General features: G+C 49.2%; 1 protein-coding gene across 2 annotated transcripts; it reads right to left on the reverse strand.

The window, feature by feature from the left end:
* Positions 1 to 1316: 1316 nt before the first annotated feature.
* On the reverse strand, positions 1317 to 51642 carry Lpcat1 (lysophosphatidylcholine acyltransferase 1). 2 transcript variants are annotated; one of them, NM_001100735.1, is made up of 14 exons: positions 51371 to 51642; positions 33804 to 33946; positions 27549 to 27763; positions 21301 to 21413; positions 20077 to 20137; positions 17288 to 17346; positions 15352 to 15386; positions 14040 to 14094; positions 11754 to 11836; positions 7479 to 7604; positions 6724 to 6877; positions 6344 to 6442; positions 3747 to 3888; positions 1317 to 3364 (listed from the first exon to the last, which is right to left on the reverse strand). In NM_001100735.1, exons 1-14 carry the CDS (start codon positions 51503 to 51505, stop codon positions 3180 to 3182), a joined length of 1605 nt encoding a protein of 534 aa, NP_001094205.1. In that variant the 5' UTR covers positions 51506 to 51642; the 3' UTR covers positions 1317 to 3179. The 2 variants fall into 2 exon arrangements, with proteins under 2 accessions (NP_001094205.1, XP_038937140.1); XM_039081212.2 differs by lacking the exon at positions 33804 to 33946 and having other exon boundaries at positions 51371 to 51511.
* Positions 51643 to 71819: the final 20177 nt, after the last annotated feature.

Consider the following 71819-nt stretch of genomic DNA (forward strand, 5'->3'; position numbering starts at 1 on the left):
ACAGGGCCCCAACATTTGAGTCTGTTGCCCCCTGGTTGCTCTACTGCACGTTTGTGGCCAGTCTGTGCTTGGAGCTGTACTGTACCTGGGATCTTGAACCAAACGATTATAGGTGACAATCTCCCAGACCAGCTCTGCATGGAAGGAACGCAACTCATGTCTTGGTTAGAACCTTTAAAAACTTGTAAACAAGCAAGGTATACAAACCTTGCATCCCAGCACTTGGAGGCAGAACGGCAGATCTCTGAGTTTAAGACTAGCTTAGCTTAGGCTATATAGTGAGTTCTAAGCTAGTCAGAGCTGGTGAGACCCAGTCTAAAAAAAAAAAAAGTAAAAATAAATTTAAAAAAATTCTTAAATTCAGTTTTGGAGTTGACGCTCATTTAAAAAGAGATGAGTTCATCAAAAAGCACAAAGGAGAGAGATGGAGATTCAGCAGTAAAGAACCCTTGATGTTCTATAAGACCCAAGTTTGATTCCCAGCACCCACATGGGCAGCGCATAGCCACCTGTAATGTCAGCTCTAAGGATCTGATTCCTCTGATCTGACCTGCAAGGGCGCCTGCATTCATGCACACAAACCCATAATTAAAACTGATAAAAAATAAATCTTAAAACACACGGTGTAAAGAAAGCCTTTCTGAAACAGTATTATTCTTTCTTACTACGTGGGGCCCAACGGTGTCACTTATTCCTTGAAGCTAGTTGTTACAGGATCTTGATTTTCATATACGTTCTAAGTGTTCTCAGTTCTTTATGCTCAGACATCATCCAGCCTAGGTTTTTTTTTGAGACTGGTTCTCTACCAACTTGGAATTGGCCAACTAGGCTAGGCTGGCTGCCAGTGAGCCCCAGGGATCCCTCGTTGTCTCCCCGGTACTGGGTTACAGCTCACTTCACATAACTGCACTTTTATTTTCGTGGGTTCTGGAGACTGATTCGGGTCCCACTGGGCTCTCGCACCAGCCTTTCTCTCACCTTTTGTAGGGTGTAATCCTTCACCTGTTGTTTTACTTCTCCCAACTCTTGTGACAGGTTTCAAAAGATGGATCTGCTAACATGTGTGCTTAAGAGTTCCATATGCATCACACAGGAAAACTACAGAACCGGCTGACCAGATGAAAGGAACCATAGCACATCCCATGAGTGGCAGCCAAGCCCCAGATGCCAAAACTGCCGGGAGCGCTTCCCCACACAGCTGTTATGCCTTCCAAGCCTAAAGGATGGACCTCTCTCCATGGACTTCCCTACCGGGCTAAAAACATCTGTTGTCTCTCTACTACATGAGGCACTTAACGAAAACACACTCGAGCCTGTGAAACTTTACGTTGTTGTGTTTATTCCACTGAAAACCTGAAGCCCGCACCGCAAAGGAGCCCTGCGGGCAGGGCGGGCGCTGCCCCTGCCCCTGCCCACTCTGTACATTCACAGTTCTGACGCACGGACTGAGGTTACTGGCGAGAGTCATCAGGAGACGAACATCCGTCCCAGCTCTGCTCAGGATTCCTTCAACACGACCAGTGGCATTCCTCAGGAATCCGTCACGTGCAGATGGCAGGGCAGAGCCCCAGCCTCGGGACATCTTAGTTCATTAGTCTCCTTCATTGGCCTTTTGGTGGCTTTTCTCATCTGAAAATTTGTACTCTACAGTTATAAAACCAACCCGTTAGCTACAAAGGCTGTGTTCACATTTCATTCCTACCTAACCCGCTAAGAGCTCAGGAATCAAACTCCCTGCCCATCCCGCGGCAGTGTGGCGCTGTGTGACTGAGGTTGACAGGTTTTGTTTGTGGATTTCTCTTGGGGAAAGCACACACTAACACTCCCTCTGAGAAACTCAGAAAACACTTTTTTTTCCTGCCTTGACTGGCCTGGCGGTCATTTCCTAGAGCAATGCCCCAAAAGAAAAAAAATCTAACTTAGGAGTAGAAACCAAGATTCCAAAGCTTAGGAAACAAACTAAACCTCCAGTCGCTGTGCTTTACGAAGAAGTCTGTCATTAAAAAAAAGACGGAATCCGATAATGTCAACGGTGACAGACAGCCTGGACCCTGTTCCTTCCTGACTTCATGAAGGGCTGAGTGTAAACTCTGTGGCCTGCCCCCTGCAGCTGTCACCCCCAGAGTAAGGCCACCTATGCTCAGACGGTGGCTACTTTTCCTAAGTCACCATGGTAACTGGTGCAGAGAGGGTGCTGGGCTCTGGGCAGGACCTCCTGGCCATCTCGGTTTGTCTTCTCAGAAGGCTAAAATCAGCACAGAGGAAATGCCTTCCAGTTCTTTCCCTCTGGCTGATTCTTTACCCACATTCGATGCTTTTACTAGTTACATGAAGTAGACTTTGTCATATTGAAACTGAAATACCAAACTGGCGATGTTTATAAAAAAGATGGGGATTCAAGAAGGCTTAAGGGAAGAAGAAAAGCATCCTGGGGCCAGTCTTTGTGGCTAAATGTCCCATGATCTAAATGGAAGGAGGGCAGAGAGGCCCTTTAAGTTGTGGCCACCAGGACGTCTCAGAGTCTATCAAAAGCAAGCCTGGAAATAAATTATCCTTATGTTAACGTGAAAAATGAAGTAGAAAACCAATTTTCTTTCTTCTTTAAAAAAATGTCGAATGGTTTCAAAGTACCTAAGTAAGGTTTATAAAAGAGTCACAAGCTCCTGCACGAACACAGAGACACTTAGAATCCGATGATGCCCCATCATGAGAGCCAGAGACGGCAGAGGCACTAAATTAGGACGAGGTGACTGTCCCAGGGTAGGAACGTGCAGCGTGCGCAGAGGTCCTGCATTGTGCACACCGCACAGACGAAGGGGAAAGACCGACAGGAACTCAAGCCCGGCATAGTCTAGGTGAGCAGTCAGTCACAGCTGTGCCCACTCAGCCTGTGGAGTCCTGCCCCACAGGGAGGCCCCGAGCGCCCACCCGCCTGCCTGCCCGCAATAGGCAGGTGGGCCACACACACAGCTTCCCTGCCAATGCCCAGCTGGGCCCTGAGACAGACTTTACAGAAAACAAATAACACCCACGAGTCTTGTGGCCCTCAGGTCTGCAGACACACAGAGACGGCATGAGGAGACAGGGAATGGTAGAAAGCGCAACACACAAACGGGCTCCAGGCCACTGGAGGCAGACGATGATGCGGCAGGGGCCTCATCCCTCCGGAGGCTTCCACTCTAGTCCACTTTCTTACACGAATTCTTTCTCCCAAAGTCTGAGTGTTCGGGGCTGAAGTCAATGCAGAAGCCATTGGGAGTTGGTGCTGGGGGTGTCTGTGCGCAGCTGTCAGAATGTGTCTGATCAGGGTACAAGTAGTCCTCTGCGAAGTCAGGGTACATTTCTGCAAACCCACAGAAGTCATCTGTAAAGACAAGGAAGCTGGTCATTGGAACCGAGAGAGCCCCATTACAGGCACTGGTCAGAAACCCCACCCTAGAAAGGTGATTTTTCAGGAAAAGTCATCACTCCAATGCTGGTGCAGTGAGCAGACACTGCTAGGACCAGGGCCCAAGTGTAGGGTACCAGGGTTCTGGTGATGAAACCATCAGGAGAGCAGCTCCAATGGAGCTGGGGTGGATGTCCTCCCTACAGGGTATCCAGGTCAGAAGCCCCTGCAGCTTCTTCAGGGGATCCGGTGAGGGAAGCAGGGAGCTTGGTGTGTACAGATGGGGCAGGGGCTCCATTCATGTCCCCTGGCCTCCTGGGCTGGAGTGCCCACTCCGTCCTACCTCTGCTTCACTTACCAAATGTGATTCTTCCCCTCTCCTCTTGGTCAATAGCCTGGAACAAGTCGGTCACTGTCAACTCTGATATGCCCAGTGCAGTCTTGAGGATGCAGGACAGGTCGGCTTCATCTATGCTGCCATCCTCAGGAGACCCATACATCTGCAAGGGACAGCGAAGAGTTATGCTGGGGACGCTCCTGCTGTTGGCCAGGCCTCGTATATTTTCCCAAGTGCTCCTGAACCCACCCTGTCCAAAGAGCTGGCACCCCTGAGCAAATGGTGCCCACAAGCAGATGTTAAGGCCCTGGGGAGAGGCCTCTGCCTCTACTGATCTCTGTGGGTCCCTTATGGTCAGTGAACAAACATGTCTTGGTTGAGACTTGGAGACTATGACTGTGGGGGCAAAGCAACAGGTTAAGGGAGCTTAAACAGAGACTCAGCTGGAGCAGGAAGCAGCAGAAGGGCTCAGTGTGCCAGGAAAAACCTTGGGCTGCAGGGCTCTTGCAACAAGAACCAGGAAAGCAGAACGGCGTGCCTCTGGTGACACCTAGTGGTCAGTTGATAAACTGCAGAATCATTTGGTGATCAAGCCCACAATGCATTGTGAGACTGTGATTCTGAAGAAGCCAAGGACTAAGTCTGCATTTCTAATCAGAAATGGTCATTGTACGAGAAAATGAACAGTAGGGGTCACAGAAGACAAACATACTGGCCTGTGAGATTCTCTTCTCATTTCCCATGCACTATGTCCCCAACGTCCTTATGTGAAACTCTTCTACAGGGGTGATACTAACAAGAGACCCCAAAGGGGCAGGAACATGTTTCTGATTTCACCTCCAGGAGTATGTAGGAGTACTATTCACAGAGCTGTTTTACATCTTGAAATTTGGCCCTGACTTCCATGGAGTGAGGATCCATACCCCATCACACAGTATTACAGTGTCGCACTGGGAACTCATTGACTAATAAACTCATTTACTTTCCCGAGTTGGACTTGCTGGACTCCCATTGGTTTGCCTGTGATCTTAGACTGGGTGAAGAGATGTATCTTTCCAGAAAGTCCTGGAACCCCCAGCCTGTTACAGAACACTGCACGGATGCCCTGTCACTGCACTCCAGTCTAACGTTCCCAGGGCCCTCACATCCTGGGGACAGCAGACAAGGAAGGGCAGGTGCAGGTAAGGTTGTGGGAGCCGGAGGGGTGAGGCTGGCCCAAGGAGTGAGGTGCAGTGGGACATGGTCATCGGTGGGAGACGTCTGCTGTCCCATCACAGTGGGGATGCGGCTCCAGCACGGCCACCAGGACGCTCGGCTGCCTGACACGCCAGGCAGCTGTGAGAGGCTCGGACTCCATGTTCTGCTGTTTGTGTTGCCAACGAACCTGAGTGCTGGTTGACACCATTACACTCCTCTGGTCCGACAGAGTCTACTTGATGACTTTACGGTCCACGTGAAACTGAGGCATCAGAATAGAACACAGTGTAGATACAAGAGGGCCAGGCTTTCCCAACCAGCCAGCAAGTGTGGACACCATAGTGTTCTCCTGGAGTGACCCACGTAAGCGACCCTGGCTGCTGGGATGCTTCCAGGCAGTGCTGTGGAGTGGTACGTCAGGTAAGGAGAAAGCAAAGGAGCTTTGAGGCTGTGAGAGATGAGGCGCTCCTAATTCCTCTGAGCACATCTGAGAGAGAAGTGCCCTCAGATACTCTTGACTAAGGAAAGACCCACTCTGAATATGGTGGCGCCATCCCACGAGCTGTGGTTAGCTGAGTACCAGCATTCCCAGCTCTGTTTTCTGGCCATGGCTGCCTCACTCTCCTGTTGGTCTGCTTTCTCTGCCAGCAGTCCCTTAAACTATAAACCGAAACGAATCCTTCTTAAGTGGCTTAAAATTTATTTGTGTGTATGTGCCAGTATGTATGTATGAATGCATGCATGTATGAATGTATGTGTGTATGTAATGTATGCATACATGTATGCACGCATGCATGTGTACCATGAACAAGCAGGTGCCCACAGAGGCCAGAAGAGGGAATCATGGTATGGGCGTGAGCCATCTGACATAGGTCCTGGGAACTGAACTCAGTTCCTGTGCAGGAGCAGCAAGTGCTCTTAACCACTGAGCCATCTCTCCAGTCCCTCAAGTGGCTTGTCCTTAGGTATCTGGTTACAGAGATGGCAACGGTAATTGATACAGAAAATCGCTAGCAGTTCTTGGGCCTTTGGAACTTTTCAGGGGTAGATGTTGAAGTTCGGAGATGGGGTTAGGAAACACTTCTGGGCATGTGTATAGTGGTGTTTCCAGAGAGGTTTAACTGAGGGAGACAGACATACCGCCACCTCAAGGGTTGAGGTTCCAGACTGAATTAAGGGGAAGGAGGGTAGCAAGAAGCCGGCTGAACATTGGCGTTCAACTCTCGCTTTCTAATCTCTAACGTAATACAAACAGCCACTTTACAACCTATCCTTCATGACTTACCCACTCCAGCCATTATCTCCTCAAACCACGTCCCCCACAAACCTTCCCTCCTTTAAGAGGCTTCTGCCAGGTGTTTGTCACCTGATAATGAGAGTAACTAACAGACACACAGATCCCACTCGAGAAATCCACTTGCCTTAAATGCCAGCTGGATGGTGGCTAGGGTCTGGGATGGCCTGCACACCACAGACAAGGCGACCACATATTCTCGAAGGTCTATCTCACCGCCACCACTCTGCAAAAGAGACACACATTCAGAGGATGACTTGGTAGCCTGCATGTCACTGGGGACCTCTAGCTAACTTGTTCACCCCAGGCTGACTTGGTAACATTTACATATATAGAACCTGTGCTTTAGAAGAGGATTCCCAGACTTACTTGCTCAAACCCCAAACCAAAGCCTGCACTTGGAGAACAGGCTGGCGAGAATCATTGTGGGATGCAATCCAATCCACTGAGAATGGCTTACACAGTCACAAGCCAGAGGTTTTGCCCTGAGTTCCCCAGTGGACCTACCTCATCAAAAAGCGAGAACATGTCCTCTAGCGCGTCTGAGACGGGAACTTCCAAGTAGGCTGCAAACTCTGGAAGCCTGATCTTCTCTCCTCTCTTCATCCTTGCGCTCTCTGAATATTTGTCTAGATCTTTTTCAAGATTTTCTGGTTTTAGTCTAAATAAAAAATGAGGGAAAGGTTTATTGACAAAACTACAGCATAGAAGCTAAGACAGGAGACTTAATTTTGAAGTTCGGGGACTCATCAAAATGTTTTAAAAGCTTCTTTTTTAAAAACAATTTATCTATTTTAATGTGCATTGATATTTTGCCTACATGTATGTCTGAATGAGGGTGTTGGGATTCCCTCAAACAGGAGTTTACAGGCAGTTGTGACCTGCCATGTGGGTGCTGGGAATTGAACCAGTATCCCCTGGAACAGCAGCTGGTGTTCTTAAAACACTGAGCTCTCTCTCCAGCCCTGCTTTAAAAGTTTCTTAACAAGCACAAAGTTAGTTTCTGAGCATGGCACACCCTCAGTTTACAAGATGCTAGGCTTCTGACTCCACATTTAACTGTCTGCCCCCTGGGTATATTCCTAGGACGGTGTACAGAGGCAACACCCATACACACAGGTGGTGTCCAACAAGAAGGTTTTTAGGGTCCTTCCATGTGGCCTGCTGAAATGCAACATAAACAGAGTAAGAGTTTCCTGACAGATCCCCGACCTCAGCAGCGCTCGGTTCTAACGAACGCTCGAGAGCTACAGGCAGCTCACCCGAGGCCCCTCACGAGCCTGGCAAACTCTAGCAGGCAGGTATCGGCAGGCAGGCGAAGTTGTCCTTCTGCCAGAGCCAGCTGGCAGTCCTCAAACGTGTAGTCTGTTACTGAGACACCCAGGGCCCTGCAAGAGAGATCGTTTCATCAAGCCCACCTCTTCACCCAGAGTAACAGTAACACTTATAGTGAAGTAAGTGTCAGAACGAAACCACGGTGGACAGTTCCTGATGGGCTGGGCGGGACACACACACACACACACACACACACACACACACACACCCACACACACTCACTCTGACAGAGCAGGTCATGTCAAGAGGAAAGCCCAGAGGGCACCAGAGGCATTGCCTACGCGACACTGTAGAACCAGGTTAACACAGGCCTCCTCTCAGGGGAAAGCTGCTGATCACCTTTGTCTGAGACTAGGATGGGTACATCCTTCCTCCTGGAACCTGGACAGGCCCTGGTTTACCCATGTGTAGACAAGGCCTTTGCCGAGGTCATATTAAATGCTAATATTTTACCCATAGAACACACTATTTTAAGTTATATACCAAGAGGAGAAATTCCTAGGAACACAGACAGAAGCCAACATGAGAGGGACTGTCACTTCCTAAAAAGCGTGCCCTGCACAGGGCACCTGAGGACAATGGAGTTCTGCTGTGTCCCACGTGCAGTGAGCACACAGGCTGGCATTGCTCAGACAACCAATGGGATACCGCAAAGCCACCTTGGAAGCACACGCTAAGCACTCAGGTTAGCAGGAAACCCTCTCTCCCGTCCTCAGGTTCATCATGTGCTGTGGGCCCGCCCAGAGGTATGTTTCCCCACAGCTATCAAGGAACCTGGGGGAGCTGGAATGGAGGAGCTTGCCCAGGATGGGACCTGGATCCAAGGCTTACTCCTCTGGGTCCAAGGGAAGGGGCAGCTCTGCCAGTACGTCATGGAGGTAGGCACGGAGAAGCAGGAAATGCCACCGTTCTACCCAGGAAGCTGGTTCCTCCCACGGTCTGTCAATGGAAACTTGGAGGGAATGGGTGAGGGAACCACAGAAGAGCCCCAAGCAGGAACTGACACCCCTGCCACTGGAATGGTCCCCAGAGCCAGCCAGGATGAGACTTTTACAGGAACCCAGAAAGAGAGGAAAGAGGGTGTGGCCAGCAAAAGCCTTGACTGAAGCCAGGGTGGCAGTGCTGAGCCCTGAGGGATGACTGTGCGGAATGCTCAGTCCCACAGGAGTCCTACATTACAGTCCACACTTTGCACTGAATGTGTGTGCTTGATGGCGATCTCAAACTTCCCTTTCTCGGCACTCCGTCAGCCTAGACCTGTGTCTGCTTGCTCCTGTCACCCCATCCATGAATACGGTGCCTATCTGTGGTCTGCACAGTTAACTGCAAGGCGTGCCTGCCCTGAGTGCGATCAATACAGCGCAGGCCCTTGGACAGACCAATGGGGTCTGGAGGAGCTACTACACTATCCCACAGGGCCTCTGTCCTAAGAATTTAACGGTCTAAAAGGCTATGCCAGGTTTCAAGAAAAAACACCCTCCTACCCCACATTAAACACATTTTATGGAGAAAAGCTCACTACTTGCATTATGAAGGAAAACCCATTAAAACTACCCTGGGCATCTCGTTAAGAAGAATGGGCTTTCCTTTCTTTTGTGTTATTGGCCAGGGTTGTTCAAGCAACTCTCAAAACATTACAGGCTACGGCTGCTGCCCTCGGTTGCCCTCGGAGGTGGAAGGAAAATCCCTGTTGCCGAAGACACCGGGCCCAGAGGCCTCCACGGTGGATCTGGCCTTAAAGCCTCCTTCCTGAAGGTTAACATTCACGGTGCCAGAATACGGTATCCAAAGTTTCCAAAGGCGGGAAGTAGCCATCAGCGCTCCTCAGCTGTAAGGCGCAGGAGCCACAGCTCGGACTCGACGGCACTGTAACCCTGAGGGTGCAGCACACAGACATTGGCAGTAACCAACAGCCCTCTGTTTACTGAGAGGGAAACCATGTCTGGTACCAGAACCCCAGGGCACTACCAAGGACTACTGAAGTCATGGATCTTGAAGGGTATACTGCAACTGCCTCATCGCTGAACTTAGAGCACAACCCCTCATTACACGCTTGCCCCCATATCCACAGGTGAGTGTAGTTCTCGCCCTCATTAAGGAAACTCCCCTCTGCAACAGAGACTATCATAAGGAAAACTTATGATAGCCAAATACTCAAAATACGGAGTTGCAGAGCCCGGCGTCAGCTGATACTCTTGCACGTACTGCTCAGAACTGTCGTGGAGGAGCGGGCAGAAAGGCTGTCAAAGCCAGTGGAACAGGGAGTTTGCCCTACGGCTGTATCTCCTAGAAATATCAGAGAAGCTACACCGGTGAAATCTTACCAACATGGCTACCTAAACATGAGCAGAAGGACGGCTACAGACATGCTAGCATAGACAGGGAGAGGCTTTCACAAAGAACTACTGGTAACTAAAGAATGCTGAGAGTGGGAGAAATAATATTCCCAGGGATGAGCACAACAATTGCTTATCCAACACCAAACGGTCAGCCTTGAAAACATACATACATTATACAGACTAAGCAACAGGCTATATTTATGCATTTAGCAACACACACACACACACACACACACACACACACACACACACACACACACACCCCAATTTGAGAAAAAGAGATTGCCAGGAGGAGGCAGGGGCAGCAGATCACTGAGTTTGAGACCAGAGTGATCTACAGAGTGAATTCCAGGACAGCCAAGGCTACACAAAGAAACTCTGCCTTGAACAAAACACCTCCCACCCCCAAAAGGCTATGAGTTTGAAAGAGAGAGCAAGGTGGGTGGGCACATGGGAGAGTTTGAAAGGAGGAAAGGGAAGGGATACAAGTATATTATAATCTCTAAAATATTACTTTACTGAAAAAATTTCATACAATATACTCTGATCATGTTTTCCCCTTCCTAACATCTCACAGATCCCTCCCTTCATACACACACAACTTAACTTTCTTTCTTTAAAAAAAAAAAAAAGAAAACCAAAACCAGAAAATGAGCTTCTGACAGTAAGTCTGGTGCTGCCCAGCGACACTGTATGAGCAACCGGAAAGCACATGGTAGCCTGAGGTGGGAATGTGAGCTGCAGCATGGGCGGGGACGGGACAGGCCACACAACACTCAAGTTCAGGTGGACAGGACGTTACTTTAAGAGAACACTGCTCTCCGCGCTCAGTCCATAGACTCCCTGAGAATCTGACTTAGCAGGTGTCACAGTCGGGCAATCACTTGTTGAGTCCTGAAAGAGCGATTCCTTCCTTCTACCCTCAAAGCAGAGCAAGTCGCAGTGGAAGACGGATGCGGGGACCTTGGCTGGCTTAAGTGTCCCCTTAGCAAGTACTCAGAGTTGTCTGTGGTGAAGGCTGCATTAAGTGCAGGGTGGAGACTAGAGCAATCCTTACCTTCTCTGCGCAAATACCCCTCAAGGGGCAGAGGGGAAGTAGGCAAGAGCCAGCTCTACACAGTGACTACAGATCTGAGCCGGGCCTTGTTAGGTGTGTTTTCAGAATACTCTCTCCAGGTCTGTTGTCAGGAACTGAGGGTGGGACTGCCCCCCTGCACGGCGCCCCCTCCCTCAAAGGTCCCAGCAGCTGCTCTTGGCAGAGGCTACAGTTTAGCTCCACTGTACACAGCCTCTTCAGGAAAAGCAACAAGGCTGGCCCCCTGGGGCTGTATGAATATTCTGGACCTAGTTTTAAGTATATGGATGAGAGACAGGGCTCAGAAGGTGGGAGAAAGTCAGAGAAAAAGGGCACTTGAGTGATCGTTGTCCAGACTCCAGGAATCAGAAAGTGAAAACAATGCTTCTCAACTGTGTGCAAGAAAGGAAGCAGAGGACACCCTGGAAGCTCAACCATACAGATGACAGACTTGTGTCTGTCAGCAGGGGGCGTGAGAGGGCCAGCAAACAATCCCCAGACACACAGTGAAGCCTGAAGGAGGCTGTGACCTGTGACTGACATCTGCCCAGGTCAGTGCGTGACCCCAAAACACACCAGAGTCACAGATTACTAAGGCAGGTTTGAAACTTGCGAAATGAAGCAAAGATTAACCATCTTCTAAATGTTAAACAAGCCAAAACATCATCAGATAAAAGTAGGAGACACAAACTCAAGGCCAAACACACAATACTGCTAGCACATGCAGAACCGGCTTGTTCACTCCCGTACGACCCATTTCCCCGCACCGCTGGCAGCTGCTGACTCACTTGGCCATGACGCGTCTCACATTACTGGCATACAGGGCAGGATTCCTCTTCTCCTCCTCAGAAGGACAATACACAGGCAGAAACTGAGGACAGAAGAACCGTGTTATCTCTGCTAAGACATGACGCCCATCCCACCAGAGCCACCATAAATGGTACTTATGTGACACCATTAAGACTGGCAGAACCCTTCCAATTGAATAGTCCACCCATGTCCATACATGTTTACAAACTTACACCTACAGTGTCCACACTACACATACACAGATCTAGACCCACATGCACACTACACCCATGTGCATGTATGCTCGTGCGCGCGCACACACACACACACCCCTCTGCAAACTTACTGCCCAGTGCACAATGCACACCTCCATCTTCCCACGGCAGTTTTATGTTGGGGATTATATATAGAGAGATATATAGATATATATAGAGAATGGTACTCCAGCACTTTCTACACCTGAAATCTAATATTTCTGTGATAAGTCATCCTACAAGGACAGCACTTAAGATGATTTAGTGGCTCATGCTGGGGCCAACTTTACCATGCATGAAAAGGCAAAGAACTATTCCTGATTCCTGTTCTTAAATGCAGATATCAAGAATACAGGAACACCCTGAAAACCTAGCAATCATGCATATAGGGTCACAGTCACATTTTAGGAATTCCTAAAATTACTGTGGTCTTTCACATTAACACTTGTACCATGTACCAGCAATGTGAAGAAGGACAGGCAAAGATGATTACAGGGCCATTCTTAGTCTCTCTTATCTTAAAATGAGTCCATGTCAAAAACCACAGGGGTCCCAGCCAGTACAAGACCATGTTCCTTCTCAGACCTGATCCTGTTCTCTCCTGAGGGCTGAGAGGAGAGCTATGGCAAGATTCTCAAGCTCTGGGCAGGACCAGCACGCTCGGGGCTGGGCTCTTTTAGAAGTCACATGAGCTTATTTGTCCATTCTGTACTGCTCTGCAGTGCTTTTGGGAAGTGAGCAGACTGCCTGACTCAACACAGGGACGCATATGACTCACTTCTAAGGTAGCTGCAGGCCCATCAGAAAAATCCTTCAAAAAAGAAAGAATAAAAGAAAGAAAAAAAAGAAAGAAAAACAAATAACAAACCTAAAATCAAACCCACCAATCCTTCTACTTAGAGAAAATTCTATAGGCCGCACATAGGACCGTATTGAATTTAGCCTAGAGGGTGAGTTCAGTACTTAGGAACCTGCCAGCTTATATTCCATGACTTACTGCTAAACAGTAAAGTGACAGAATGAATTTAGTTATTCAAATCTAGCTACATTGGTATTAGTAATAAAGGCAAAAAAGAAAAGGTTTCTCTATTGTTTTTTGGGACAGGGTTTCTCTGTATAGCCTGACTGACCTGAAACTCAGAGATCTACCTGTCTAGGCAACAGTCATCCAAATTAAAAAAAAAAAAATGATAGCTTTAGTTCCCTTGTTAATTTTTAAAAATCTTGTCCAGGGGCTAAAGAGACAGCTCGGCAGTTAAGAGTACCTGCTGCTCTCGTAGAGGAGCAGGTTTCTGTTCCCAGCATTCATTTATCAGCTAACTAAATCTGTAACCCTAGTTCTAGAGGACATGACACCCTCTTCTGACTTTTGTAGTCAATATACATACATGGCACACATACATGCAAGCAAATACCAATAAACACAAGATAACAATAAACAGATCTTAAAAAAAAAAAACCCATCCTATCCAAATGTATTTGGACACAAAGCCACTAAAGAAAAGTGACTAGAAAGTTCTAGGACCCAGACAAATGCAAAGATGACAAAGACGGCTATGGAATAGTATCTGCACAGATTAAACACTTTGTACCAATCGGCATAGCTCTTAGTTTAACAGCATTCTAACAAAGTATCAGGCCGACCCAGTGTAACACTGTATGACACTGTGTCAATAAGAGTCTCAGTGCAACATTGTGTAACACTGTATCCACACAGCTCTGGGTTAACACTGTTGTAACACCTTAACACTACAGACCTGGTGTAATGCTATGTGAAACTGTATGCACACAATGGCGGGTAGGAATGTTTAACCCTGCTGTGGCAGACTCCAGCATAGCACACTGTATCTATATAGACCCCAATGTAACATTGTGACACTGTATCCACACAGCACTAATACTGTTCAAAAGTTGCATGATTTCAGCCCCAGTAGGACCTAGTACCCCAAAGCCCACCATAGAACTGGCCCCTGGCCCTACCCCACCCTACCCCACCCACTACCCATACTGTGTAACACCATGTCTACTCACTTCAATTTCCACTTGGTTTTGAAACTGGCACAGGGTGAGCCACAGGATTTTCAACCTTAAAAACAGCATTGAATAATTTTACAACACCAGTTAAAAAGTTAAGGCTCCTAATTCTTACAGCTGAATGATTCCAGATTCTGCCCAGAGCCTCTAGGAGGTGCTGCTGGGCAGTAAACCTAGGAGGAATGGGAGGAGTCTTCTAAAGCTAAAAGGTCAAAAAAAAAAAAAAAAAAAAAAAAGACTGAGCGAAGATGATTTTATTAACTAGGGCTCTTTAAATATTTGCTTTGGTCCTTGGCTCTTTGGTTATTCTTGAGAGCTATACACTCCCTTGCCCTTCTGCTTTGACAGCCTTGTCTCCAGGATGCCCAGCTACCTAATCTAGGCAGACAGAGTTCCAGGCCTTAAGTCACGCCCCGGCTCATTTGCCTGACTTCCAGGGTCCTGGATCTTCAGTGTTACTGACACTATTTGTTTGTCTGAATGGAATTACAGAGCTACCTGGAGTTCCCATACTCGAGGCCACATTCTTTTCTCTCCTTCTTGAAGTCAGTCACCCCCTAATTTTGAGCCAATCTTTTTCTGCCCCAACATGTCAGCCTGAGCCCAGGACAAGACAATGGAGCCCAGTTTCAAGTATTCCTTTCAACCTGAATTCCTGCCTCAGAAGTGGTGGTCTGACATCACTGGAGTGGCACTGCCCAAGCACTGTGCTCCAAATATTTTGGAAGGCCTAGGAGCTACCTCATACCTGACTTTACTTCCTCCTTGAAGGCCTTGAGGCTATCTTGTACCTGGATAGCCCCTTCTCCCTCACAAAAATGGCAGCTCCAGTACTATGGACCCCTTGACAGCCTGGTGCCCCGAGTTTGGCTGCTGTAGGTTTTGTTTCTCTTATTGCATCAGGTTGATAATCACAGCACAACTGATTCCCAGTGTATGTGCTTATAGGATAGGGACTCCAACTCCCTCACCTAGCACCACCTCAATCTTCCTGCCTGCACAAATGTTGCCATCCTGAAACACCAGGCGCTGCCAGGTAGACAGTACCAGATGTACAAGGAGGGTAAGAAAAGGGCTCAGTTACCTTCCCATGGGTGCTGGTGTTGGGGAACTTATGTCCCCCAAATCCAGGAGTGTTACATAGCCACACAGGAACACTTAACTTTTTCACAACAGGCCGACCCTAACTGCTGTCAAGAGTAGTTTTTCCATTTGCATTGGCAAAAATAAGGAGGGCACAGAGAGTCATCAGCGGCCTGTGTATCCACAGAATGAGAGGACAGACAGGATGACACGGTGTCTGACTTACGCTCCGGGTCCTTGCCACGTCCATGTGATGGTGTCCTGAGAGTGAGAAAGAATAAGGGACAAATGTAGAGTCAAGCATGTGAGGGCCAACCTTGTGCAGAGATGGCGCTATTGTCCTCCCACACTGATATAGGCAAAGGAAGCTTGTGCCCTGGGTTCCAGGGCTTAACCAACCCAATATCTTAAATGTCCATCCTTGTTATCACTTCTCTGAGGCTGCCAATTCCAACATTGACCTAAGTAGGGTTGACACCCATTACCCCTCTCTCCAAAGGTGTTCCAGTGGCCTGTAATTCCCAACTGTGCCATGTCACCTGCCCCCTCTAAGACCTCAGGCAAGGTCTGCCTAGACCTGGTCATGTGATCTCATTGCCACCTCATTCTAAGGCTGTATTCATACTCCAAGTGTCCAAACACAACCACAGCCATGTTTCTCCCAGGTCAACCCTGGGTTTCAAAAGGGGCGGGGCCCCTGCCACCTAGGAGACTTGGCTGCCTCACTTATGTATGTCCAGAGGATTTGAGAAACTACCCTTAGCAGCTGCACCAAACATTCTCACAGGAGTTGGTAAAAGCCATCTCGCATGGCTTCTTTCTTTGCCATCCATCCTCGACCTATTTTTCCTACCCTGGTTTGGCTCCCTAGGCAGGGTCTGTGATCAGAGCTTTGGCAGTGGGGGTACATCCTGCAGCTAAACGGCTGAGGAAGCTCACACAGACACTAGAAACATAAACATAGGCAAACTTCCTGCTTCTCTGATAACCAAACTTCCAAGGGTCTAGGAGACCAGTGAAGACTGTGCCCCGCCCCTCACCCCAGGCCGACGAATCAACTGAGAATGGAAACCTCACTCCCACACATAGGCTGGCAAGCTGCTCCATTCCTGGGTGTTCAGACTCTTTACAGAGGGCAGAGCCTTCCTCAGGAAACTAACAGGAAATGAACTCTTCTGTGGTTCAGCAATACCCGGTAGTCATCCAGTCTGCTAGTGACTGATGGTCCAGATGGCCCCCATTGCTTAGCCATTTGCCTCAGGGGACCCCATGCCTAGACAGGCAGGCCTGGTTCCCATATGGGTTTGGCCCCTGTGTCCATGAGCTGCCAACATTAGATTGTGAGCTAAAAGGTTACCGTCCATACTGTCCTCTGCTGTCTTTCGTGGTGTCTAACTGCAAAAGCTTATTCCACTAAGAAATGCCGCATGTGCCCAGTACCTCAGGGCACTGGAGGCTCACATTCATAGACTAGCCACTTCTAACTGTGGAAGCCATCAAGGCCCAAGAAAAACTGCCCCAAGAGTCACATTAGAAGGGAGGCTACAGCTGGATCTGTGAAAAGGGCCGGCCCTGACACCTCTCCCTAAGGGTTCGGGGAAGATTAAGGGCACTTAGGAAAAAGGCCCGGTTGCAAAACCCAGCAGAACTTGCTCTGAGGCCTCCCTCATCTGGAATCCTCCCTCCTCTGGGCTGGGGTCCTTTCAGGTCATCCAGGAGCTCTGGATCCAACTGCCCTGTCTTACTTTAAAACAAGTCAGAGGCTTCCAATCGGAGCAGAGGAAGCACAATAAAGTCACATGACCTCTACAGCAACCGGATTCCTCCTTCAGTCTTTTAGAAAACATAAGGACTTTAAAACGGCCAGAACGTGAGCCAGGCTTTGCTTCAGGGCCTGTGCAAAGTGGAACTTTGTGTGCCACGACTGAGACTGTTCTAAAACTGTTGTAAATACACCATGGAGATAGCTTACACTTGGGACTCCACCTGAGGAGCCCGCCTCTCCCTTTCTGGGCTGCAGCTGTGTGGTGCTGCCAACCTTTCTCTCAATTACTGTGGATGAACAAAGGATACAGGGTGCACAGCCACCCAGGCACAAGCAAGACACCTAGCCAGCTCTCACTCCTCCTGAACTCCTCTTAACACATAAGAACATGACTTACCAATTTGTTCGGGTAGCGTAGCACCACGGGTTGGACAGGAACTCCGGGAATGAATGCACCTGCCAAGGAAAGTGTAGATTCTCAGTGCTGGCAACAGGAAACATGAGAAGGTGGGACCGAGCTGTGGCACTGTCACTGGCCTTAATAAACCGAGCTTTTCTGCGCCAGCTTTCCTTGTCAGTGAAGAGATCCTTTGGATTCCCAGACTATTTCCTGTACTCTGCCCTGTCCAAGAAGAGAGCTGCTGGTGTCTCAGTACCAACATGAATACACAGACGGGAGGTGAGGGAGGGGCTCCAGTATGTCTGTACCTCAGAGCTCGGAACTGTCCGGCCCTCTCCTCCACAGATCTGTGCTAGAGATTTTGGTTTCTACACACTGCCTGGGACCTGGATTTAGGGTTGGTCACCATGATGAATGAGGCACACCTGGTCTTGTCTAGGGCAGGACAGTCTAGCCTAGCCCTGTCCCATAGGTGACCAGCCCTGCCAGTCATTTCTACTGTTTATATACTGATGGGTTAGTGAGCCTGGCTACGATGTCCTATTCTTTTTAAATATAGATGTTGGAAGGTTCACACCTCTGAAAATCAAGGTATCTGGGACACTCATACACTGAAGGATGGGTATTCGAAGTGTGTGTGTGTGTGTGTGTGTGTGTTCTTCTTGGCTGGTTGAAACCAGTGTGTATCCATTCTAGGAGGGGAAAGGCCCTGGAAGGAGGCTCTGTGGATGCTTTAGCAGCCCCTCTATCCTTCAGTTCAGGGCCTTGGTGATGGTCCTGACTCAGGATTTCTAAACACCTTTGGAAAAAATCTGCATGTGGGGTTGTCACGAGTTTCTGTCTTTACGGCCAGCTCCCCGTCCAGGGTGGTCTGAACCAGAGACAAGTGTCAGAACATGTCAGAGCTGATGACCCAGGCTGTTAGATTCTGCCTCAGGCACAAGATCCTACAGCTCCCATGTCTGAACCTAGTTGGGGTCAGCAGACCTTGGCTCCTACTCCATTATCAAGACAGTCAGTGAGTCCCAGCATCCTCAGACATGCATGCTAGAGAACACGCTTATCGCCTCAGAGGACTAAACTTGGACCACAAACGCCACCCTGGTTTGTTTGTGTGACAGCAGTGCTCACTGCCACATTCATCTTGACATGCGTCACGGTGACACTATTCAAATTAAGCAGTGCCACTATTTTAAACTTCTTATGTCTAATCGTGGAACCTGGCTGAAAGTGTGCATCTGAACGCATGTGGCTATGAAGGCAAATACAACGTGGGCGACACAGATGCTGGCCGGGCATCAGGTTCCTAAGCAGCAGCCAGCAGCAGGGATACCCTTGGGAGACGGCTCTTCCCAGACTAGGACACAGGGGTTCACCACACAGAGACCTCACATGTGTCATGGAGTATGGTGGTAAGCTGGATGCTGGTCCAGGGCTAAGTAAACAGCAGGTGTTTATGGTATGAACCACAGTTAGTGGTGGTGGTGGGCACCACACAGTTAGTCCTCGTGGGTAACTGCGGCATACAACCTCGGCCGTGCTGTGTACGGCTCTCTTTGTGTCTGCATCCCTTGAGCTTCACACAGGAAGCTGAGCTGCACCTGTGAGGCGCCAATCCTGGGTGTTCTTTCAAGGACGGGTAAATCCCACTATGATGGGAGACGGATGGTTCCCTCACAGCTACCTGTCATGGCTTGAGACACCCAATTCCCTGACAGTTCAGTTATACTGTACCCGTGGCCTTGGGGACATGGCGAGGCATTACTACTGAGGGTTCAAACTAAATGGATGGGTGTTTTATAGGCCATACCCAGGACGAGGGTTCCAAGTGGGGAGGGCTCTCCTGCAGCTAGGCCTTGGTCACAACATGATGCCTTAGCTGCTAAGCCTATTTTAGAAAGAGTGACCACGATATACTGGAGAGAGATTGTGTTCCCTTTTGTGCATTTTATCTCTGTGCATGACTACTGTTTGTGTCAACGAGGGGAGGACTCAGCCATGTGCACATGAGCACAAAAAGGGTGGCCCGAGGAGGTGGAAGACTCTAGAATGTACCACCTAGCACTAAAAATGAATGGAAAGACCATGAATTCGGAAAGACCCAAAACAGGGTAGTGTGATGTAGCCGAAAGCAGAATACTGGGCAGTTGTGGCCAGTATGACCCAGTCTGTGGGAGCTGGTGTGTGCACCTCATGCAGAAAGAGTCCCATTCACCTCTCAACGGCACTCAGAGCTACAGCAGGAACAAGGGGTAAACCTGTTACACCGCCTGGGGTGTACAAAACTTCTAACCAGGTAGAGTCAGGAGCTAAATACTGGGACTCAGCCTCAGCACTACACCTGGGGAGTGCCCCAAGGAAGTGTCCAAGTCGATGGGTCACTGTTCATGCACGTGGAGGACTGCTGTTCTCCCGAGGCTCTGAAACCGGAAGATTGAGCTACAGGCTGGAAGACCACTACAGTCAGTCAGAGCTGCCAGGGCCCAGGTCACGACTGGTCAAGACCTCAGAGCTCAGGCAAACATCGCCATTCATCATAGCCACTGCCTTCAGTCTCCTCATCGTCCTACAGACATTCTAGCTCCTGGCCCAAACACTAAGACTTCCCGTGACCTCTAAGAACCTGTCATACAAGATAACAGTCGAGATTTCCATTATCAGCAGATGACACTACTTCAAAGGCACGATTGGTTTCTTCTTTGTGAGGAAGAAGAAAACATAACAAAAAAAAAAAAAAAAACAACCAAACAAAAAAAACCCAAAAAACAAAAAACAAAACTACATACCAGGTTTGAAGGTAATGAGGCAGGTCCTATTTGTACACGTTCCCTCTGGAAAAATCATTATCTTAAAATAGGAAAAAGATAGCATTAAACCATTGTACTTAAATCCGGAGCCCACCCACCGATGGGCCTTTTCTATTTACTGGCATAATTTTAGACTATGGCTCCTGGAAAGGGGGGATCTTTGGGAGGCCCCCTCAGGCTTAGGGGGTGAGGATCTTTGGGGAGGCCCATCCCCCATGGCTGCGGGGGGAGGGGAATGAAATGAGCTATTAACAAAGTAAGCAGCAGCAAAGGCTGTCAGCCACACATGCATCACAGGAGAGTGGCCAAGAGTGGACACACTGGCGAAGGGCCTCACCAGGAGGAATAGAGACGCTGGGAACAAGCAGGGAACTGTACAGTCACTGGGAACAACTACTGTGAAGAAACTCCTGTTCCCATGGACACACAGTGGCTGTCTCACGGCCACAGAACAAACTAAGACTCCCCATGGTGGAAAGCTTTCCTATCTGAGCCCTGAAGGGAAGGTGATCCACTGAGGAGGCTGGGTGGGCTCAGTGGGCATGCATAAAGATACAAAGAGCACAGGTAAGCTCCTTGGAGAAGAGGGAGCAACTTCTGTCTGTGCAGGCGTGCGTGCGTTTGTGTGTGTCTGTGCATACACTTGCGCCTGCCACACCTTAGAAGCCAGAAGCCTCCACAATGGCTGACTGTGGGCATACTTAGCACCAGATCTGCAGGGCTTTTAAGCAACTAAAAAACAGGACTTCCCGCAAAACCTTCAGCCTCTATCTGTTGGCTCAAAGGGAAAGAAAAAAAAATTGAAGACGTATGACACCAAGGCAGCTTAGACTTCCAGGGGCCGAGGGCAAAGGCAACCCCATGGATGTAGCTACAGCAGCTGGCCAGCAGGACACAAGGCTCAGTCCAGGGCCTAGTAAGTGTTGAATTCCTCAGGCTCACAGTTAACTCAAAAAGTCGACAATACTCAGGGCAGTCAGCAAGGTGCCATCCCAGTGATACAAGGAGTAGATACCCAAGAGAATATGTTTTCATTTTAAGTCCAGACAGAGAAACCCAAAGTGTCCAACACCAAGAGCACCCTCAGATGCACACACTGCCTAAAGACAGAGCAAGGTGAACTTCAGCATGAGAGACGGACAGAGCAGACTTTGTGTTTTCCCCTCCCTCTCTCCCATTCTCAAAGTTCACATCTGGTTCTACCTGAGGCCACTTTCCATTGGACTGCGCCCGTCGCTTGATCTCTTCCACTGTCTTTCTTCGAGAGTCCTGGTCAGAGCGGGACACGAACACGGGCCTGATGTATCTTATCAGAGCTGTAGGAGTGGAGACAGGTTATCGAGTGTATAGCTTCCAACTCCAGGCTTGAGCAGAGGCCTCAAGGGGGCCATAGTGATCTGCATACCCTCAAGACACCTAGCTCCCCGGGCCACGCAGATACACAGAAGGTGAGGAACCTTCCAGTGAACTCCTGAAACTCACGTGCCCTGGAGGAACAATGAGTCCCAGGACTGTCAGCTAGAGCACAGAGCACATAATAGAAACCTAACGCCACCGAGCACAGGTTGTCTGTGTTGCTCCATTAGCAGAACAAGGAGATCCAAGTACTCTAGGACCTCACTGTGGGCTGAACTCGCATCCTTCAAAGTCAGGGATGAAGCCCTAACTCCCGGTACCTGGGAATATGACCCTAAGCGAAGATAAGATATTTGCATATGACCGAGTTCAGCATATCACTCTAACTAGAGTGGTCCTAATCAATGTCTGAGGTCCTTGGAAGAGAACAGAGGCGGGGGGAGAGAAGGATGGATGAAGAGGAAAGATAGGATACATCTTCAGGTACAGAGTACCAAGGACTTCTGCCAATTGTCACTGTGTGCTTTGCTATCAACACCCTCCTCTTGGTCTGCTGGCTTCCAGGGTGGTGAGAACAAACTCTTGTTGCTTCTCTGATGCAAGAACCCCAGAGATTACACACAGCCCTGGAGTAATTGCTACACCATGCCATCTCTACATCTAGTCTAGGTTCATGGTACTTATTCTGCCGTGACTCACGGGGCTCATCAGACCAAAATGTTAGGGACCACTAAAGTAAGACCATGTAGAAATACACTATTGCTCAACACACTCTGAAGAGGTTTTAATATGAACGGCACTCAGGTCAGTCCCTGCTCTGTGACAAAAGGAGTTGGACCCAGGGCCACTGTGTTTCCCAGATGATCTCCCAGGACCATTTTCTGTAAATCATTCTGAGACTTGAAAAGGATGCTTTGCGATTCTTTCTAAAAGGTTTTCCACAAAACACAGAACTAACTAACTAATTAAATACATTTTTTAAAAAGGAAAGGAAGGAAATCCTTTGTGCAGTAACTCACTGGGTCTTCACAACTCTTCTAGAAAGTGAAGCACACAAAGGATACAATCATGTCTCCTTGCCGTCTTGTCATTCAAGCATCTGTTTCACCCTCTCCTGTCAACTCCCAGAGGCTGCTGAAATGACTAGAGTGATAGGGAAGAGAAAGGACTAGATGCTGTGAGGATTAGGTCTCAATTCCCCCTTGTCTGTTTTGCCTTACGATGCCATCGTCTTCCCAGAGGCGCTGGGCTCACCTGGTCTCACTGCCTAGTGTGTTTTATGGGGCTGAGTACAGGAGCTTTCTGTGTCTCTGATGGCAAGAATAAGAAAACCGACTCAAGGGGCTGGGGATTTAGCTCAGTGGTAGAGCGCTTGCCTAGGAAGCACAAGGCCCTGGGTTCGGTCCCCAGCTCCGAAAAAAAGACCAAAAAAAAAAAAAAAAAAAAAAAAGAAAACCGACTCAAACAGTGGAAGATGCCTGCCGGTCCTTTAGGGAATCTGAGGATAGACACAGAAAGGCAAGAAGGGCTCTGTCATGGTTTGAATATGCTTGGCTCAGGGAGTGGCACTATTTGGAGGTGTGGCCTTGTAGGGATAGCTGTGTTAATGTGGGCGTGGGCTTTACCCTAGTCCTAGATGCCTCGAAGTCAGTCTTCTACTAGTCACCTTCAGATGAAGATGTAGAACTCTCAGTACTGCTTGCCCTGTGCCTGCCTGGATGCTGCCGTGTTCCCGCCTTGATGAAAATGGACTGAACCTCTCAACCTGTAAGCCAGCCCCAACTAAATGTTGTCCTTATAAGGGTTGCCTTGATCATGGTGTCGGTTCACAGCAGTGAAACCCTACCTAAGACAGGCTCCAGGGATAGAGCAAGACAAGGTGATCATCTGGGCACCCAGGATGGCATTTTGAGGGTTCCTGGGTAAATCACCTTCCATCACATAAGTGATTTGGACTTTGATGGATGAGTTGCTCCTAAAGGCAGCTCCCTGTCAGCAGGCTACACATGTTGTGTGAAGGGCCAACATAGTCCTGCCCGAAGCTCCAACAGGCCTGTGAATACACTCTCAACCCTTAGCATTTTACCTCCAAACGTCACTTGACCATTTGCTGAATGAATGCTGCTTGGTTTTGTCAGTTTGACATGAAATTCTCTGGGAAAAGGAAATCTTAATTAAGAAAATGATTACATTAAAACTGCCCTGTAGGGAAGTCTGTGAGGGATTTTCTTGATTAATGATTGATGTGGGAGGACCTGGCACACTGTTGGGAGTGATACCCCTGGGTTGTATAATAGAGCAGGCTGAACAAACTATAGGGAGTTGCACTCCTCCATGGCTTCTGCTTCAGTTTCTGCCCTGCTTGAGCTCCTGCCCTGATTTCCCTCAGTGACCTGTGACCTGGAGTGCAAGCTGAAACAATGCGTGTCCTCAAGTTGCTTTGATCATGGTTTTTATCACAGCAAGAAAAACCCCAAGACAGACACATAATCAAAGTTGATACACAGAGAGACAGAAAAAAGCTATGAGGTTGGTTACTCCTGACACCCACAGACCTAAAGGTGAAACACTTCAGGTGTTTTCAACATACATCTCTTCAATAATTAGAATCTGTCTGTCACAGGACCCAAAAGAGGGGCTGGGCTGAAAGTTGGGACAAACCATGCCAACATGAGCCTGCTCTGAGGTAAGACCCAGATCACATCCTGGGTTCTCGAGGGGTCTAGAGGACCCTTAGCTAAATGCTCAGCATAGTACCTAGTCTGGCATATTGCCTTCAATATTCTTCTCCCTCTAGAGACAGGGTCTTGATGCCTTAGTCAGGTGACCCTCCTGCCTCAGCTACTCATGTGCTAGGACTACACATCATTGTACCTGATAATGAACATTTCTGATAAACTTGCCACCAGCCTTCCGTCTCGGGTCTGTGGACTATCTGTAAATGACGGTGAAATGCACAGGCTTCAGAAAGAACCTCTGTGCACAGTGATAACATCTCTGTAAAACCAAACAGGCTGTGGTATCTTGCCAGGCGCCACATGCAGTGACATTTAGGGCTTGCAACACCTTTCAGGGTTAGCAGGGTGGACTGCACATCTGCCAATCACAACCCCATCTCGGTTCCAAAACAATTCTTGGAATTCAACCCAATGTCCCAGGCATGTGCAGTATCCTTGTCTATTTGTGATCAGACTGATAGATCTACAGCCGATGACCCAAACAGCTCAATTTCTCTCCGAGAGCTCGTCAGAAAGGGGAGAGACCCTGCTTGCTCGGAGTTGTTTCATAATCGATGTCCTTACACTGGGCAGCTCATTTCCGTCTATAGGATCTGCTACACCACTCATGGGTGCAAAAGCTAAACACGGTCCCACCTTCTGCCTTCTCGCTGACCTCTCTGCAAAGTCTTGGCTATCCAGATCAGGAGACTGATACAAATGCTTGGCGGAGATGAGACACTCCCATCTAATTCTCCATACAAACCGCAAACCGCTAGTCAAGTCCCACTCTGGTTTCTTTACCTCTATATGAGCCAACTAGGTACCAGCACCTGGAGAAAAGGAATTCACCCAGGGTCCGTGAGCCTTGGATATGCTTAGGATACTGACCACAGTGTTGCCTGAACCCATGATAAAAACTCCCATTTCCCGTGAGTGGGCATGACCACACTTCCTGAGTAGAAAGCACATAGGCCATGGAGGCCATGTTTGCAGTGGACTTGGCCACAGCCAGAGGCCGCTGAAAAGTCACAGTTGTGTTGGGGGAAGGGAAGTCTGTGTTGGTCTGGGGCTAGGGGCCTTGTTTGCCATCTGCCTCAGTTCTAGCCTCCTTTACCACCTGCTTCCCCATGGCTATGAGCCAGTGCCTTAATATTTCCCTATACGATGGGGAAGAGTGCCTGTTCAACAGCAAAGGAAAAAGGAAGAAAGTGAGGGCACTTTGGAGGTTGCAGGCACACATGAAAAATTTAGTGCCCCTAGATAGTGTGAGAGACATTTCCTCATAATCCCGTCAAATGACAGCAGGCTGTTTCTGTGGCTACATCTAGGAGAGGCAGCAGGATCAGGGCCAGATCAGAAGGGTCAGTGCTGGGTAGCTCAGAGTGGAAGCCAAGTTCTTTCTTCTGCCCATCTTCCAGGCAAACAAACCTCAAGATTTTAGAGTTCTCTCTGAATTCAAAGGAGCAGGAGCCTGGTGTGTACAGAGAGATCAGGATACCAGACAGTAGCCTGGCTAGTTTTATGACATTTTGACACAAGCTCAAGTCATTTTGGGAGAAGAAACCCTGACACAGAAAATGCCACCACTAGACTGTCCCACGGGCAAGCCTATAGCGTATTTTCTTAATTAGTGACTGATGTGGGAGGGCCCAATCTATTTTGAATGGTGCCACCCCTTGGGCAGGTGGTTCTGGGTGTATATAAAAACCAGGCTGAGCAAAGCATGAAAATCTAGCCAGTAAGCAGCACTCCTACACGGTCTCTCCTTCAGTTCTCTGCCTTGCTTGAGTTCCTGCCCTGACTTCCTTCAGTGATAGACAGTGATGTTTATCACTGAAATAGGCCTTTCTTCCCCAAGGGCTTTTTGGTCTTGGTGTTTCAACATAGCAGTGGCAACCTAACTAAGACATCAGGGAACACCTCTGTTTTCGGGTGACACTGCCAGGGCCCACACGATCTGGTAGAATCAAACCTATTTTCTACAGTGCAGGTGAGGCTGCAGAGTGGTCACCTTCATGAGACCCGCAGAGCCACAGAGTCAAACCAGGACATTCACTCACAGAGGGCCCAGACACCAGAGCGGGACTGTGGGACATAGCATAGAGCCCTTCTGCCAAGTCTGTCTCTCTTCTCACCATTTACTCAGGAGATTCATTCACCGTGATGGGGGGTATGGCGCTGTGGGCCCTTCTATCACAAGCACCAGGTTGAACCGTCCTTCTTCCACTGTTCTTGTAGGACACCACAGTTACCACAATACCTGGTAACCACCACCACCCTGAGGTACCCCAGCACTGCACCTCATGTCTAGAAACTAACACATCATCTACTGAGATGCCCGGGAACCATTTCTCAACCCCAGAAACTGTGAGCATGGTCTTTCAGACAAAAAGTCTACGCAGATGAAATTGTGGGATCTTACAACGAGGCTACCTTGGATTATCCACCAACAGGATTCTTAGCTAAGACACACACAATAAGGGACTGAGGAAAGTTGGTCATGCGACCAAGACAGTCAGGACAATCTCCCACGGAGCCTCTGGAGGGAGTCTCCCTCGCACACACTGTGACCCTGGGCTTGTGGTTCCTAGAAGGTGACAGAAATGCCTTGTGCTACATCGAACCACTCAGGTTTTGTGATCTGACCAGCAGCCCCAAGACACTACTGTCCCTGGTCTGTGGGAGTCACTGGTTCTTAGGTGCAGCTGCCCAGACATTCGAGAGACCCCTGAACTGCTGTGACTCAGGAAATGAATGCTTGCACGACAGACTTCAGACATGCATCTCTGCACATGACAGTACCGTGGGACATGTCAGTACTGATAAATGACAAGGCCCATGCTACAGGGAACCACAATAACAAAACCAGCATAGCCATAGCTGCCAGTGAGAAGGTGTCTTACTCGTTCCCGGGTGCTCACCCACTCCCACGGTCTCACCCACTCCTATCGCTTCACCCGTTCCCGGGTGCTCACCCACTCCTATCGCTTCACCCGTTCCCGGGTGCTCACCCACTCCCACGGTCTCACCCACTCCTATCGCTTCACCCGTTCCCGGGTGCTCACCCACTCCCATTGCTTCACCCGTTCCTGGGTGCTCACCCGTTCCCACGGTCTCACCCACTCCCACGGTCTCACCCATTCCCGGGTGCTCACCCACTCCTATCACTTCACCCGTTCCCGGGTGCTCACCCACTCCCACGGTCTCACCCGTTCCCGGGTGCTCACCCGCTCCCACGGTCTCACCCGCTCCCGGGTGCTCACCCACTCCTATCGCTTCACCCATTCCCGGGTGCTCACCCACTCCCACGGTCTCACCCGTTCCCGGGTGCTCACCCGCTCCCACAGTCTCACCCACTCCCAGTTGCTCACTCACTTCCCCAGATTGGGATGTCTCTGCTTTCCGCCTTCATCACAATGGAGGACATGGTCATGGTGACCGGGATGGCATCAAAGTAGGAGGAATGTGGGGCCAAGGTGAGGATAGCAGCCTCAGTAGGCAATGCCTGCCGCCCCTTCACAGCTACTCGGTGGAAGCCGCCAGCAAACCACATGGTGCGCATGATGGCCTTGAGCAGGAAGTCCACGACCCTGCAAGAAATATGCAACACTGAGTTCCTGCCTCGGCAGGCACGGAAGGGGCGTGGGGAAAAGATGCTGGGGCCTTGCCAGAGGCACCTGTAGCTAATGTTGCCCACCTGATCTGACAGACAACTGGGGGGCTTTGTTCACCAGAGCAGCCTGCAGGTGAGCACAGCTTCTGAGCATCGATTGCAGACCACATGCCAAGGTCAGAGACACCCACACATTGGATACCAGCAGCTTATGCTAGCACTCAGCCTCGCATGAGAAGAAACCATCAAAGCACACAAACACCTATTAGTGGCTGAGTGCACCTCAGTTGACAGCAGAGGTGGTGCCCTGGGAAGCCTTCCAGACCTCATTCCCTTGGCCACTCTGCCTAGGAGACTGATCACAGGAATCAACATTCAGCTTTTGGAAAGACATAGATGGTCACGAATATAGGAGTGAGAAAAATAGCCTAAACCTAGGTCTTGGTTTCCTGTGATTTAACTTTGAAACATGTGAGAACTTAGGCTCTCAACCCCAAAGGTTTTCCTTTTTTACTCACCCCCAACAAGCACTCAGACATCTTTAAGGACACCCCTGCAGTGACAAGTGGTGTGAGCTGGCCTGGTTGGAGCTTGGTCCCTGGGCTAACCAGGGGACCAAAACATGCAGGAAAAAAGAGAGAGAGAGAGAGAGAGAGAGAGAGAGAGAGAGAGAGAGAGAGAGAGAGAGAGCGCTCAAAGCCCTGTTCCTTGATTTTTCCCAAAGTGCTAACTCCCTTGGAGGCTCTGTGGGAGGATCCCTAACAGATCTAAGCAGTGGCCAATCACTGTTGGGTACAGAACCTCCCCTCCCTCGAGGAGTCACCTTTGCTTGGTTGGAGGATAAGCAGCTGCTGTAGTTACCGGGAGACACTGGGGAGCAGACTCAAGGTTCAATCTGCAGGGATGGTGTGACACATGGGTACCTACTCCTCAGTGTCAGCTGGACATTGTGGATGGACTCACAGTAAAACCAGAGAAAGGTGCTGACGAGGATGGGGCATGAGGCTCTGGGAAGGCTAGGCGAATACAGGAGCCAGTGCTGGGAGAGCAAGAGGAAGAGGGGAGCTGGAGAGTAAGCGCCATCGACCCCCAATCTTGAAGACCCTTTATCCTGCTGGTCTTTGTATGGGGACAAAGAGGACAGTGAGCTCTGGGCAAGGTCAGAGGTCAACTTTATAGAAAGGCCAGAAAAGAGAGCTCCAGGGACACGAAGGAGAAGGGGGCAGAATGGGAGCTTAGCATCTCAGTGCTGAAGATGACTTGGGGCTTTGGCCACAGGATGAAGAGAAGACTGAGGAGAAGCACACTGAGGAGGAGGTGCACGAGTCCTGATTCCGTAGCCCACAACCTCGGGTGAAGGACATGCGTGATGTACTCGGGCTCACTAGAATGTCAGGTAGAGGAGAGCAGCTGGTTGTCAGTGCTTAACCAGGTCCAAGTTCCTCTTGCAATCCTAGGATGCCCTGGGAAGCCAGCACTACCCCACAGCGTGGCCTAACCATGGAGGGCTCCGAGAACTGAGGCTGAATTGGGGGTTTTGATATTCTTTCTGCCACAAGCAACAAAAAGAGACATTAAAACTGCAAGAGGAAAAAAAAAAAACCCAAAAGCTGTAGTCAAAATGCAAAGAACGTGTGTAATTTAAAACTTTAAATCACAGGGTGTGGCTGGGGTGCCACAGAGGAAGTTCCCCAGGATGGAGGTGGGTGGAGGGGACTCCTCTCTGGGGGTAGGGGGTAGGACACTCAAGTCCTTCAGTCTCACCGTTGGGGGATGCTGCATTCTATCAACCCAGGAACTGAGTCCTGAGGAGCTCTGGGAACAAGCCCCTTCCCCAGCTGCCAGTCAGTCAGCCCCAAACCAGCAGGAGCACCTGGCTCCCGCCTGACCCACCCTGAGAGTCCTCTGGTGGAAGAGCCGGTCCAGGGGTCAGTGCTAGCGAAAGGCAGCACTATGATTTTTATGACACTTGCATTTTTAAAGTAACTTAAAATAAGCATCTTTTTAAAAACTGTGTCACTCACTGAGATTTTCAGGAAATGTCTGGATGCTCCAACTTCATTCACAGGAGGAAAAAAAAAATCGCCTTTAACATCAATCTGTTCACAACAGCTCTGCTGTGCAAACGTAACCCGAGCCTGGGTCTGAATGAATCTGCGTTGTAACTCAGCAGAGCTTTACTCTGCAGCCGGTTATTTTAAAGCCCGCCTTTCCCTAATTCTGTACCACTACAACTAAGGCTCCTTATTGCCGTGTCTCCTCCTTTCAGAAGTCAAAAGCACCCATGAGAGCCCAGGGCCACAAATCCACCGAGTTCCCACAGATCCGGAATAACGGTGTCTAGGGCTTCATGTGCCACAGCACTCACTGTACAGGCAGGTCCAGTATACATGGGTGCACTGCACACGACACTCTCTACATATGTACACATACTCATCTACATATACTCCAGCCTGTACAATCAAATGATTGCATGCACATCATTCTCTTCTGTGTAGATATGCATGTGTACATACATGCACACATATGCACACTCTAACACATTATGCACTCTACACACACACATTTCAACATGTACACACTTGCGTACTCTTATCTATTCACATATACAGTACAATAGGCATACTCATACATGTTTGCAGTCCAACACACTTATATATGTATATAAGTATGTATGTATACATACTCCCACACCTACATACACACCATCATCTTTATATGTACATGTGCTCTCTAACACATATACATACACACATATTTTACCTGTGTACACTCATCTATGTACATACAGCAACACATATATAACACATATTTCAACATCTAAACACACCCATACTCTCATCTAAATGCACACTCCAACAGGCGCGCACACACACATGCATACTCTCATGTGTGTACATTCATATATGTACATGATTCATAAACACACACTCATCTACACACGTGGGCATGCACCCTTACACACATGTATACACATTCTCTTTCACACAGAATGACATGTACTCTAAGCTGACAAGGATGTACAAAGCTCGAGGGAAACTATGGCCATAAGAAATCAGCCTCTCCCTCACTGCATGTGAAACCTGTAGCCCATCTGTGTGGTGAAGCTGTTGTGAACAGACTGAGTGACTTAGACACCCAGGAACAGAGCTGTTGGAAGTAGTCTGCTGTGCCCCTCTGTAGCTTGCTGAAGCCCAGTGAGTGTGCACTGCACACAGGAAAGGTCAGGGAAGCATGGAGAGCAGGCAGGGGAGGAGTTCAGCCTGAGCCATCCACTTTGACGATGGTCCTGTTGCTCCAAGACTCTTGAGTTGAGATAAGGAAGAGAGAAAAGGGTGATCAGGCCCTTTTGATACCAGGCAGCATATGGAGCAGCAGCAAGTATCTTCAGTCCCTTGTCACCAAGAGCTGACACCTGTTACCCAAATACCTTTAAATCCCCCCAAATCTGCCTCCCAGCTTCTGGACTCAGCTATAAATATAACTTTTATTTGTCAGATGTAATTGTCATCTCAGAGGCTTATGATGAGTAAGCCCACCTTTTCTAATTCTTTCTGAACACCGGCTGGCTGGTTCAACTTAGCTGTTCTGGACCAAATGCGTCTCCAAACTGATTCAAATTGGCTTCTCTTAGCTTCTGGATGAATTACTCTGCTTGGTTTCTGACTCTGGCCATCTGCTCTAATCGTCTAAAGTTGAGAACATTCTCTGGTTCATTCTGTCTATACCTGCAACCTGTCTCCGTAAAACTGCCCACCACCATGTGTGCAATGCTCTCAAGTCACCTGTCTTTCCTGTCTGTCACCGTGAAAGTTGGGTGTGTCCCATTTCTGACTCATTCTGTCATGTCTTTCTCTGATTCATCACTTTGCCCCTCAATTAGACATCACTTTCAAACTTGGCTGCTTCCTTCTACAAACTAACTTTACCTTCATTGTTTGGGATTAAAGATATGTACTAAGGGCGTGTCTCTATTGTAGCCAGAGGGATTAAAGGTGTGTCTGTATTCTAGCCAGATCATACAGACCTAGAAGGTTTTTGAATGTGATCCCTGGCCAGAGCAGCCAGGTTGTTGGATTAAAATTCCTCTATACTAAGCATGCTCAAAAGCAGAATCTAGTTTGGCCTAGATTTGATGTGCCTAGTTATATTTCATACCAGAATCGTATTTTATGATCTTTTGTCACAACAAAGAATGCTATTCAGAGGATTAGGAAAATCTCAGACAAATTTAGAGAGAGGTGAGAGCAGACAACTTCACCCATGACCAGCCTCACTCAATGCTCACACTGGGTGCTCACAGATCTTCAGGTCTGACAGTGATCTGACATCCAGAGAGCTGGAGTTTAGAAGATGAGGTCCCTTCTTGCCTCTCTCCTCAACAAACGTCCTGTGTCCTCACATCAGGCCCTCTCAAGCAAAGAAAGGCTTGGAGGTTTGGGGGAACACTCAGCTCACAGAACACCAAGTGGTGACATTTTAGGCTTTGGGGTCACAGAGCACCCCACACACACACACAACTCATGTCCCTGTGAAAGTAGCGAACGTTCCAGGAGAAGTTATTTGCACAGCAGCCAGATCTGGCCTACGGGCCTCTCTGTCAGTACTTCCAGCAAGGATTTGTTTGTCTTTCTGAGCTGAGAGAGTGTGTTCTTAAGACAACAGCAGAGCATTCTTAGGGCTCTGGCTAAGAAATCTGTGACAGGTGGGAAGACACAAGAAACCACTTAAAGTGTCCATGGCATCTTGACACTGTGCGTGGTTTAATGGAGCGTCCGTTTGGCTGTGTTCTCGGCATACCCATCTTCAGACAGCTGAGGTTCGTGTATAGGCAAGGCCCAATTTTGGTCTTACAGACCTGTAACCTACAGTGACAATGTCCACCCTTCAGGAGGCATGGACTGCCTCAAGGTCCCCACTAGGGCAGGACTGTCTGGCTGCAGCCCATGGTAGCCAGAGCTTCAGTGTTGTCTGGTCATAAAGCAGGCTTAGCATCAGATCACTGGACTCAGTGCAGGCTTGTCTACTTTCAGTGACCCCAGGTGGGTAGGATGTGTCAGCTACAATCTGTCACTCAAACAGTGCTCCCTTGAAACTGCTTAAAATATGCCTGCCTGGAAGGTGTGCTCCTTCCCCAGCCCATGGCACCCACACTGTGAGGGCTGAGGCAGGGACCTGTGTCACGGTGGTGCTGTCCGCTCTGCCTAAGCAGCATATGTTCCACAACTCCCACCAGTAGATCCAGAGCTGGTTTAGGGTGGTCTGGGAGCTCTGGTTTGAATTTTAAGGCCATCAAGAGGCAGGACAGGTTCTGGAACACAGGAGGCCATGGTGGTGGGCATCTCTGTGCTCTGGGACATAGGTACAGCAGCCACATGACCCATAGAACTCTGAAGATGAAGCCTAAAGACCAGAGCAAAAGACAGGAAGGGGGACAAGCTAGTTTCAATGGAAGCAGCAAGAAGATAGCAAGTCCCAGTAAAAGCAGGCTTAGAAAGGGAGACAGTTCCACCCTGACTGAGCAGTGACATTGTGACAATCATGGTATGCATGCATGTGCGTGCACACACATGCACACACACACACACACACTGCAGACACACACATACACTCTGCAGACACATACACACAGACACACACACACTGCACATACACACACTGCACACACACACTCTGCAGACACACACAGACACACACACTGCAGACACACACACTCTGCAGACACACACACATGCACACACTGCACACACACACAACACTGCAGACACACACACACACTGCAGACACATACACACACTGCAGACACACTCTACAGACACAAACACACACTCTGCACATACACACAGGCACACACACACTGCACACACACACATTGCACACACACACTCTGCACACACACACACTGCACACACACACACACACACACTGCAGACACACACTGCAGACACACACACACACACACACTCTACAGACACACACACACACACTGCATACTGCCAGCCAAGAAAGCTACTTACTTCCTCCATAAGGCCAGGGGCTGCTCTGGCTCCTTATCAGGAGGTCCCAGGGAGGCCACAAGTGCAAAAGGCCAGGCCAGCAGCATCATGAAAGCAGCAAACAGGAGCCGGATGGGGAACAGCGTCAGCGTCATGAAAGCCACCTGGGAAAACAGGTGTTATTTTTAAGCACTCCTGCTTGAGAACAGGTTGGAGCTGCCTGCACCCTGGCCTCCTGCAGAGCCAGGTCACAGCTAGCCGATGCACTGTCATCCCTGTGGCACCCGTCCTCTGCTCCTCACTAAACACACTGAGGGGACACTTTGGGGACAACAAGGCAGAGCTTGGCTGGCACTTAGCTCTGCTCAGACCCTGACAGCAACATCCATGTAGAGGATCTGGCACCCAGAGCTGGAACCCAAGCACCCAATGCTGGAGCCAGGCTCCCAGGCCTGCTCAACACATGCCATCCCCTACCTCTCCCTAACATCACTATGGCGGGGCTCAACCCCAGAACACAAGTAGAACAGCTAGGCGTGGTAGCCCAAACTTGAAATTCCAGCACTGGGGATTAGTGGGACTCTGGGGCTTACTGGCCAGCCAGCCTGGCCTACTTGGTGAGCTCCAGGCTCTCAGAAGGACCCAGGGACTCACAGCTCAGGTTGCTCTCATGGCTTCGACATGTATGTGCACTCCTGCAGAAACTGTTGATGTGAGCAGGGACAGCGTATGCAGCCCCCATACTGGTGAAGCACTGAGGGCCAAACCGAGCTGCAAGACCCACCTTGGACCAAAGGACCAGAGGAGTCAGGACAGCCCTCCAGCCAGAGCCCAAGGGAGGTGCGGCTCACTAACCAGCACTTACCTCAGGGCAGTGGGAGGCTACAGGACCAGGCTGTTGTTGCCTGTGTGTCTGAGTTTGGAAGACATGTGGTGGTAGCTCAGCTCCATGGAGCAGAGCCAAATGCTGCATCGTGGAAGGTATTTCTCACAGCCTTAGATTTCAGTGTGGACCCGACACTGAGAACAGTCGATCCACATTCACACCCTTTAAAGGTCCACCAGTCGCACGTGGCCTGAGGACAGGACAGATCCAGCTACCGATATCTCCTCCAACAAATAACTCATTCACTGGGCCAATGACTACATCTGGCATCTGCCTGTCTAATGTCTTTGGAGGTAAGAACATTATCAACACCTCTCCTGCCTCTGTTGGGACATAATGCTTATTCTTATGCAATATGCTAAAATGCTGTGGTCAGGGTTCCTCTAATGTCAGATGCTTGCTTGCAAGGCTAGGAAGTAACCTGCTGGGGCTTGTGTTAGGGGTGCTGGGAGGACGCCTGTCAGGGCTGTGTCAGGGGTGCTGGGAAGACGCCTGTGAGACACCTAGAATACCCTGCTGACCCTGTGCTATTGTAACTGCCTCTTCCCACTGACACATCCCTGCCTAGCTTCTAGGATTTCTAGGATCCCAGCTTTTCAGACTGTGGCTTTTCCCTGGGTTAGTCTTGCTTATTTTCTATGAGGAGTTTTCCCAGAAGCCCTCAGCAGGCTTCCTGACAATGCCAAACTTGAAGAGTTGAGGAGGGAGTCATCTTTGTTGAGCCTGTGGGGAGAGAGATGAGCTAGGGAGGAGGCCCTTCACATCTGTGTGTGCATGGGGGAGGGGAGCAGACAGACCTCAGCGCACTGCAGTGTGTGGGTAGCTGCATGGAGTCATATAAAGTACAGTATGCTGGGGAGGGTCAACAGGCCTCAAGTGTCAGGACCACCTATAGGTGCTTCCTCTGCACTCTGTCTTCATCTTTCCTCAGTGCTGGCCCCTCTAGCCTGTCTGTACCACGGGGAACCCTCCCCCAGGTAACCAAGGCGGGACTGAAGGGGCCTGCCACAGTCCTTCTAGAACCTACTTCCATACCTTCTGTGCCCATCTCCTCAGGCTACCATCTTCAGGAGGACTCTGCATAGCCACTGGTCTCTACAACATCGATGCCCACACTGGTGCAAACCAGTTTGAACAGACTAGAGACCACAGGCCAAGGGAATCGAGAACTGTCCACATCAAGAGCATAGAGTGCCAGAGAGATGCTGGGAGGAAGACGGGAGTCCACTTTCCACACCCAGGAAGCCCAGAGTCATGTTGGATGCTGATCTGTGGCATGTATATGAGAAGGTCTCCACGGCCCATTTTACCAAAAACACACACAATATGGCTGCCCACCAGAGGAGGTTAGGTAGCATGTGCAGACTGGTTACTCTATACAGGAACTGGCCAAGGAAGAGCTAGCCAAGAGTATGAAGGAAGGAAGGGGTAGCCTGGTACAGGGTATAGGACAGATAAAAGAGGGGAGAGACATTGAATAAAGGACTCAGCCAAGCTTCCAGGTAACAAGGTTGGGCTCAAGGTTACAACTCCATGAAAATTCTGCGGACACAGGAGGTGTTGGGCTACTGATCCTGGGCCCTGCAGTCTAGCCTCCCTTCCTAAGACCAGCTGTGGACAGTGGCTACCTATTGACTATAAGGAGCCACATCATTCTTAAAGATGCCAAGCCAAGCAAACCGTGTGGTCATCTCCCCTGTGAGCTGGAAGTGAGTAACTGAACCACAATTAAGTAAGGAGTTACACTGGCCTGAGGCTGTGTTAACTTAAATTGCCATTAAGAGAGATACAGTCTAGATGAATAGGCATGGGTATACACACACAGTCCATCGCAGCAGAGGAGACAGTCTGAATTAGATTTTGAGGGCCCCCTTGGGAGGGAGGTTGTGACCTGCCCCCAGAAAGAGGATTCTGCCCAACAGCATCCACTCCACAGCAATCCCATGAAACACAGGCTCTCTGTGAGGCTGGGCCTGGGTCAAGGACAGGAAGTGTGGAGTGAACTGCAGTGTAGCAAACATAGACACAGTAAAAAGTGGCAAAGGCAGGAGCCCACAGGCCAGGCCAGGGCTTCCAGGAGCCCACAGGCCAGGCCAGGGCTTCCAGGAGCCCACAGGCCAGGCCAGGGCTTCCAGGAGCCCACAGGCCAGGCCAGGGCTTCCAGGAGCCCACAGGCCAGGCCAGGGCTTCCAGGAGCCCACAGGCCAGGCCAGGGCTTCCAGGAGCCCACAGGCCAGGCCAGGGCTTCCAGGAGCCCACAGGCCAGGCCAGGGCTTCCAGGAGCCCACAGGCCAGGCCAGGGCTTCCAGGAGCCCACAGGCCAGGACAGAGCTTCCAGGAGTCCACAGGCCAGGCCAGGGCTTCCAGTAGCCCACAGGCCAGGACAGAGCTTCAAAGTATCAATGAAGACAACAGGCACAAGGGCTGAGGCATGATATACTCAAGGACATCTGCTCATAAGCACACACACACACACACATGCTCACAGTGACACTTACAGTCAGATAAACATTCACACACCCATTGGTAGAGAGTGGTACCAATACACAGGCTCATACACACCAGAATAGACACGGATACATTCACATATGCACTAAACACGTACATACAGATACACATGAACAAACATTCCAATTCATACAACACGGACACACTCATATTTATACACACACTAAACACAAACGCATTATATATACATGCATACACATATACTAATACACACAATGTGGACACATTCATACACACACTGAACACAAATACATACACACATACATACATGTACACAATGGTAGACAGAAACCAATACATGCAATGTGGACAAGGACTAAAATACTGAACACATACGAGATACACATGACCACACACACACACACACACACCGATATACACAATCCACACACACACTGAACACACACACACATGCACTGATATACACAATTCATGCACACACTGAACACACACACACACACACACACACATACATTCACATATATTCACACATTCAGTGTATGGACATACTCACATACAATGACCACACACTCACACATTCATTCACACACCCTGCATAGTTAAACATAATGGTATACATCTATGCCAATATGTATAACCTGGGCATGCTGAACACACACAATTACTCATGTACATACATACACCAACACACATAACATGCATTCTCACACTGAACACATAAATACTACCTTAGCTAAGGTCTTAGTGCTGTGAAGATGACCATGGCAGCTCTTCTTAAAGGAAAGCATTAAATGGGGGCTGCCTTATAGTTTGAGAGGTTTAGATCATTACTGTCATAGCAAGAAGCATGGTGGCATGCAGGTGTGCATGGTGCTGTGAAGGAACTGAGAGCTCTACATCTTATCCACAGGCAGCAGAAGGAGATTGCTACGCTAGGCCTAACTTAAGCATATGTGAAACCTTAAAGCCTGCCTTAACAGTGACACACTCCTCCAATGAGGCCATACCTACTCCAATAGGCCACACCTCCTCACAGTGCTACTCCCTATGGGCCACACATTCAAACACGTGAGTCAATGGGGGCCGTTCCTTTTCAAACCTTCACAGACCCACAGACATACATGCTTTACTCTCTCCACTGTCTCTGGTAGATACCTCTGAACCAGCTCTTACACACGAAGCTGATCACTGCTGAACCCTGACCTAGAATACTCCTCCTATGAGGACTGTTCTTCAGGCAGTCTCCTGTAGACACAGGGCAGGATCAAGGAAGATAAAAAACAGGCAATGGGGCATTAGAGTGGTATGTGTGTGGGGGTGGGGTGGGGCGGATATAGCAAGGCTCAGACAAGGGAGTGATGGATAGAAAAAGGCTAGGCCTGCAAAGAGGATGCTAAGCAAAAAGGAAACCAGGGGGATCAATTCCTGAAGGCCAGCAGGACAAAGACCAGCAATGGTGAGATAATTTTTAAAAGCTTGGCCCTGAGCCAGCAGGATGGCTCGGTGGCCAAGCTTAACAACCTGAGATCAATCCCTAGGGCTTACATTGTGAAATGAGAAAACGTACTCCTGGGGTTGGGGATTTGGCTCAGTGGCAGAGCGCTTGCCTAGGAAGCGCAAGGCCCTGGGTTCGGTCCCCAGCTCCGAAAAAAAGAACCAAAAAAAAAGAACCAAAAAAAAAAAAAAAAAAAAAAAGAAAACGTACTCCTTTAAGTTGTCCTCCGACCTCCACACGGAGGCTGTGTAGCACACATGTCACACACCACACACACACACACACACACACACACACACACACACACACACACACACGTAATACTAAAAAGTCTGGCCCTCATTCTGGCTCCTTTGAAAAATCAACCTAGAGTCATAGTTGGACACTCTCACGAGCAGTCTTTCCTGGGAGGATGCTAAAGGACCCCCATCTTTGTCTGGGGGATCAGGTGCAGGCCAATTCAGGTTGATGGCCAAGGTCCCATTCAATACCTGGACGAGGCTGGTACCACAATGACCCAGAGCCACTGGCAGAAGGTGTCTGTGCACTCTGGAGGTGGTCATTCTCTTTGCCCCTCTGTCTGGTCTTTGGGCAAGGCCCCTTCTACACATTTAGTCTCAGTAGCTCCACAGCCTTGGCCACCCCAGATTTGAGGGTGTCTTTCTGCCTACCGAGGATATGCCAGGTCTATTAAGGGACCACCACCCACCTCCCACCTACTTCTGGGATCCTTGAAGCTCCTGGAAGGTTCCAGGCCAAGTACGTTCGGCTCTGTGGTTCCATCCAGAAGGTGATGCAGGCTTTGTATGCTCAGTGGGGTTGTGGGTAAGTTCTGTACACTGGGGAGCTGCACTCCTCCATCCATCAGGGAGACAGTCCGAGGCTGCCAACTTCAATGTTGCTGGTGGCAGCAGAGCTGGATTCCACCCTAGGGGCACCACTGGGGGACAGGTGAGCCTAGGTTCTCTGTGGGACAGCTGAGGGTGGAGCTTCAGGTTACACAAGGCACCGAGGGAAGAGCCGAGGCAACAAACACAGGGGCACGGAAACAACAGGGATGGCTCCCCAGCTGCCTGGATGACTTCAGCATTTGGGGTAAACAGAGCTCAAGGGTCAGAGATGGCCAACTGGAAGGGTCCCAGACAGGTGCAACAGTCTGGAGGACACAGACTGGGCAAGGTATTAACACCACAGCCAGAAACTTAGCTGGGACCATGGCAATGAGCCAGGTACATCCAAGTAAACTCAGCCCAAGCCAGAGCATGCTGAACTGTAAAATAAACCAGCAGAGACCCAACCATCACACTTGTCACCATACCACACAGGTGACAGAGACCTGCTACCAGCTTCTGAGGGGTTGGACCAGAAGGCCCCCATGCTACTTCCTCATCCAGAAATTCAGGGTAGGAGCTAGATTTGCTCAGGGATTGGTGGGATGTATGCAAAATGAAGGGCTACTGGAGCCACAAGGGGTTGTCTTAGCAGAACACACAAACCGTCATCCACCCTAGAGGGAAACACATAAAGGACTGCCCTAAATCCTCACCTCCCCTAAGGGGAATGTGAAACACAAGTGGCCCAAGCGTGGAACAAGGCAGCGGTTGGTCAGAGCCCAAGGCCAGGGTTCCAGGAGCAACAGAAAGAACCACTTGGGGACACAGCAGGCACCAGTACGTGGAATCCCTACTTTTCTCAGGGCACACAACTCTCTGACATTCTAGCTCGTAACACAAGGACAGTACTACTACAATGACATCATCCTGGACTTCCTTTACCAGTGGTCGGCAGGGTAACCAAGTCACCAGCATGGTGGCTGAGTCTACACTCCTCCTAGCATCCCCTCCCTAAAGCACAGCTGTCCTGCCCCATAGGGCCAACCCCGGGAGGACAAACAGCCACAGTTGTCTCTCCCTTAGCAGCTCGTTTTGATTTCTCCTACAAGACAATTTCAGAATACAGCCCAAGATGGGCCTCTGACTCTTGGGTTTGGGGCTACTTTACTGAGTCCAGAAGGGAAGGCAGATTTGCTTCCTGTGTATTCAAAACAAACAAACAAAAACAAACAAAACAAAACAAAACCAATCCTGGTAGGCTGGTGGGCAACCTGCACATCTCAAGGCTCTGGGGATACAGCAGTGGGCTTCCCAAATGGGTTACAGAAGAGGTAAAAACTACAGGGATGTCTCCAGGGCACTAAGACACCTGGAGAAATGAGCTCTGGAACCAAGTGTGGGACAACACCCCACACCGGTAACGAATGACTAATGTCTGGTGCGGCATGAAAGTAAAGCCTACCTACAAGAGCTACTGCCCCAAACCGAGAGGAAAGACACACGCAGTCTACTTTACCCTTTCCTATGAGGGTACACTCAAGCTTTAAAAAGCACTATAAGTCACGCACACATTTCTCAGCTGGAAACCCAAGCACATCGTGGAAGCCTACAGCCCACAGCCACCCAGAGCCCCAGGTGACTTCAACTAGACCCAGGCCACACAGAAGCAAGCAGGCAGACAGGCCAACAGGCGACCCCTGCCCTAGGCAGTCCCAGTACTTTAATTAGGTGCTGAGTGACTCTGCTCCTGCTGAACAATGGCTCTGAGGCAGGGAGCTTTCTGAACCAAACCTCAGGAAATAGGAGGAAGAGAACACATCTGTCTTAAGCTGCTGCAGGCGCTTACCTTTTCAAAAGCAGCCCTACCAAGCTGCTCTGACCCCAGCTTCTTTATAGGAACGAGCCCACAGCACCTGCCCACTGCTCTAGTATCCTCTGCACCCTAGAGCCCAAGATGAGGCTGGACACAGGGGAAGGGGCCACAAAAAGAACAACTCAGCAGAGTTATTTACATTGGGTTCATTTGTCCATTTCTCACTGGCATGTTCACGTCCCTGTCGTGATGGCCTTAGACCCCAATTGTGTAGTAGGCGGGAGTTTTCTGATGCTCACGCACAGCTAGGAGCGTCCACGTCTCCACCAGAACTTTCCTCAGAGGCTGTGCTTGTGGCTATTTATAAGTACTTCTTAGTTCTCCCACTCAAATCTAAAATTAAATATAGCTTTTCTAAGATGGAGCTATTTTTTCTTCTAAGCCCTGGGTCCCAGCTCCCCAGGTCTATACCAGGTCCATCCAAGGGTTATCCAATGGAGTCTCAGCCTATGACCCAGTCCAAACAAACTGAGCCTGTCTTTAGGGAAACACTCAAAACTAAAAATCACCTTAGGAACCACATGGGCAATTACAGGAGTGATTTCCTAGAGGGCTAGCTAGCCCTGCTACACACCATTGCGGTCCAGTCCTCACAGCCACTTTGGTCTCACAGAACCGCCCATTTCAAGTATACCACAAGTGTGGAACTCACTTTCACCAACCTCTATGGGTCTGCTGGGAAGATCCTAGAAACTGTCCCAGTTCAGGCCTGTGTACAGCGCCTCACTGCTGGGACACAGATGGCACTGTTGGGGGAAACATCTTTGGGGTGGTACTGGAACACCCTGGCATTTGCCTCAGATTCTGGAGACACTGGTCTGTGATCATGGAAGACTGTGGGCTAAGTAAAGGCAGGCTGCACATGTGGATGTATGAGGGTTGGTCTCCCTTGTCTGAGGTACAATCCTGTTTCCCTATGGCTAGCCACACATGGTTGACTTGTTTGCAAACTACAACACAGGTTAGGAACACACCTCTTCTGGGAGATATGCTATGAGCATATGAAGGGTTGAGCCAGGCCCCAGAGATGGCTCTAGAACCCATAATTTAAAGACCCGGGAAGTCAAACTCATTATGGGCTCAGGTCTCCTCATGCCATTTGTACGCAGCATTACCACCTGGCTATTCCCTGCGCACAGCTGTGCTCCTATGGGCAGGTGCTGGGACTTGGTGCCCACTGAGGAACTGTTCATCTAGTTCAGCAGGCTCCCACAGCACAGGTTCTGCTAGGTGGGGTGTTAGGTAACCTTCGCCCTGTGCAAACCCCCATATAGCAGGGTAGGCTATATAACTGTCTCAGCACAACCCATCCCCAGCAGGAAGGGTCCAGGCCTGGCCCTGTCGTCTGTGCAGTCCGAGGAAACACTACATAACCACACAGTGCAGCCTTCCGTGGGAAAGAACCAAGGCACCAGACACACAAAGGGAGAGTAACGGGGAGGCCTGGGAACCTCAAGAGCAGGCTCTATCAGAGACACTGCAGTGTCAGAGACAACCTGAATTCCAGATAAGCTCAGAAGAAACACCCTAAGCACACCCAGGTGTGGCCTTCTCGCTCTAAGATAAAGAAATTAACACACTGGGAGCAGTCACCCTGCCTCGAGGTGGGGGTGAAGGTGGAGTAGGGTTAAGGGAGCATCCCGAAGCCAGAGGGCAAAGCAGGCTAGGTGTCAGGAGAGTGCTCTGACCGCCTGCCTCAGCTAGGCAAGTCCTTTCTACCTCTACTCTTCAGCCTCATTATGGAGGCCTCTGGGCTTTGAGAGCCCTGTAGACCAGTGCTCGAGGTCAAGAACCTAAAAAAGGCTGAGCTCCCATCAGCGCTGTGGCTTACAGATACAGATCCTAGGTACCCCTCCCTCTGGCCAGACTGAACTGCCTTCTCCCTGTTGGAAGCCTGGGGGACTGAACACTTAACCAGCCTTTTCCCCCCGCATGCTGTCTGAACAGCAAGCTTCCTAAAACTGCAGCACAGAACCCCATTGCTGGCAGACCCCTGTACTAACACACGGGTGATGTGACTGAATGGACAGACAGACATGTAATGGAAGGACCTGCCACTCAGCAGACACATCTCAACACCTGTGATGTTGAATGTGGCCAAGAATGGGACACACCAAGACCGGGCACTGATGAGCACAGGGGGAAGCCATGGCAAGAGGACAAGTGTGTGGGGGGTGGGCATTCACTCTGAAAGGTCTCTGCAGTGACTAGTGGGTTCCAGAAAATGGGCAGAAGTCAATGTCCCAAACAAAGGAGCAGTAAGGGCGAAGGTGGGAGGGCCCAGGTTGGGCAGCATACATGGCTATTCAGGACAATGCTTATTCTCTGACTTGGGACCATCCTGTCAGGCATCTGGCCTTGGTCTGGCTTCAGGGGTCTCTCTGGGCTTTTCTCTCTTCTTCCTACACATGCAACTGTCAACACAGGTCTTGTGTCTCAATGTGTGATTGCGTGTGCATATTCCCGTGTGTGCATGTGTGTTTGTGGAGGTAGGTGGGTGGTGAATGGTGGCTCTGTCCTTCTGGTCCCTGTGGTTATGTTCTGACAGTCTTGTAGCCTAAGAAGTGAAATACTGCAGCAAAATAAACTGTAGCTAGGGTCCTGCCAGGGTGGCCGGCCACCCCAGGGCCGTGCCCAAGCAGAAAGTTCTGAAGACATACATTTGGGGGCTATGTACTGCCTTCCAAGAATGAGACTCAAAAACAGAGACTGGGGGCTGGAGGGATGGCTCAGTGGTTAAGAGCACTGGCTGCTCTTCCAGAGGTCCTGAGTTCAATTCCCAGCAACCACATGGTGGCTCACAACCATCTGTAATGGGATCTGATGCCCTCTTCTGGTGTGTCTGAAGATAGTTACAGTGTACTCATAAACATAAAATAAATCTTTAAAAAAAAAAAAACAAAAAAAAAAAAAACAGAGACTGGCCCTAAATCCCTCTCCAGAGCCACAGGGACTCAATGGCAGTTGACCTACTTTAGGGAGCACTAGAGGCAGGACTCCCCATAATTACAGTTCTCCAAAAGTGAGCTTTCCAGGCACTCAGCTCAATACCACGTGTAGAAACAACTCGAACTATGAGGAACAGGTGGTGCTGAGACAGGAGCCCTGCCAACAGCTTCCCGGGTCTGCGTCCCTACAGGAGGCCCAGGCTACCTATGGGTGAGCAGTCCAGTCTCAGGAGACTAGACTCAAGTTGAAGGGCTTGCTTCTGCTGGTTCCCACAGATCCTGCCTCTGCTTATTGGGGACGGTGGGTCTGAAAAGAGGTAACTTCAACTATCAGCTGTCATAGAAGTGCCTGCTTATTAATACACTGATCCTTCTTCCAGTCATTCATGCAGTGTCCAGGACGTGGAGGCCCTGTCTAGGGATACTATCCAGATACGGCTCACGAGGAACCATGCTCTCCCCAATCCAAGCACTATTTTCACATTCTAACTCTACTACTGAGAGGTAGGGACACTCAGCAGCACTGTGTTGTCTGGGCCAGTGGTCACGGGGGCTGGAACCCATGAATATCAGACAACAAAAGGGCAGGGGACTCCTGAGAGAGCTTCAATAGTAGAAGTCTACCATGTAGTGGGAGAGACAGACCTGAGAATTATGTAGGGATTCACTCTGGTCCCATCTTCCATGAGGATCCAGGACTCAGGAGACAGATTCACCCCAATCTGTGGCTGTCCACTGCCCACTGCCTGGGCTGAGTAAGGGAATCATTAGATTCAAGCCCCAGAGCATTGTAGCTGCTTTCACTGGCAGACAGGTCATTTGGAAAGAGGGAAGTTCACAAGCCCCACTGTGGGTAGGAGGGCCGCCTATATAACCTGTGTGGGTGGGAACCCCTGTTCCTAGCACTCCCTGAGCTCCCTGACCACAGCACCACCCTCCCCACACCACCTGCAAACACAGAAGGCTCCACTAATACACCTTAATCTGTTTTAGCTGGCAGGAAAGAGGTTTATGGGGACTGTGTCCCAGAGACTAGTTATTCCTCTGAAGGACAGAGTCCACTTGATCCCATGCCTCTGGAGAGAAGACAGTTTCCACCTCACTGACCATTGGAGTTACTTGGTCTCACGGTGCTGGCCAGAATAAAGAGTCCTAGGAGGCGTCGGGGAGGATGAAGCCTGTTTGGGAGGGGGCTTAGTTTTTGGGAACTTTTGAGGACAGATGAGAAAGTCAATAGAAAAACCGGCAGATTTTTCTATTACAAAGTAACCAAGGACTCCTTCCTGTAGGTAAGAGACTTCCTTGGGCAGGTGGACCTGGGTTTGATCTGTCCATGGGCCTTGTCCCTTACTGGGTAAGTTGGCAAGCAAAACAACTCTAAGAGACTCCTAGAGTATGGCACTTGCTGCTGACCCAGCCAGAGGCATTTCTGCATAAGCGCTCCTCCCTACTACATGGTCAAGAGCCAGCCCTTGCCTTCCCAGACTTTAGATCAGTCCAGTTCTACGTCTACTTCGACAGTTAAAACTGCGTTTTAAAAATGCCTGTAGATGGCAAATAAGTTCTTAGGAAGAAATTAAGTCACTTTTCAGGCTCTAAAGCAGACATAACTGGGCGGTAATGTGCTCACCCAGGAAAAGAGCTGTCCCCAACATTAATAATGGTCTGCCCAAGTGGCATGTCCCAGGTTAAGTCACAACTAATACCACCACCCATGACATGGGCAGTGTGCTTAAGGGCCACCACATGGAAAACAGCCCAGGAGCACATGGATTAACTTAAATTCATTAAAAAGAATTGCCATGGTGATACAATGTAACATGGGCTGCCATCACACTAAAACGTCACAAACACTCCACCCCCCAAACTGGGTACTTCTCTCCCAGCTCAGGGCCCATTTCCACAGTAATTCACATCTGGATTACAGGTTAGAGGAGCCAGGGAGACATCAGGAACTCTAGCTCCGGAGTGGTAGGGATGCTCTTAACATACTGCAGCAGACCCACGAGGGTTGAGTGCAAGAGCAACTGTGATTCTGGTCATATGGGTTGGTCACACATTTTCCTAGGTTACATCCAATGAAAGTAGCTATGGAGGAGACCCATGCTCAGACAAGAGGAGAACCCCTGGGTCTAGCATGCTGGAACGCAGCTTTGAGAGACGCAATTTGATGAAAAATCGACTTGGACACTCAAGCCTCAGGGATCCGGGAAAGGAAGCCTGGGGAACCTTCTCAGACACTGTATGGGAGTGCACACCTGCACTGTGGGCACTTTGCTAGGGCTGAGGGTGGTGTGGAGGGAGGTACAGGACACAAGTGCCTGACAAAGGCTGCAGCTGGGCCCAGATGGCCATCGTTTAAGGCACAAAACTCCCAATCTTTAAAAATGCTAAACACAGGCTAGCGGGATGGCTCACTGATTAAGCGCTTTCCACTCAACTGTGAGAAAGTTTGGGGTCCCCTGAATCCAAGTGTGTTAGTGTTTCTTTTGCTGCGTTGGAACACCAGGGCCAAAAGGCAAGCTGGGGAGGAACGGGTTCATTCGGTGGCTCACACGTTCAGATCACAGTCCATCGTTGGGGGGAAGTCAGGACAGGAACTCAAGGCTTGGCTGGAACTGGGAGGCAGGAGCTGATGCAGAGGTCACAGCCTCCTTTCTTCTTCTTCTTCTTCTTCTTCTTCTTCTTTTTTTTTTTTTTAAAGATTTATTTATTTATTTTATGTATATGGGTACACCGTAGCTATCTTCAGACACACCAGAAGAGGGCATCAGATTCCATTACAGATGGTTGTGAGCCACCGTGTAGTTGATGGGAATTGAGCTCAGGACCTCTGACTGAGCAGTCAGTGCTCTTAACCACTGAGCCATCTCTCCAGTCCCTGTTTTCTTACAAAACCCAGAACCACCAGTCCAGGGATGGCACCACCCACCATGGGCTGGGCCTTCCCCCACTGATCACTAATTGAGGAAATGTTCTACAGCTGGATCTCATGGAGGCCTGAGGCCTCGTCTCAACCGAGGCTCCCACCTCTCTGAGGATTTTAACTCGTGTCAAGTTGACACACAAAACCAGTCAGTACACCAAGAAAATTCCTAGCGAGTGTAGCAGCTCACCTGTAACCATAGCCTCGTGAGGCGGAGATAGGATCCCCAGAGCAAGCTGACTAACAGAATGACTAGCTGAGCTCTGGGTGTAATGAAGAGACTACGCCTCACTGAATGAGGTGGACAAGCTATTGAATATGATTCCCAACACCAACCTTGGGCCTCCACAGGCGTGCGCAACCACATGCTCACACCCCGACAGAAGTGGGACACACAAAAACATGTACACACACATTTAAAAAAAAAAAAAAAAGAAAGGGAGACACATAGTTCGGTTGCACAAAGATATAGTTGCATCAGTGTTGGCAACAGACTAAGATTGCCACAGGAAGACGTGTACAGAAGAGCCGCATCCCGGAGCAGCTTGCAAACAGCCTCAGGCTTCAAGTCTGTCCTGAGAGTTTCAGGCTGCTGTGTGCATATGGAAGTCACTAACACTGTCTGCTCGCAGGAAACTGGCACAGGCCTAGAGGGTTATTGGCTGACCTGGGGTTGCCAGCAACCACAGAATCCCTTAAACTGTATGCCTCTAAGCCCATTTCACAAGTTAGGTATAGGTCATTGTTACTTGAATGAATGGTAACTCATTGACCACTTGGAGATGGAAAGGGTTACATTCAATTTAAACCCAAAGCCTTACATAGGAAAACACCAGCCAGTGAGTGGTTCCTTTTGGTACACTATCCCCCAAGCAGTGGGTGAGGAAACTGTGAAACCAGCTGCATCCAGCAGGGAACCACAGAGAGGGGAGGTCTTGACATCACAGCAATCTTGAGGCCAGAATGGTACACACCTGCAAAGGTGTGTGCTCTGCTGGTCTCTGGGAGCTGTGACCAGGGCCATGGTGAGAGGAGACTCTCCAGGATCAGCTCCCGTCTGTGCTGTGGAAAGTGCGACTCTACCTAGGCCTCGTGTGGAGCCTAGTGCGGAAAAAGTAAAGGACAGAGTCAACAGGAGAACAAAAGCCAGCTGCTGCTGCTAACACTGAAGAACATGAAAGGGAAGCCCACAGAGGGACTACAGGCTTGCTACAGTTAAGGGTTCCCTGTAAAGGCAGGCAGACATCCACGCTGAGGTACACCACACTCCTGTGAGAGAGGGGCAGTTCAGAACCTGGGCCTGCATACCCTCATCTGAGACTCAGGATGGCTAGGTACTGTGTAGCCCAAGTCAGCTACTCCAGCATCTCTCTCCCCCTCCTACAAACCCTCCCTGTCCAGTGTTCGCCCAGTGTCTGCTGTCCATAAGACTGTAGAACACCCGCACCTCCATGCAGCACGGTGAAGTGTAACAGGATCTTTTAACTACAGACCACTCCTCACTAAGTCTCCTGTAGTGTCCAGAGGCCCAGTGGGCAGGAAGAGTCAGCAGGACACCGCCATCCTTGTGCCCAGATGCCTGGAGCCTGGAGACTAAACATAAAACATCAGCTGTTTACAGGAGTGGCAGGATGTGTGCTGTCAGGATGGCATCACCATTCCTCCCGGGGCCAGGCCACAGCCACAGCCACAGTCCAGCTGTGCACTGCCATAGCTCTGACACCAGAAGAAAGGCGGGCCATAGGGGACTCCCAGTATTTATGCAAATTCCACTCAGGGCTCTGAAGTTAGAGGAGGTCACATGACCTCACCATCACCAGGGATGAGCCTGGGTGCTGTGGGTTCCCAGTGTCCTCTGACCATGCCACTGAACAAGGACGGGGCTCCAGCAGAAGGTGGCTCTGCTCTCCAGGAAGTAAACTCAGAGATCTAGGTAAATTTCAAAACTGGGGAAGCCCATCAGAGCTGAGACTGGAAATGCTTGTACCACAGAGCCCAAGGGAAGTACCCCAAAAATCCTGAGACAGAAAAGCACATTATGACTTCAAACATAAAGAACTGTACAGAACTTTAGCTGACAGTCTTCTGAGGCTTTTTCTTCATCGCCATCTTTGCTGTAACCAGAAGCAGTGAGCACTTCGGCCCCAGTGTACAGACCTTGGTCTGTTATTTTCTATCCACTAAATGCCTAAGCTGCTTGCTAAATCTGTAGTTAAGTGACAGATGGGCTGCTAGAGGCTGAGGTGGCCTGTGTGTCCTTAATCCAAAGCTATACACTCACCCCTCCCAGGGCAGTGGAGAGCCACTCCGAGCTGGAAGTGCCTGAGCTTCAGCCTAAGGGAAGTGGGATTCTTTTGCTTTAAGGATGAGTTATCTACCCATCCTCTAGAAACTTTTCAACAGAGCCTTCTCCAAAAAGAAAGGCTCTGCAAAGCATGGCTTGGGGAACGTTCAACAGGAATTCTGAGAGCCTTTATAAACATGCTCTTTAGCCACAAGCTGTAGACACCCAAGCAGTCACACACACCAAGGTTCTGGGCATGGCTTTATGGGCACATGCTTTTGAGCAACAAAGACCTGGCCCTAGAATCTGACTAAGAGTGTTAAGATTGTGACAAGCATGGGCACATAAGGAATGGGGGGCTAGGTTTCTGGGAGAAAGATGTTCTATCCAGACTGAGTTGAGGCAGTGTACACAGAGTGGGAAGGGACAGGAACATAAAGTAGGGGGTGGGGACAGAGTGATCAGGAGATTAGGATAGGGGTGGAAACCTACCAAGATGGGTAAAAGCAGGCTAATAAGACTAGGATTGAAAAGAATGATTGGGAATGGATTGTTTAAGGTGATTGGGGTGGGATGGAATAGGGTGAACCGGGGTGGACTTGACTTGGGAGGGGCCTCAAATCCACACAGGCAACAGATCCAGGAGGAGGAAGGAAGGTCCACTGGTTTCACAAGTGACCCAGGATAGTGTTGTAGGGTAGGAGGTTATGGAATGAAACTGAGAGTAATAAAGTTCAACTATGACTGCACCCTAAGTCCTCCTGCTGGGCAAAGTCCCAGGCAGTGAGGACCAACTGACAGCAGCAGAGGCTCCAGGAAAAGCCCCACAAGCTCCAGACACAAGCTGGAGAGGACAAGACCTGGGGGCCAAGATGAAGCAACCCTGTCTTTACACTCTGTTCAGTTCTCCTGACCATCCCATTCCTATGGGTGAGAACCAACCTCATGAGATGCTTTGAGAAGAAGCCGGTGCTTGGGAAAGTAACAACTTCAACAGCCTTCACAAACTTTTCCCTAATATTATGTCTGATAAGTTACACATTTAGAAACACCATCTCCTCCCAGAGCTACTCCTTCATAGTTGGAAATACTACTCTGCCGGCAAGCCACAGAAGTCTGAAACTGAAACCTGTTCATACTCGAAGAAGGGTCCCAGAAGTGACCACAGCACTACAGACCTGGTCCCAGAGTAGGAAAGGTCCCACGTGCCAAGGTCTCACGGTGAGAATCACAAGAACAGATGGCAACTGTGCCTAGATCTAGGTCCGGGCTCACTACCGTCCAATCGCGGCACACAGGTTCCTTCTCACGTGGGAACTAGGTTGTATAAAGTTGATTCTGGGCACAGCCAGCCCAAGGGAGCATCGCTAACAACCGAAACAGTGTACTAGACACAGGAAACAATCTGCAAATAGGGATGTGGAAATCATCCCACTGGGTTATGCCATGGGCCCCGCACGTCCGCTGCTCTAGGTGACAATCCAGGTTCCGATACTAGGCCACGGAGACACACAGTAGGCCTCCTAGCTGAGCGGAGATCCTGGAAATGGGCTGCCGTTGAGAAGACCCTCCCACCGCCGCCCACCAACAGGCCTCCTGCTGGCGGGAACACGCGCCAGGCCCGGGATGAGGGTGCAGGGCCCAAGGGATGGAGTGCAGGGTCCGGTACCAAAACCAAAGAGGGTGTTAAGTCGGCTTGCACGCAGGCGGCGGGAAGCCCGACGCAGGCGGCGGGAAGCCCGACCCAAGCGCGGGCTAGAAGAGTGCAGCAGGGGAGGGGTGCGGCTCTCGGAGGACCAGGCGGAGCCCAGCCCCTCCCCACCGCATCCCAGGCTCAACCTGGATAGAGTACAGCAGCGCTGCGGAGAACCTACCTGGGCCTTCTGCAGGGCGCTCAGTCGCAGCTCGTGCACGAAGGGGTTCCGCCCCGGGGGCGCTAGCCGTCGCGCGTCGCCGGCCCCAGAGCTGGAGGAAGGGGCGGCCCGCGGCCCGCGACCCCGCAGCCTCATGGCGGCTCGCGCCTGAGCAAGGAGTGGAGCAGATGGAGCACAGCCGACCGAGCTCAGCGGAGCGGAGCCAAACGCAGGAGAGCCGAGAGCTGCAGAGCTAGCAGAGCGCGCGGGAGAGGGCCTAGGATGCGCGGCCGCCCGGAGGCGCAGGCGCGGGAGGGGCTGCGTGACGTGGGTGGGACCAACGGGATGCCCCGCCCCGACCGCTCTGGGCTATGAGTGCGCCTGCGCATCTTAGGGCTCCTGGACTTACCTAGAACCCGGGGAATCCTGCGAATTTGCATGTGTAAGGAGACCTTGAAATTTGGGTGGCAGGAACGAAACTTGGGAGCGCGGAGACAGTGGAGGACCCTAGTGATAAATTTGAGCCGATCTGCGCCCAAACCTGCTACCTTGGAGCGACCTCGGACTGTGCCAGGCCGGCTTCTCAACACAGCACTGTCCTCACAGGCAGCTTCCTTCCTTTAACCACTGTAATCCATCAGTGGCTATCGTGAAAGAAGATAGGTTAGGGGACCCGAATTTGTATCACACCATTAACTAGGGCTCGAAATAGCCTTCCTGCTAAAATGTATACATTTGAGTCACTGAATGCCTTTTGTAGTACTTTGTATCGTGTTTTAAAATAGGATACAAAGTAGCTTTCCGATCAAAATGTGCACATTTGAAAAGTTAATGAAATGCCTTTTGTAGCAACACGAGGTGCATTTACTTGTAAAGCTCATAGAACCCTCAACAAGTAGGTACCACGAGACAGAGGGTCTAGCCTCAGTCACCAGACAAGAGGAAGGAGCCAAGTTCTGCCTAATCCCAGATACCCTTGGCTTCCTGTCTAACCTCCCCAAAGTCCAAACTTCCTGTGGACACCAGAGCTCTGAGAGACTCCACCACATCCTCTCACAGAAGCCTGTTCATAGAGCGACCAGAGCCTCTGATAACTCCTGACACAAGTGTGACCGTGATGAGCCCCTTTCTGTGTTTTGAGAAGTTGGCTAGAAAGAAAACGCTTGTGCAGATCTTGTCACTTCAAAGCTTTGTCTTGTATTGGACACCTGACATTAACTCCAGACCCCCTTATCCCCTCTGTAAACTGAGCTGTGCAGCAGCTGCAGTACACATAGCCTTTTCTCTGGGCTAGGAAGGCCATGGCAATCCTTAAGGACTAGGAGCAACCCTAATACTCTGATAGGTTGTCCTGTGTCCTAGCCATGATCCACTGATCCTAGCTCTTAATTCCTATTTGTTCCCGTCTCAGACATGGGAGTGCAGCATCCAGGGATATTCAGCTTCCTGTCAAGAAAATCCTAGGCACAAAGGCCTGTCAGCCCAAGGAGGACAGGCTGGCTAGGTGCCACCTGAAGTCTACAAGCAAAGAAGCCTGAGGGTATCCTTGGCCAGGATTTCAGTAGCCTCAAAGCTGGGTCTTAGAGAGTTGTGAACATCTTGTGTAGCTGTGTTAGCCCAGTGGAAAGAAAATCTTTTGCAGATGATCATGATGAATTTAATAGATTGTTGGGACCCATCCAGTATTAGGGATGTCTTTAAGAATGGAAAGTTTGAACGAGGAAACAAGTGCAGAAAGGGGGTACTATGTAAGACCAGAGTTTTCCTGATAGAGTCTGCTCAGCCACTGGAAGCTAAGAGAACTGGATTAGCCCTCCCTTAGAGACATCAGGGAGAGATGTTTCTGCTTTGATCTTGGAGGTCTATCTTTTTGAGTTGTGAGAGGATGCAGCTGTTTTTTCAGCCCAGTTTGTAGTCAATTGTTCACAGCCCCAGGAGGTTCACAGAACAGCATGAGTCCATGAATGGATTGGGGGGAGTGGGGAGAGAGCACCCTGTCCCAGCCCTGCAATCTAAGCAAAGTGAATAGGCTAGGCAGGTCAGTGTCCCATTCCCAGGAGAGGACTTACCTTCACTACCTGTCCTGCTCTACCTTTGAGGAAGCCCCATGGGAAATGTGGCCTGGTGGAAACTCACAGTGGATGGTCAATGAAGCATGTTTTGAGAAGCCTGGGGGAAGGAAATGGTTTGTTTAGAGCAGGTTTTGGTGAGACACAGAGGCCAGAAAGTGACTGTCAAAGGAAAACACTCCTGCTCACAGATCAACGAACATCAGAGGGTCAAATGGGGAGTCTTCTGTCTTGGGCTTTTTGTACTGCTGTAATAAAACACTCAGGAGTGGATGTTGTCTAAGGCACAGAAAATTATTCTCTAACACTCTCAAGCTTGAAATAGGAGCCAGCAGGCTTGAAGTCTGATGGAACCAATCTCTGCTTCCAAGATGCCGCATGAGCTGAGAGGGACTCCAAGTCCTCACGTAGCAGGAGAGTGGCAGAGTGAAAACTGCAAGCCCTTTTATAGCGGTAGTGGCAGGAACTATTTCCTTCCCTCTCCCTCACATTTATTGTGATAGTCTTTCACTGCCTTTGTGAGATGGGAGTGCAGATTGGGGGTTCAGACCTTTCTTATTCAATGCTGTCCATTTTCTTATAAGCATGTCTTTGTCTGCATCCCACCAAGGCTGGCCTGCTGGTTTTCCACTTTCCTCTGGTTTTTTTAATTTACTTTCTGTTTTCCCTGGTGGTCTCTTTGACCCATGAGTTGTTTTGTTAGCTGCCTATTAATGTCCAAATATTTGGAAAGGTGCCAGGCACATTCCTGTCGTTAATTTTAATAACTCCTTTGTGGTCACAACACATAGGCTCTGTGAGCACACTACACTTGTGGCCTGTAATTATGCATTTGGGGTGGAGTGTTCTGTGAATGCTGGTGGGTTGCATCGGCACATATTTTTGTGCAGGTTCCACATCGTCCTACAGTCGCTCTGTTAATTATGGAGGCAAAGCTTATTCTGGCACTTTCCTATTTTATTTTGAATCCTTTTAGCTCTTGTCTTCTGTATTTTGCCACAATGTCATTAGGTACATACACACTCAGAGGGATCATTTCTCCACTAATCAACTTCCTTATGGTCACCCACTGCTTATGGCCATGCTCCCCCATCTTGTTAACACACTTTTCTTTTAACCGACCTCAAAATCCAGTCCTTCTGGATTTATTTAGATACACGGGATTGGTGGTTCATCAAAAAACTCTGGCACTCAAGATCATTCAAGAAGCCGAGACAGGAGGAGCTCTGTGATTTTCAAGGACAGCCTAATGTACATAGTAAGACCCTTGTTTAAAAAAAAAAAAAAAAAGCAACCCCAACCAAACCAAATCAAACCACACCACACCAAATCACACCAAACCACACCACACCACACCAAACCACACCAGACCACTGCACACCACCACACCATACCACACCAAACCACACCACACCATACCAAACCAAACCAAAGCAAACCAAACCAGCAGTGTTCATTTAGACCCTCTGCATCTGAGGTGCCAGCTGACTTAGGGTTAGGTCTTCAGTCCTGTTGTCTGCTTTCCGATTACCTTCTCTGTCCGTGCTTTGTGCTCTTCTCTTCCGGACCAATTCAACAGGTTTCCCCCTTATCTCTTACCATTGGCTCACCAGCTTCACCTCTTCTTTAACATTTTGTATCTGTTTTAGGGTTTAATATGCATTCTTGGATGGCATTTCAAACAGTATGATGCCAGTTTACATGTGAGACGCCACAGCATACACTTTCGTTTCTTTCCTGCCCTTCCCCCTACTGCTCTTGTGTATTTTAATTTTATATATGCTAAACCTCCACCACACACTATTATTATTTTTGCTTTTAATAGTCAATTATATCTTTAAGATATTAAAGAGACTTTTGTATTTGTGCTAATGGTTGCCTTTTAAGCTCGTTCATTGCCCTGTGCATATCTGAATTGTCTTCTTTTGTTTTTTCCTTCATCCTGAGGAAATTCTACTAAATATTTTAAAGTGTAGAGCTGTTCGATCATATTTTTTTACATTGTAGTTATTTGATACATGTCTAGTTTGCCTTTGTTTCTATCAGGTTTTCTCTGGTGACTGTAGAATTCTGCTGCAGCTAGTCTTTGTTTTATGCCTCTGTTTACTTCCGTGTCCTTGCCAACACTTAGTGCCTAGACTGGCGCCCATGTTGTGGTCCCTGACTGATAGGATACACAGTGGGAGAGCATCCTTACATGTGCTCATTCACCATCTGTAACTCACCTAGTGAGCTCTCTGACCAGAGATCTTCCTCATTACAATTTCGTAGTGTGTCTGGTGAGGTTGTTTCTAAGACAGAAACTGGTTGTATAACCCAGAGTGGCCTGGAAACCACTTATTTGTTACTTCCTACGTGCTAGGATTACAGGCAGGTACCCTGTGAGGTTTTAAGCATTCTGAATTTATTTCTTTATAGTTTATATGACTTGAAAAGGCATTATAATGTCCTCTAACTGTCTTTTTACTCTTGGAACAGGACTTTTTTTTTTCCAGGTATGGTGATACACACCTTTAATCTGGGCCATTGGAGGAAGGAAGATTGGATTTTCTTTTTTTTTTTTTTTTTGAAAGATGAAATTTTTTTATTTTATTTATTTATTGAATATAAGTACACTGTAGCTGTCTTCAGACACACCAGAAGAGGGCATCAGATCTCATTACAGATGGTTGTGAGCCACCATGTGGTTGCTGGGAATTGAACTCAGGACCTCTGGAAGAGCAGTCAGTGCTCTTAACCGCTGAGCCATCTCTCCAGCTCCCGGAAGATTGGATTTTCTTCACCTGATTGCATTTAGTTGCCAGCACATCTGTTGGAATCTACCAGTCTTTGACTTCCCATTCACAAATAACCATTGTTGGGAAGTTGGACTGTAGACATCACAACAAATTCCCTTACTATATGGAGACTATCCATAAATTCTGTGACTCTAAGAGAACCCTAATACAGAGATCCAATCAAAATTTACACACCACAATATTATTTCTTGTTCTGCATGTATGGATCTTGAGATAGGCACTTGCCATTAGCCGTGGGAGGCCTGGAACACACTAGTCCAGACGCTCTTTAAACTTCAGTTGATTTTTCTGTCTCTTCCTCTGGTGTACTTGAGAGACCAAATCTCTTGGGTTCAGATGCCATCTTAGAGAACCTCACCTAAGGTTAAACTCAAGTAAACTAATAGGCCTGTACCTAGCACCAGTTCAATGCTACCTCCCAACAAGACCTGTATCTAACACCAGTTTCCAGGTTATTCCCCAACAAATCTACACCCTCAGGTTACAAGCCTGCTCCTGGCATTTCACTTCCCAACAACCACTCCCTAATCAAGAGGAAAACAGAAGTTAAGTTTATAGTTTGGCTCCTAGCACCAGCCAGTTCTGTTAAAGGCCATAATGGTCCCCCAATCAGATGTATACTAGGCTAGATAGCTCCTTTTTTGCCTCTATAAATGCTTGTCTAAAACTGCACCCCCCCCAACTTTACCTCCCACCCCAGTCCTCCTGGGTCAGAGATGGTGGTGTGGCCCAAGCTTGAGCTTGAATAAAGGGACCCCAATGCAATTGCATCGGATTCAGCTCCTTGGTTGTCTTTTTTTGGAGTTCCCAAACGTTTCCTGGAACAATGCACTGAGATTACACACAGGCACCACCACACCCATCTTTTTTTATCTGCTAATCAAAACAGTCCTTCTCCTTTTAATAGCATTACTTCCTTTTTTGTTGCTGTGATAAAACACCAGGGCCAAAGCAGCTTAATGGTTTTATTTTAGCTTGTGATCCCAGAGTGAGTCTCTAAGGGCAGGGCAGAGGCAGCGGGCCGAGGGCATGAGAGCTGGAGTCATTTGTTGGGAGCTGGAATCAACCTGCAGACATAAAGAGCTTAAACTAAAAGGGGCGTGTCTTTAACCTCTCCAAGTCATCCCCTCAAACGCCCCCAATGGCATATCACTCCAAACAATATTGGGAACAAGTCTTCAAATGGCCAAGATGAAGGGAGGCATTTCTCATTAAAATTACATCAATCGCTGGGGATTTAGCTCAGTGGTAGAGCGCTTGCCTAGGAAGCGCAAGGCCGTGGGTTCGGTCCCCAGCTCCGAAAAAAAGAACCAAAAAAAAAAAAAAAAAATTACATCAATCTTTTGAGCAATTTAAGTCAAAAGAACACAGCCCATTCTGGATAGGTGGTTCTTTCCTCATGGCCATTCAACATGTTATACTTATATTTCCTTTAAACTGGAAGGCTTGATTATACTCATAGGTGACAAGTTACTTCGTGTTGACAGGCACTCTGTCAAGTAAGGTTGTCTCACAATTAGTGATGCTTAGGCTTGTGGGATATGCTTTATCCTTGTGACGAGTTGACTCTAAACAACCTACCTTTCTCTATTTTCTTCCACCACACGGGTGATGCCTAAGCACCTCAAATGGTCACTGTTCCCATTCTATCACTCAATCTATCTTTGTTGGCTGTATTTATTTTCTACACAACAGAACAAAACTTCCCTTCTCTTGACTTCAGGGTCTTGCTGTGCAGCCTTGGCTGGCCTGGAACTCACTACGTGGCCTCAGTCTCAGATCTGCCTGCCTTTGCCTCCCCATGAGACACAAGGCATGGGCTATCACTTCCAACGGATTCCAGAACTTTCTTTAAACATCAGAATATTACTATGTTGCCCATGCTGGCCCCAACTCACGGGATCACCTGGTTCTTCAGCTTCAGCCTTTAGAGTAGGTGACACTATGGGCCTGAGACACTACACTGAGCTCTCATATGAGAATCTTGTAAGAAATAGGCTCTCAACGGTACTGGGCCTTTGAACCATTTACCTAGTGTTCAAAGCACCATTTGTCTAGTTTTGATCATTTTACCCAACGATGTTTTGTGGCTTGCCATGAATAGAATGGCTGGCATCGGCCACATGCAGTACTTTTGTAGTAATATATGCAGTCTTTTGAATTTTTGACTGTTTATTGCCAGCAATCAAAAATACCTTTGTTTCACAACTTGACTCTATGTCTTTGAGTCTAACTGGAGTTTCTTATGAGTCCTGGTTGCTTTTTATTGATTCTGGATTTCCGAGCACAGAATCATGTTTTCTGCTAATAAAGACAGTATCCCCCTTCTTTTCTCATCTTGCCTTCTTCTTGTTGTTGGGTTTTACTGTTAGAGCCCCAGTCCTCTTGACGGACATGAAGAATGCTCATTCTTGCCCTTCCCTTCCGTGTGGGTTGCAAACCAACTCAAGGAAATTTGCATCCCTGTTCATGAAGACTCTGCCCAGTGGGGGCCTTTTCTTCCTATGCCTTCTTTTGTTACCAGAACAATGTCAGCCTCAGGAACAAGCTTATGCCTGTTCTGTTCCCTCTGGATTTCTTGAAGAGCTTTGTTTCTTCTAGAAATGTTGGTAGAAATTCCCCGTGAGGATATCTTTGACCTAAGATCAAATAACTCCATAGACATAGCATTCTTCTGCTTCTTCCCAAGTAAGCTTTGATTGTATATATCCTTCTAGGAATCTGTCCATCCCATCTAAGTTGAAAGACATACTCTCATATTGACACACACTCTTATAATGTTCAATGTTAAAGAAAATCTGGGGGCTGGAGAGATGGCTCAGCAGTTAAGAGCACCGACTGCTCTTCCAGAGGTCCTGAGTTCAATTCCCAACAACCACATGGTGGCTCACAACCATCGGTAATGGGATCTGATGCCCTCTTCTGGTGTCTGAAGACAGAGACAGTGTACTCATAGACATAAAATAAATAAATCTTAAAAAAAGAAAGAAAGAAAGAAAGAAAGAAGGAAGGAAAGAAAGAAAATCTGTACAGTCCTATGGATGTCACTACACTCATTCCAGTCTGTGGTTTCTATGTTCTCTCCCTGTGCTTGCTCTTAATGGTGACTCCTGTGTTCTTAAGGTGCTTAGTTCCCATATTCTTTCACCATGTTTAGTGACCCTTGAGAGTTCCTGTTTTCTTTGGCTCCTGATTGGTCAAGTGAGAGTTCCCCCACTTTGTTGATTTTTTGCAAAGTCTCTAGTTTCTCTGAGATCTTGTGTTACTTCCTTTTATGTGTGCATACATGTTTATATGGGGACATATGTGTGGGGGTGTTCTGTACATGCATGCACGCATGTGTAGAGGGCCTAAGGTCAACTTAGGGTATTAGTGTTCAGGAGCTGTCCACCTTGCTTTTGCTTTTTAATTTTGGGGTGTGTGTGTGTGTGTGTGTGTGTGTGTGTGTGTGTGTGTGCAGGTACACATGGAAGCAAGAGGTTGATCAAGATGTCTTCATTGTTTGCTCTCTAGTTTATCTATTGAAACACAGGCTGCTACACTCACCTGCCATTTACCTTGGTATTGGGAATCCAGACTCCAGTCTTCACGGTTGCAGCAAGTACTATCCCTAACCAGCTACCTCCCCAACCCCTTGCCTCTTTTGAGGGAGAGTCTTTCACTGAGACCTGAAGCTTACCAACTAGGATAGGGGAACTGGTCAGCAATTTCCAGGGTTTTGACTGCTTCTGTCTTGCCAATGTGGGAATTAGGAAAGCACGTCACTCTACCCAATTTTCACATGAGTTGGGACTCGAATTTGGGTCTTCATGCTTGCAGGGCAAGCACTTTGCCAACTGAGCCATCTTCCTCTGACTTCTTTTTCACCTGCCCTTTCTCTTTCTTTAATCTGCTTTTCTTCCCCCTCTACTTCCTTAAAGTGAAGCCAAGTTGTTTATTTGACTTTCTCCTTCATTTTGTGATACAGATGTGCAACAATGTAATGTTCTTCTGGGAACTGACTTGGTTGAAGTCCAAGCAAAGAAAGCACTATGTGCTGTCGTTGTTTTATTATACAATAAAAATTTAGTTTAATATACTTTCTAGATTCGGTTTGGACATGTTCTTTGGTCCATAGATTGTTTAGAAGACTGGATTTTAGGGGTCTGGGGAGATGGTTTAGTGGATTAAGTGCTTGCCTTGTAAGCAGAAGAACCTGAGTCCAGATCTCTAGCACCAATGTAAAAGCTGATCATAGTATCATACATCTGGAACCCTATTGCTGGGGAGGTAGACAGAGCTCACTGGCAGCCAGTATAGCCTAAAGCAATGGTTCTCAACCTTCCTAATGCTGTGACCCTTTAACACAGTTCCTCATATTATGGTGACTCCAACAATAAAATTATTTCCTTGCTACTTCATAATTGCAATTTTACTAATGTTATGAATCATAATGTAAATATCTAATATGAAAGGGTCATTCGACCCCCAAAGGAATCACAACCGGTAAGATGAGAACCCCTGGCCTAAAGGGAAGAATCAGATCACTGAGAGACACCAATTAATTGCAAAAGATAAGGTGGAGAGTGATTAAGGAAGAAACTTAACACCAACCTCTGCACTCATGGGAAGTGAACCTACATTGACATGTTTACACATGCTCACATAAAACTTCCCAGATACATGAAGTAAGCATGAGTTTGGTTTCTTAATATCTGGGAATATTCCAGATCTGTTACTGACCGATAATTTCATTCCATAGAAGTCAGAAATCATATTTAGTGTGACATATCTTCAAATTTGTGGACATTTGCTTTAATTACTCTTCTTACTGTGATAAAAATATTTATCAGAAACAACTTAAAGAAAGCAGGGTTTATTCTGACTAATGGTTTGAGGAGACTCAGTCTATCTTGTCAGAGAAGGTGTGATGTATCTGTGGAGAGAGAGAGAGAGAGAGAGAGAGAGAGAGAGAGGAATGCTCAACTTTCTTCTTTGTTTCCCTTCATTTAGGGTCCAGGGATATGTGATATGTATGATATATGTGATATATGATAGCCACATTCAAGATGGCATTTCTTCCTTAGTTTAATTTCTCTGCGAACATTCTCGAAGACACACGCAGAGGTGTACGAGTCTGTTAGCATATTCCAAATCCAATCAAGCTGACAATGAAGGTGGACCAGCACACGTTCTGTGTTGGCAAATGTCCGTCAGGAAGTTGAAGAGGAGACATACTTATGTGTGGGAGCTCTAAGTATCACATGGCTAATGCTCCAGAGGTCCAGCTGACTCTGAAGGAGTTTGTCTAAGCCAGGCTCCTGTCTCCGTTCACCACGTGTCTTGGCTTGCAGATGCATCATGTCCGCCTCTGCCTTCTTGCCCTGTGCTCCTGTTTTCTGAGCCTGTGCTTCCCGTCACACTTCCTGTCTCCCACAGGACGTCAGGCACTGGGTGTGAGGCCACCAAAAACTCAGCACGGTCCCATCCTGAGATTCTTCCTCCCTCACACTTGCCAAAATCCCTTCCCAGGGTCACTGGTCCAGATGCAAATCTCTGGGAGAAGCGCATCCCAAATCAAGGTAGTTATCTAACCCAGGAGAAGAATGTAAAGCCGCAGGCAGATCTGAAGACAAAGCATAGCCCTTGCATCTCTGAGGGATCCTTTGCTGCCTATGCATCCTCACACTGAAGTTGGGGCCTGGGCATCCAGCAGGACGAGACCACAAAATGAGAGCACGCTGGGTTTCCAACGGCCTTAACTCTAGTGGTGCTGTCCCCATAGGAGAAAGCCTGTGTGGTTCTGGTTCTGCTGATGGGGCAGAGCCAAATGCCACGTTGAGCAAGCAGCTTAGCTGCCCGATGGCTCTGTGGCTGCCAATGTGGAGAATAGTTGCATTCTCGAGTAGCTCTCAAAACAGCGTCGTCCCTTCAAGGCAGCCTATGTGGGTGGACCCTTCACTGTCCTTACCACATGTTCTTTTAAAATCTCCTCTATGAAGACACTCAGTGCCCCAAGACCCCAACTTGTGGATTCTTTGGGTTCCTGGCTCTGTTCTATACCAAAGGCTCAGGAGACTTTAGGTGGTGATGCTCTGGGCTTGCTATTGTCCATTCGTACCATTCACACCACAGCAGAGCACCGGGAAGCGGAGCCGTTTCTGTAGGGCAATAAGGTTCCTCAGGGACTTCCATGTAGGGAGGTTTCTGCCATGGAACCTAGACTAGAGTCTGGGCAGACCTAGACTGCCCTTCCTGACCCACTGCCGCCAGGTGAGCAGAAGAGTGTGTTTCTGAGGGGAAAGCAACCCAGCTGTGTGCAGCATACATCATTTCGTATCCTCTTCTATCTAGGACTTATGCCCAAACTCGACGGAGTGCCTCACATCTGTAATCCCCACAGATGACGGAAGGCTGATCCGGGAGGACTGCTCTCAGCCCTAGGTCAGCCTGGTCTACACTGTGAACTCACAGCCAGTTTGCGTTGCATAGTTAAGTTCGAGGCCATCATGGGGCTACAGGAGTGAAATTCCAGAGAAAAAGTAAGACAGGGGAGGACTTCGACCTGGTAGAGCTTGAGGTCAGTAAACGTTAGCCAGTTGAGAATTACAGCAAGCAAACGTGTCATCCAACAGATTTTTCTCCAGTGCATCCTAGCCATTTCCGTCTACTCCCTCTAGTTTTATATACCGTTCTTTAAAGTAAATGTAATCCGACGTCTCAGTGCTTCCTCTCTGCCTTGGATGGAGCCCACATTTCCCTTTCTCTGAGGGTATCGGTGTGTGTAAGCAGCCTGTGCCAGACACTTTTTGTCTGAGGAGCCGATGTTCCCTGGCCTGTAGTACACCCAGGGATGGCTTGAGGCGTTTACAGTTCTGCCAAGGGAGGAATATTGAGGGCTACAGAGTCTTGGCTACAGGCCTCTGCTTGGTCTCATGCTTGTCCACTGGCCCTGGTTATGTCCACAACAGCAGACAGCAAGCAACGACAGTAAGCGGAACTGGTATGGTGACAGTCCTACATTTCTGTGAATTAGAAACTCTGGTAGAGCCCCTTCTAGTGCCCTTCTTGGCCCCCAGAATTTGACTCTAACATCCTCAGCCACTGCTGGCCCGATCTCTGCCTACCATTACCTGGATCTCATTGGATCTCGCAGTTGACTGTCCTGAAAACCTGCTTCCCTCTGTTCCTCTTACTTTATCCTGTAATCAGTGTTCTTGGAATACTTACTGGGCCCACTCCTCTGTTCCACTGTTCCAGCTAAACTTGAGTCTCACATGCTGCCCTCTCTTCAGTGATGAGTATCCAGTGTATGACCTCCTTCTGGAGCCAAGATCAGAACCACATACCCAGTGGTGATCTCACACACTGGTTGTGGTATGTCTTAGCCACAGAACACCAAAGATCAGGCAGCTTAAAGCCCAAGCATTTGCTTTTTAGTCTCCTAAAGTTAAGGGAAATGTACCAGTGGATTACAGTGTCTGATGACGGCCTGGCTTTAGAGATGAGATGATACCTTCTCCAGTGTCCCCTATAGTTGCTAGAAAAAATGAGTCGATATCTGGGCCTATCCTCTAAGGACCTCTCCTACTCTCTACATCCTCATCCTGGTGTCTCCCAGCCTGGTGTCTCCCAGCCTGGTGTCTCCCAGCCTGGTGTCTCCTAGCCCTGGTGCCTCTCAGCCTGGTGTCTCCCAGCCCTGGGGCCTCCCAGCCCTGATGTCTCCCAGCCCTGGTGTCTCCCAGCCCTGGTATCTCCCAGCCTGGTGTCTCTCAGCCTGGTGTCTCCCAGCCCTGGTGTCTCCCAGCCCTGGTGCCTCCCAGCCCTGGTGTCTCCCAGCCCTGGTGTCTCCCAGCCCTGGTATCTCCCAGCCTGGTGTCTCTCAGCCTGGTGTCTCCCAGCCTGGTGTCTCCTGGCCCTGGTGTCTCCCAGCCTGGTGTCTCCCAGCCCTGGTGTCTCTCAGCCTGGTGTCTCCCAGCCCTGGTGTCTCCCAGCCCTGGTGTCTCCCAGCGTGGTGTCTCCCAGCCCTGGTGTCTCCCAGCCCTGGTGTCTCCCAGCCTGGTGTCTCCCAGCCCTGGTGTCTCCTAGCCCTGGTGTCTCCTAGCCCTGGTGCCTCTCAGCCTGGTGTCTTCCAGCCCTGGTGCCTCTCAGCCTGGTGCCTCCCAGCCTGGTGTCTCCCAGCCCTGGTGTCTCCCAGCCTGGTGTCTCCCAGCCCTGGTGCCTCCCAGCCCTGGTGTCTCCCAGCCCTGGTGCCTCTCAGCCTGGTGTCTCCCAGCCCTGGTGCCTCTCAGCCTGGTGCCTCCCAGCCTGGTGTCTCCCAGCCCTGGTGTCTCCCAGCCTGGTGTCTCCCAGCCCTGGTGCCTCTCAGCCTGGTGCCTCTCAGCCTGGTGTCTCCCAGCCCTGGTGTCTCCCAGCCTGGTGTCTCCCAGCCCTGGTGTCTCTCAGCCTGGTGTCTCCCAGCCCTGGTGTCTCCCAGCCCTGGTGCCTCTCAGCCTGGTGTCTCCCAGCCCTGGTGTCTCCCAGCCCTGGTGTCTCCCAGCCTGGTGTCTCCCAGCCCTGGTGTCTCCTAGCCCTGGTGTCTCCTAGCCCTGGTGCCTCTCAGCCTGGTGTCTCCCAGCCCTGGTGCCTCTCAGCCTGGTGCCTCCCAGCCTGGTGTCTCCCAGCCCTGGTGTCTCCCAGCCTGGTGTCTCCCAGCCCTGGTGCCTCTCAGCCTGGTGTCTCCCAGCCCTGGTGCCTCTCAGCCTGGTGCCTCCCAGCCTGGTGTCTCTCAGCCTGGTGTCTCCCAGCCCTGGTGTCTCTCAGCCTGGTGTCTCCCAGCCCTGGTGTCTCCCAGCCCTGGTGCCTCTCAGCCTGGTGCCTCTCAGCCTGGTGCCTCTCAGCCTGGTGTCTCCCAGCCCTGGTGTCTCCCAGCCCTGGTGTCTCCCAGCGTGGTGTCTCCCAGCCCTGGTGTCTCCCAGCCCTGGTGTCTCCCAGCCCTGGTGTCTTCCAGCCCTGGTATCTCCCAGCCCTGGTGTCTCCCAGCGTGGTGTCTCCCAGCCCTGGTGTCTCCCAGCCCTGGTGTCTCCCAGCCTGGTGTCTCTCAGCCTGGTGTCTCCCAGCCCTGGTGTCTCTCAGCCTGGTGTCTCCCAGCCCTGGTGTCTCCCAGCCCTGGTGTCTCCCAGCGTGGTGTCTCCCAGCCCTGGTATCTCCCAGCCCTGGTGTCTCCCAGCCCTGGTGTCTCCCAGCGTGGTGTCTCCCAGCCCTGGTGCCTCTCAGCCTGGTGCCTCCCAGCCCTGGTGTCTCCCAGCCCTGGTGTCTCCCAGCGTGGTGTCTCCCAGCCCTGGTGTCTCCCAGCCCTGGCGTCTCCCAGCCCTGGCGTCTCCTGGCTCTGGTGTCTTAAAGCCATCCTCTCCTTTCTGGTGACTCAGCTTGCACACTTCAGAAGGAGCACTGTCACCCAATGTCTTAGTTGGGGTTTCTACTGCTGTGATGAAGCACTGTGAGCAGAGTAACTTGGGGAGGAAAGGTTTACTGGCTTACACTTGCACAGCACTGTTCATCATTGAAGGAAGTCAAGACAGGAACCCAAGCAGGGTGGGAACTGATATTAAGGCAGGAGCTGATGCAGAGGCCTTTGGGGTAGTGCTGCTCACTGGCTTGCTCCCTGGGGCTTGCTCAGCCTGCTTTCTCTCTCTCTCTTTCTTTCCTTCTTTCTTTCTTTCTTTCTTTCTTTCTTTCTTTCTTTCTTTCTTTCTTTTCTTTCTTTTTTTTGGAGCTGGGGACCAAACCCAGGGCCTTGCGCTTGCTAGGCAAGCGCTCTACCACTGAGCCAAATCCCCACCCCCAGCCTGCTTTCTTATAGGACGAAGGACCACCAACCCAGGGATGGCACCACTCATAGAGGTCTGTGCCCTCCCCCATCGATCGCTAATTAAGAAAATGCTGTACAAGCCCACCTATAACCCAAACTTATGGAGGCATTTCCTTAACTGAAGTTCTTAGATGGCATTAACTTGTGTCAATTTGACATAAAACTATCCAGCACACCCAGGATACACTATATTTCTTAGCCTACCTGCCTTGAGGGTGTGGTCGTGTGACTAGGTTCTAGAAGCAAATGAGTCCTAAGTCCAAGTCTCATTGAGGTTTTAGAAGTGCTTCTAAAGGGCAACTATCTCCCTGCAGATAGAACATAGAAGATGTGACTGGAGTTACAGCATTCTGGCTGGGCTATAAAACCATTGTGGGAATGACACCTGTGAGAAACAATGGTCCTCCTTTCATAATAAGGGCACTGAAGACTCAGAGTAGCAAAAGCTAAGCAGCTTATTTCTTAATCTTGTAATGCCAAGGATCAGCTCGAGAGAAGGCAAAAAAGGCTGGCACACCAACTTGACACAAAACAATGGTTTTTATACTCTTAACAGCATTTTCTTGCTCCTGAATTCCTCACTGACTGAAGTCTTCAGGGAGGCACATATTTACTGCTTACGTAGCATAGTCCCCACCCCAAATTCCCCCATCTTCTTAGGGCTCAAGATTCCTTCTATTTGTGATATGGGCATTCAGTCACATAGCAGGCTGTCTGTGGTGTTTTTTCAACTATAAGATTAAAAAAAAAGAGCGTTCAGGTAAGCAGGTGCCAGCCACCGACTAGGGAAGATAGGGGTCAAGTGCTTCCTGCTGATCTGTGATTCATCGATGAACTCTAAAGTTACCTCATACTGAAACAGACCATAATGATCCACTTATACAAGCAGTCTTTGCCAGCAGAGCAACAACAGAGAGGGTTGGGCCTGAGGGAGGGCTGGCCGGCCTTAGGCTGGGTGCCTCTAGACTTTATAAAGGTGAGGGAGAAGTAAAGACTGAACTAGGGCTGTTGCTTTGGGTTTTCTTCAAGTTGCTAATAAGCCTTGAAGTCCCTGGGGATGCTGCGGTAAAGGCCATGGGTCTGTGGAACTTGTCTTCCCGGGCCACGGAGATGTAGGAAATCCTTTTAATTCCCCTGGAAATGGATTTGTAGCTCCCCCGAGCCCCATTACCTCTGCTTATCCCACTGTAAAGACCTTTCTGCCCGGTCTCTTGGTATCTTTCCCTATACTGCCTCCACCCACGGGGATTCCTGGAGATCCTGGTGGTCCAGTCCCTCGAGCCTGACACGTGTAGGTCTGTCCCTTTTCCTTCTTCTGTGTCCTGCTTTTTCTGCCTCCTAGAGCTGCTTTTTGCCTCAGCCTTCCTGCCCTTCTTTCAGGCAGCCTCTACCACTCTGGAGAATCCATCTACTCAGCAGTCTATGATCTAAAGGGCCTGGAGCAAAGCTCAGAAACAGGAAAGGACACAACCTTTCACCATTTGCCATGTGAAGTGGTGGCCCACAGAGCTCACTCCAGAGGACCATGGACTTGGGTTACAACAAGCTACACAATACATCTCGTAATGTTTTAAGTGAGTTGTCAATTTTGTAAACTTTTGGCTACATTCCTAACTATCTCTAGTCACATGTACCCTGCAAGGTGCAGGCTAGACTTGCTTGAAATGCTGTAGGGATTAGCAGATGATTCTCAAAGATGTGGCTTTTGGCACTCAACCATTAAGGCATTTAGGTCATGTGGTATTCACTGAAAAAAAAAAAGAAGTAACAATCAAAATGTAAATAAGAAATACTCAAGTTAATAAAGATAAAAAAAAGAAGATTCATTTAGAGAAGAAAAAAAAGTAACGATTTACCTACGTATCTTCCTTTTCATTAACATTCAGTTGACTGTTTTTGCAACCAAACTTGTGACTGGAGCAGAGTCTTTAGGCATGAAATGGTCCCACCTCAAACTAGTGCCCCACTACCCTCATGAACCCAGAGTCTGGGTTGGAGAAAGAAAGAACTCCAACGCCCCAACCCCCCAGCAGTCAGGGAGGGTCCCTCCCAACAGGGCAGGTTGGGAAGGATTGGGAGAGGGTCCAGAGGGCCTCAGGGTCACCAGGTTATGGGTCATCAATGCTGGTGCAGCTGGCCCTGTGATATTCCAGGGCAGGCCCACCAGATCTGTAACACACTGTCATATCCCAAGGAAGTGGGTAGAGTATATGGGGCTGAATCCTCTTTCCTCCTCCCCCTCCCTCCCCCTGTCCCAAGTAGTGGATGACATCCTGGGGTGGGGGGTGTCACAGCTTCCCGTGACCCCTGGGATACCACATGGAGATGATCAGGAGGCTGTAGTCACCCTTACACCTACACATATGTTGATGTGTATGCCTGGTGGCCTACGAGTTCATTTGTACCACACGCGTGTGCTTCAGCAAACAGAGGTCTTAAGCAGCTGCACATGATCTGATAACAGACACTGAGGGGCGTCTGTCTGCCTCTTCACTATGGTGGTGTTTGTCTAAATACCTTGTACATAGTTTCAGCATGAGTGGACCTAGCCCAAACTCTCTGAAGATCACAGGCACTTCAAGTCACTTGGCTTTAAAGAGACAGCAGGAGGCCATAGCCATCAGATACTGAGCACGGTATCTGGGTGTTTGGGAAAGGATGCTTGAGCCCCATTCTGTGAAGACATGAGATGGGCTGAAGGGCAAATGCTTCGCTTCATCGGTGAGTTTTTTTTAAAACATCCCTATTAAAAATGCATTGATGACCCAGAACAGACCACACGTTTTGGCAGGTGCCCTTCCGGTTGAAACAAGTATTTGCTTGTGCACTCTGGGCTGTGCCAAGCACCTTTGAGCACACTGAAGTGCTCAGTTATGCTTTAGACAAACATTCCTTGAGGCAACCTGTGGTTCCCGATCACTTTTCTTTGTTGTGTTCGGAATGGATGGATCAGCTCAGACAGCCTTCGGGAACCCAGTGTTATTTCCAAAACTCAGATGCTGGGCACAATCACAGCTCACCTTACCACCTGAATGCCACTAGTGTAGACTAGGGTCAGGTCATAGCACAACCATTGTCTTTTGGCCTCAGCCCCTGGATCTTCGGTGGCCACTCTGCTCTGCCTCACCACTCTTTTCTGTTTCAGGGCAGGTGGAACTTCCCCCAGGGGCCTTCTTAAAGTGAGTGCTGGTGTCCAGAACAGAGCTGGCCCATCATATCCTATGCTTCCTGCCTGTCTGCCTCCACAGTAAATAGTTTTCTCGGGAATGAGTGGGAGGTTTACCAGTAGCAAGAGTGACCACCTGTGCTTGTGGCCCAGCCTGGGGAGGCTCTGGAACCTGCCATACCTTCTGCAGTATTACATGGAGGACTGCAGCCAGAGCTTTGGGGAAAGCAGGGTCTCACCAGCTATCACTGAAATTCCTTCTGAGAAGCAAGCATTTGGTATGCCTTCATCAGACACTAGGTTCGCCTTTTTCTAATACAACTTTGCCTGAATTTGCATGTAGCTTAGGCAGGGGGGAGACTAGGAGAGGGGTGTTGTGTATGGAGTTACTGAGGAAACACTCATTCTTGGTGGGCATAGGCTTTTCAGGTGTACTCTGTTGAGGGAGAGCATCCACACACCCTTGTAAGTAATGCTTACCTCTGCTCTGTAAGGAAGCCTAATAAACTCATTGGTTCCCCAGAATAAACTTTGGCAGAATTATGCTTCAGTTTGTCGTTGGGACCTAAAGAGGAGGGCTGGACATTGCTTCCAGGGCCCCCTGGAAAAGAATTTTAGAAATAAATGTATTTTCCTGTCTCACTGGGGTCAGGCTCAGGACAGAGGGCACTTGGAGTAGGGAGAAGGTTTCTTGGCTGACTGGATCAGTGTGTTCTTGAAGCCCTGGGTAGTATCTCCTTTTGGAGTGAGGCCTTAGCCCTGGGCTAAATGTCCTCCAGAGGTTCTGGGGGCAGTATTGTAGGAGACAGTTAACTCTTTAAAGCCTGGGACCCACTGGGAGGACTCTACGTTGTTGGGGTGTTTTCTTGAGAGGACAGTAGGGCCTCAGCCACTTCCTCTTTCCCTGTTTTGTTTCCTGATCTCAATGTCAGGATTTTTATGGTGAGTGCATTGTTGACAGAAGCAGAGATTGAAAAGTCTCATGGAGTGTTAGCATGTCAGAGTTTATAACATGTCTGTGTCATGTCACCATCTTAGAATTTATTGAATAACAACAAATCCACAAGGTGCAGCAATTTTAAGGGCAGGAATTTTCCATAATCCCAGCTACCATAATAATCTTGAGGAGGCAAACATAACTGCTTCTCCTACTCCTCTTTCCTTCTCCCTCTCCTTCTTCTTAAGATTTATTTATTTATTGTACACTGTCTTAATGCACACCAGAAGAGGGAATTAAATCCCATTACAGATGGTTCTGAGCAACCACGTGGTTGCTGGGACTTCTGGAAGAACAATTAGTGTTGTGAACTGCTGAAGCATCTCTCCAGCTTCTGTTTCTTCTTCTTCTTCTTCTTCTTCTTCTTCTTCTTCTTCTTCTTCTTCTTCTTCTTCTTCTTCTTCTTCTTCTTCTCCTTCTCCTTCTCCTTCTCCTTCTCCTTCTCCTTCTCCTTCTCCTTCTCCTTCTCCTTCTCCTCCTCCTCCTCCTTCTTCTTTTCTTCTTCTTTTTCTTTCTTCTTCCTCTTCCTCTTCCTCTTCCTCTTCTTCCTAATTCTCGGTGTCAGGGTCTTGCTTTGTAGCCTTGGCTGCCTGGTTAGACTGGAACTCACTGCAGAGATCAGGTTGGTCTTGAACTCAAAGAGATCCACCTTCTTCTGCTTCCTGGGTGCTGGGATTAAAGGTGTGAGTGGCCATGCTCCTCAGATTCTTTTGTTTCAATCTTAATTACTGATATTAACTCTGATATTGTACAACACAAAGTAAATGCATATATATATATGTATATATAACACTCTATGTAGATATGTAGCTTATAGAATGCTTACCAGTTAAAGAGTCTATCGAAGAATGTGAGAGGTTTTAGAAACTGGCTGAGAGAAACACAAGTAAAGTCTGTTACTAAGACAAAGAAGCCCAAAACAGTTACAGAGAACAGGCTCTCGTTATTAGAAATCAAGCCGAGGGAGAGCTGGGGGTGAGATCAAAGATGTGGTCAGCTACAGAGACAAGGAGGCAAAACCATGTTGGAGCATGGAATTGTGGCTGCAAGTCCAGATGGACAAAAAGAGCTGCAGGTAAGTAGGCCACATTAATATTGTGGGACAGAAGCTGACTTGAAGCCGCAGGGACAGTTGTGAGTTCTCCACTGGTGGGTCCTTCATGCACACATGAGACATCAGATGCTAGGTTGGTGGGTGGCCAATGCAGTGTTAACTGTATATCGCTTTATAAGCTCCCTTTCCCTGTCTGGTGTGTCTTGTAAATCTGATCAGGTCTGGTTTTCTTGATAGGACTTTGATGTGCCCATGTGATTCCATTGCCTTAATTCCCTTTGATAAATTCATAGAATTGCACCCTTTTCACTACCAGGAATAAGTCCTTTATTCGCCTGTGCTGTACAAGCAGTGCTGGACAGATGGCACTATTTTCTTGTTTACATGGGAGAACAGTTATCTTCCATCAAGATGGAGTCAAAAACTCCTTGTGGCAAGGAGACACTCAAGGAAAGGCACAACCTGGAAAATTCATGGTTTTGTGGAACATGCAGTAACTTTGAACAGAGCCTTTCCTTCAACACTGGCTCTGACCCGTGGCCTGTGCTGCCCCCACA

This window comes from Rattus norvegicus, chromosome 1, assembly GCF_036323735.1.
Source record: "Rattus norvegicus strain BN/NHsdMcwi chromosome 1, GRCr8, whole genome shotgun sequence".
Lineage (NCBI taxonomy): Eukaryota > Metazoa > Chordata > Mammalia > Rodentia > Muridae > Rattus > Rattus norvegicus.

Bases quoted from the DNA above. Each gene is read 5' to 3' on its own strand.
- Lpcat1 (NM_001100735.1), bottom strand. From the start codon at position 51,505: ATGAGGCTGCGGGGTCGCGGGCCGCGGGCCGCCCCTTCCTCCAGCTCT. The intron at 27,764-33,803 runs GTAAGTAGCTTT...TATTTCTTGCAG, and splicing joins CCCCTGGCCTTATGGAGGAA to GGTCGTGGACTTCCTGCTCA. The intron at 15,387-17,287 runs GTAAGTCATGTT...TCTCACTCTCAG, and splicing joins TACGCTACCCGAACAAATTG to GACACCATCACATGGACGTG.